This window comes from Carettochelys insculpta, chromosome 6 (genome assembly GCF_033958435.1).
Source record: "Carettochelys insculpta isolate YL-2023 chromosome 6, ASM3395843v1, whole genome shotgun sequence".
Lineage (NCBI taxonomy): Eukaryota > Metazoa > Chordata > Testudines > Carettochelyidae > Carettochelys > Carettochelys insculpta.
The window spans coordinates 119,885,590-119,956,692 of record NC_134142.1 but is presented as its reverse complement, the minus strand read 5'-3'; the positions used below and the strand labels follow the sequence as shown (position 1 = coordinate 119,956,692).

The following is a 71,103-nucleotide window of genomic DNA, read 5'->3' as shown; positions in this document are numbered from 1 at the left end:
GTGTTCTTTGCCACCACTAATATTGCACGGACGTCCTTTTTCTCTCTCCCCAATGCACATTTTACACCCCTGACTCTCTCTCCTGTCATTCCCTTTCCATGCATGATTGACAGCCCTTCCTCTTTCTCTCTTCCACCACCACCATTCCTTCCATTTTTAACAGTCTTTCTGTCTCCGCAGCCAGGGTGGAGACTTCCCATCCTTCAGCCTTTCTCTATTTCTCTCTATCCCTAACAGACGCCAGCCATTACGGCTCTGGATATCTTATGCTTGTTGGAATCTCACTGTTCAGGCCAGGAGGCCAAGGAGAGCCTGGAATGATCAGGGAAACACAGCACTGGGAATGTATAGGACACTGATGTCCCTCTGTCTGCTCTCTGCCAACAGGTGTGTGAGAGAGAGGGGTAGATGAAGAGATCAGCATCCTGCAGCAGAGGTGCCATGATGACTGAGCTCAGAACAACATTCTGCCCTTCAGCAGAGACCAGCCTGGGGAACAGAATTGAATATAATGGGACTGACTTCAAAACAGACCATTTAACTCCCATAATTATTGGTATCACTCTGCTTTTCTGCATCTTCGGTCTGGTGGGAAATGGGATCGTGTTCTGGTTTCTTGGTTTCCACATTAGGAGGAACCCGTTCACCATCTACGTACTCAACCTGGCTGCTGCTGACTTTGGCTGCCTCCTCTGCTTGGCAACTTTCTTCACAATTTATAGTATCGGCAGTTTATTTTATTTTAGTTCAGAATTATTTTTCTCACAAAGAGCTTTTAACATTATGGTTCTGTTCCTGTACAGCACTAGCTTGTACCTCCTGACAGCCATCAGCACCGAGCGGTGTGTGTCTGTCCTTTTTCCCATCTGGCACCGATGCCACCGCCCAAAGCGCTTGTCTGCCATTGTCTGTGCCTTGCTCTGGGCTCTCTCCTGCCTGCTCACTGGACTGGCCTGTAATGATTGTGTTTTGAACTCCTATGAACGTTGCAACATGATGCTCACTCCGCTGTCGGTTACGAATTTTCTGATATTTCCTCCCATCATGTTTGTGTCCAGTCTGACCCTGTTCATCAAAGTCAGATGCAGCTCCCAGCGACGCCAGCCAGGAAAGCTCTACATCGTTATCCTGCTCACTGTCCTCTTCTTCCTCTTTTTTGCTGTTCCCCTCAGTATTGTCACCTTCCTCCAGAATTTGGGTAATCTTTTCAAAATTATCATTATCTCTTTCATGCTGGCCTCTATCAACAGCAGTATCAACCCAGCTATTTACTTCCTTGTTGGGAGCTATAGGAATCAACAGCTTAGGGGATCCATCAAACATACACTCCAGAGGGTTTTTGAAGATAAGGCAGATTCTAGAGAGGACAGGACTAGCGTTACTGCCACTTAAATCTCTATGGCAACCAACCTGGAAGACCTGATTATGGGCTGGAGTTTTCCCTAGAACAATGTTTCTCAACCTTTTTTTTTTTTATAAAGTACATCCTTTTTTTTTAAAAAAAAACAAGTACCCCCGATTTGTCTTGCTTACCGCTAAGGGTACACATACCACCAGTTGAGAAATATGGTCGTAAAGTAATCTGGGGTTTTAAAACAAGCACCATTCAACCTTTCCAGATTCCTGTACCCTTTTCAGGAGTCAGATTTGTTTTGAATAGCACCAAGTTATATCTCACTTAAAAACTACTTACAAAATCATGCAAAAAATACCACAGAAAACTACTATTGAAAATTTGCCGACTTTCTACCACCTTATCAAATACAGAGCTTGGAATAGAAATATTTTCCTTACATTTCAGCTTAAGACATATAAAGCAATAGAAACATGTAAATGAATGAATGATTGTACTGACATTACCAGTGTTTTAAAGTAGCCTGTTGTAAAACGAGGCAAATTTCTAGATGAGTTAATACACGCCCCTGAAGACCTCAGTGCATCCCCAAAGATACGTGTAACCCTGGTTGAGAAACACTGCTCTACAACAGTGGCTCTCAGTATGTGGGGTGCTTGCACACAGCTGCAGCCCACAAGACAGCCGCGAGGCTATACAGCTGGTACATACGGTGTATGGCTGCATATGTGGCCCACAAGGAATGTCTGAGCTGCTGATATAGAATGATGAAAAATTCAAAGTAATTAGAGATGAGGCTGTTCCCCTCATTCTGTTCCCCTGTGCTCTGTGTATCTAGAGGACTGTCGTCATCACAGAGGGCCCAATCCTGATGCCATTGAAAAGCGGGGGCAACACTTCCTTTGAATTGATTAGGGATGGGATCAGGACCAAACCATTCATTTTCCCTGTAATGTAATAAATCTCTCTGACCAGGAATATTTCTTTGAATGTTCTTTTTCTACTCCAATGTAAAATAAATTTGTTTGCTCTGATGTAAGCGGGATCTGGACAAACTGCACCCTAACATGGGAAACTGAGGCCGACGGCAAGTCCCAAAATACTATGAGGGTGTTTTATTTATACTCTCAGAGGGGTAGCTCTGTTAGCCTGTAGCTTCACAAAAAACAAGCAGTTCTGTAACACCCTGAAGACTAAAAAATTTATTGATTAGGTAATGAGCTTTTGCGAGTAAGACTCACTTCCTCAGATTTGAGTAATAAAAGTAATCAGAACAAGAATTCAGATTTTATACAGTGGTGGGTGGGGGCCAGGGAGGGATGGAAGGAGCAGAAAGGGGAAAAAAGTGGGGAGAGTCACCTGACATTTATAGGAGAAGTGGAAGAAGTAAATTAAGTGGGATGGGCACCATTCCTGCAAATGTGAAAAGTGAGGAAACTGAGCTGGTAATCGGTACTCCTCTATCTGGGAAGGTCGTCCTCTTCGACCGAGCGTGCAGCTTCGGGAGGGACGCACATGGAGCGGTGAGGGAGGAAGGGGACACCCGCCTAGCCAGCCAGATCAGCCGAATCAACCTTGGCGATCAATGGGGTGACAGATGTCGCAGCCAGATGTGTAAGATAACTGAGATCTCCATTAAGTTCAAGGTTAAATGTGTTAAACTTACAAATGGATTCCACCCAAGCTTACAAGAGGCATTTTGTACAAAGCATCTCTCAGTTATGCTCATTTATATTCAGAACCCATTTTTCATAAAGCATGCAAGGTTCTGTCACATTATGGATATTGGCCATGTATTTGCATCTCCAATATGTGTGTTGTTCCTGGGTCACACTCTCACCTATAGACAGGTTTGTATCAGGACTAGACAGGCAATGCTAATATGCCATTTAGCTCACAATGGCTGTGTCTACACGTGCCCCAAACTTCGAAATGGCCATGCAAATGGCCATTTCGAAGTTTACTAATGAAGCGCTGACATGCATATTCAGCGCTTCATTAGCATGCAGGCGGCAGCGGCGCTTCGAAATTGACGAGCCTTGCAGCCGCGCGGCGCGTCCAGATGGGGCTCCTTTTCGAAAGGACGCCACCTACTTCGAAGTCCCCTTATTCCCGTGAGCTCATGGGAATAAGGGGACTTCGAAGAAGGTGGCGTCCTTTCGAAAAGGAGCCCCGTCTGGACGCGCCGCGCGGCGGCAAGGCTCGTCAATTTCGAAGCGCCGCTGCCGCCCGCATGCTAATGAAGCGCTGAATATGCATGTCAGCGCTTCATTAGTAAACTTCGAAATGGCCATTTGCATGGCCATTTCGAAGTTTGGGGCACGTGTAGACGTAGCCAATGAGACACTGAAGAAATTCTTTCCTCCAGTGGGCCCTTCCTGTGGATACCTCAGGCAGCCAGGCACAATTGTGAGTCCACAAACCATGTAAGGTGAGTTGATGAAGACATATACTCTAAGACTCCATCTTGGGCCAGTAAAGTTCAATACACATGCACTGTGGGTCTTGTTTGGAACAGCAAATATATATGCACGTAGAAAAGGCCCCCGAGAGACCTCCATTTTGCCTCTTTCCTGCTCTGATTCTCTAGGCTATAGATTTTCACCTAACAGAGACATCTTGGACTTCAGACTAAGGACCTTCCAATCTACCAGAGAGACTTTTGCCGATCAGCCAGCAGGCTGCTCCATCATTTCTACAAACCTGATATAAGAGCTTTGCAGTAATTTGTATTTAAATAATCTGTTAACCATTTACCACTCTGTCTTGTATTATTAAATCTAGATACATATTGACCTGGAGGTAAGTGTCTGATCCACTCAGTAATCTCCCGTTGTATTAGACTTGTACTCCTGGAGGAACTGTGTAACACTGCACAGTGCAGAAAGGTGCAGAAATTAGTGTTGTTTACACAGAATATCTTTCTTTCCCCCACAGAAAAGGGCTGCAGAGATGTTGGCCACCACTAGGGGCTGCTGGGCCTGGTAGAGCCCATTTCAAAATAGAAGACAAGATCAGGAGGATGGGGAGGGTGGAACTGGAGGGTTCTAAGCATCTGCAGTTCACAGCACACTGTGGAGGAAGCTGGGGGCAGTGGGCAGGAATCTTCAGACAAGCCCAGGACTCACCGTCAGGAGGTTTCTCCCTCTGCATGCCTGGGCTGTAGGAGAGTAGGGTCTGAGAGCATCTGGCTTCAAAGCTGGGCTCTATGGTGGAGGGGACAGAGGAATATCGCAGACGTTTCTTTAGCTCTGTACTCTTAGGGGAATGTATGTGTGTGCCTGTATTGCTACACACTGTAGTTTTGCTGCCGTTGTGTCATCATGGGTCTTTGGCTCCACTGATGATAACCAGAAGACTGCTTGTGTGTGTTTCCAATCGTATGGGCGCAATAATTGCAGCAGGCCTCATGAGGCTCTCCAAAGACCACAGACCAGATTAGGATCAAAGGAGCCCGGACAGGGTTTATTGCCAAGCAAGGTACACATAAAAGTTAGCAAATATAGTATACACTGTGCATATGTACCTGCCAGAGGGAATTCAACTGCCTTCCTAGGTCAGACAAAGACAGGCCTCTGAAGACATCATGTTATATACAAGCACAAAGAAAGCACACTTTACTGCTGACATATCAGGTTACCACCTTCTGATGCTACTTAGATACCACCCATGGCCACATGCATCATAGCTTGGTTAGGTCATGTCTTATTCCTCATGCTGTCGTTTTAGACCATTTCCTGAACCTGGGTCTGTATCTGTTCAGAGCAGGTACCAAGGCCTTTTTTAATGAGCTGGAGGTGCCTTGTGATTTCAATCTGTACCAATTATTGTTCTGCACCTGGGTTGATTACCAATTAGGGTTTTGTTGTCTCAGACCTGTCTGTGCCACGTTCTGATATAAGGTGCTTGCCTCTTGCTCACAGGTTAGCTTTGCTTTGAGCCATGTATTGTCCACTGTTGCTAGGCCTTAGGCCTCAAACCAGGCCTGTGCTGTGTGGGCTTAGGCCTTCATCTTACTATGCACACATACTGGCTGATGGCTATTTTCAAATACATTACCTGAATAATTAGTTACATAGTGCTGTTTTGACTAATATAGTTTGCAGAATTTTACAATATTCCACTCAGACTTCTTAATTTGTTGGTACAGAGTCCCCCCAGGAGCAGACTTAGTTAACTGGATAGGTGCCAAGGGCTGGAAGAGAGACTGTACTTGGTTTCTGGTTAACCTGCGTGGTATTGAAGAAACACTTTTGCGACTGACTTGGTGAATCTAATCACAGAATAAATCACCACTGGACCCATACTTAATTTAATGCCAGGGGAAAAACCTTGAAAATGCAGGTTCCTTAAGACCGGGGTATCATAGTGAATCACACCATCCCTCTTTGCCTCCAACCCAGCCAACTAAAACAGCATTTTATGTCTTAAAAAGTATGTTTCAGAGCGCCCAATGGTTTTTTGCTGTTCTGAATACATCCTTCCCCTACTATTTTCACATGGAAAATGCAACTTAAAAATGCATTTGTACAAATCAAATTGTCTAGACTGAACTTCAGTGATTACATGATAAGCTGATATACTGAAATCCTCAGCTGATTTACGTTCTCTCAGTACCATATTCACATCCTCTTTCCTGAGGTTTGGTGTGGCACTTAGCTCAACTAATCAATTAAATGCAGTTTCCTTTGTGCAAGGACCCATCTGTTGACCAGTTGCCCAGGTTTGTTCATGGGACAAAGCTTTACTCTTCTGCTTTACCACTGGAAGGTGACCATCTCCATAGCCGTGTCTACACAAGCTGGCTACTTCGAAGTAGCCGTGCCAACTTCGAAATAGCGCCCACCATGTCTACACGTGGCGAGTGCTATTTCGAAGTTGAAATCGACGTAAGGCGGCGAGACGTCGAAGTCGCTATCCCCAACAGGAGATGGGAATAGCGCCCTACTTCAACGTTGAACGTCGAAGTAGGGCACGTGTAGATGATCCACGTCCTGCAACATCGAAATAGCGGGGTCCGATATGGCGGCCATCAGCTGAGGGGTTGAGAGACGCTCTCTCTCCAGCCCCTGCAGGGCTCAATGGTCACCGTGTGCAGCAGCCCTTAGCCCAGGGCTTCTGGCTGCTGCTGCTGCAGCTGGGGACCAATGCTGTATGCACAGGGCCTGCAACCAGTTGTCAGCTCCGTGGATCTTGTGCTGTTTTAAGGGAGCTGCTTGCTGTTGCCCTGGAAGTGCTAGTCCGCCCTGTGACCCTGTCTGCAGCTGTTCCTGGCACCCTTATTTCGATGTGGGCCGCTTTGGCGTGTAGACGCTCCCCTGCAGCGCCTACTTCGATGTAGTGCTGCCCAACGTCAATGCTGAACGTCGACGGCATCAGCCCTGGAGGACGTGTAGACGCTATTCATCGGAATAGCTTATTTCCATTTCACTACATTGAAATAAGCTATTTCAATGTAGCATCCCCGTGTAGACGTAGCTCATAGGTGGTAATGGTGACAGTGACTGGAGCCATGGGGCCACCTGTCACCACCCTTCCTTGATCACAGCTTGGAGCAGATGGCTCCACTCCTTGACTTGCAGGATGTGGTGGTAGCCGGCCCTCTTCCTTAAAATCTGTGAGGAAATCCTCTACCCCCAACCCATTCACTACGGTTGGATTGGCCTGAATAGCATGGACCATTCCCTTACAAGTGAACAGCTGTCTCTTCAATTTGGCTCTCTGCTTCTGACAGGCAGCATGGTTTACCTCCACCTTTGGGACACAAACTTCCCTCATTAACTGCCTCACCACTGCTGCCACTCACCCAACTGTTGTTCCTTTAGGCTTGCTGCCTTTTTCAGATACAGATGCCTGTCTGTGTAAGTCCCTTAGCTGCTGCTCAAGTTGGGACACCTGCAGTGTCAAGCTGGTAACTGCAGCCTGCTCTGTAGCCTGCTGTTGGATCTTTAATTCCAGCAGGTATTTTTATCCCAAGACCACCTCGACCTGTGTTTTTAACTGGCTGACCTGGGAATTTAACTTCTGGCTGACCAAATGCAAGCCATAGATTGAGGCCCTTTTCATGCCTTTTGGTTTGGCTGTTTTAGCTCCTAAATACCACGCCATAAAACTACAAAGCCGCGTCTACACGTGCACGCTACTTCGAAGTAGCGGCGCCAACTTCGAAATAGCGCCCGTCACGGCTACACGTGTTGGGCACTATTTCGAAGTTAACTTCAACGTTAGGCGGCGAGACGTCAAAGTCGCTAACCCATGAGGGGATGGGAATAGCGCTCTACTTCAACGTTCAACGTCGAAGTAGGAAACGTGTAGACGATCCGTGTTCTGCAACATCGAAATAGCGGGGTCCTCCATGGCGGCCATCAGCTGAGGGGTTGAGAGACGCTCTCCCTCCAGCCCCTGCGGGGCTCTATGGTCACCGTGGGCAGCAGCCCTTAGCCCAGGGCTTCTGGCTGCTGCTGCTGCAGCTGGGGATCCATGCTGCATGCACAGGGTCTGCAACTAGTTGTCGGCTCTGTGTATCTTGTGCTGTTTAGTGCAAGTGTGTCTGGGAGGGGCCCTTTAAGGGAGTGGCTTGCTGCTGAGTCCGCCCTGTGACCCTGTCTGCAGCTGTTCCTGGCACCCTTATTTCGATGTGTGCTACTTTGGCGTGTAGACATTCCCTCGCAGCGCCTATTTCGATGTGGTGCTGCCCAACGTCGACGTTCAACGTCGACATTGCCAGCCCTGGAGGACATGTAGACACTATTCATCAAAATAGCTTATTTCGATGTCGCTACATCGAAATAAGCTATTTCGATGTAGCGTGCACATGTAGACGTAGCCCAAGTGTGCTTCATGAGTCCTCTTCTGTCAGAACTCTGTCATCTGAGGGTTTTCCCTTTTTCACAATAATCCATATTAAATTCAATGGAATTTTTATTTTTCAGGGACATCCATCCTTGGAGGCAGAATACTTTCTCTGCCATCAATTCTAAAAGGGTTGCTTCACCTTCAACCCAAAGGAAAAGGTTAACAGGGACTAAGAGGGGCACAACGAGGAAAGGAACAAACTTCACTAGTCCAGAGAAGGGAAACTAGGCCATGGTCTACACTGCAAAGCACTCCTTTTTCTCTGAGTATGGAACGATCCAGGGAAAAGAGTGGAAGGAACAAACTTCTACCAGCCCAGGGGAGAGAAACTAGGCCACAGGCTACGCCGCAAGGCACTCCGCTATGGATATGGAGTGTTCCAGGGAAGAATGGCAGAACTGTCAGCCTCACAAGTGAAATAAGACTCTTCTATCAGCCTAGGGGAGAGAAACTTGGCCATGGTTGATCCCACAAGACACTCCTCTCTGGGTACGGACGCTGTCCCGGAGCCTTTCTTACAGTTCCCAGACACTGTGCCAAAGGGAAAACGGGAGATGCACCCTGACTCAATGGACCTCTGACACTGTAAATCTAACACTATCAACAGAAGAAAATGGAAACAAAATCCTAGAATGCTCATTGGGCCTAATGAGGGATTACTGGGATTACTCTTGAAAGGGGTCCTGCCATGTCCCCAGAAATGTTACCCAGGGGCTGAAGGTAATGAGGGGGAAAGTAGATGTGGAAAAGGGAAAGGTAAGGCAGCCCCTGTTTCAGATGATGTAGGTACCCCCTCCTCGTCCCATATCAATCATCAGTACTGGAGAATCCGTGTGTTACCCCTCCCAGTGCAATGTGTAAATAATAAAGGAAACACTTTTAAGTGAGTTAACAGAGTGTATTAAACCATTAAATTACAATAACTGGAAAATGGGAACAAATAATAATAAACAGTCACACAACAGTAAGCATCCAATAATAACCATATAGCTAAATAAGAGTGAAGGGATTCCATACAGAAAGCGTGAAGCCTAGGCCCAACTACCCATTCGGCCAGAGGAGAGACAGGATAACGGTAAGAGTTCAAGGAGGAAAAACAAGGAAAGTGTATACTTTGGGTGATGCACAGCCAAGGCCTGGGAACTGCAACCCATGAGCTAGTTTGAAACTCATGAGGAGGAGCTCCAGGGAGAGCCCAGCAAAGATAATGAATATGACATGTCTTGTCTCTTGGTGCAGTGGCTACAGTGGCCTGGTGCAGGTGGAAATGCAGATGAAAGTGACCCCACACAAATGGAGAAGTCGCACTCTGGCGGGTAGATGGAAAAACCACACACCTCTCTCAGATGGAAAAGCAACACTTCTCTCATAGATAGAAGGGCCAGGTGCTATTTCTGGTCTCTGGGCCGTGTAGAATAATCTTGGTGCCTTGGGCACAAATCCATGCCCTGCGCAAACCTGTGAACCTTCTCAGGTGACAGAACTCCCAGTCAGTCTATGGCAGGAAAATCTGGTCACAACTGGCTTAGTCCCTGGCCTTGAATTCCAAAATGGATTCCTTCTTTTTAGGGTGGAGTCTTTTCCTCATGATACTTATAAGAGTTCAAGTACTTCATAACCATTATTAACATTAACATTGAACAAGTATTTGTAACACCCCCTCAACTAGTTCTAGACCTGTCATCATTTTTATTGCTTGTCTCTGAACCTTCTGCAATTTGTTCACATCTTTCCTGAAATGTGGCACCCAGAACTACATGCAGTATTCCAGTTGAGGCTAATTAATGCAAAATAGAGCAGAAGAATGACTTCTCATGTCTTTCCCAACATACTCCTGTTAATACATCCCAAAATGGTGCTCACTTTTTTTTGCAAAAGAGTCACAGTGTTGACTCATTCTGTTTGTGGTCCACTAGGATACATAGATCCCTCTTTGCAGTACTCCTTCCTAGGCGGTCATTTCTCACTTTGTATGTGTGAAACTGATTGTTCCTTCCTTGCTCGAGGACAATCAGCAGAAAACATGGTTTCAGCCTTCACCTGCCTCAAATGCAGCTAGAGCAAAAGTGATCAGAATGTAAGTGCTGGCAGAGAACCAGTCTCTCAAACTTTAAGAAAGAGTGACCAAGTTTGATTAAGGGTACGGTGACCATATGTCCCATTTTGAAAGGTATAATGTCTGATTTAAGCCTTCTTGCAGGTGTCCCATCTTATTTTTTAAAAAAGCAAACAAATTGCCCTGTTTTTCCAGTTTGGGGTGTAGCCTGCTGCAGCAGCCTCCTGTGTGTGGCTGGCAGGTAAACATGGGACAGGTGGTACAAATCAACAAATTCCATTCTTGAGGCATTCGCAACAATGAAGTTCTACTGTATTTACTGCCTAGCAGGGAAGCTACCTCACATCCTAAAGGAAGGATTACTACATTAGGATTGTAACATTAAAACTGACAGCTTGCATGAGGTATTTTGTCCAAAGCAAGTCCAAGTTATGTGTATTTATATTCACAAACCAATTTTCATAAAGCCTGTGGGCATCAAAACGATCATACCTAATACTGAATGAGGCAATGACTTAAGTTGTTTAACTCTACTGATACTTGTATATATTAATTCCTTTAGAACAGTTTGCATTTTGGGGGTCCTTAATGTGTTTGGACAAATACAGTAAGTCTCCTTTCCATGGTCCTTATCTGCATATTATGGCCTCTCCTGTCCACACAGTCAAAATGCAGTTTTAATCACTCTTTCCAGTAGTTAATTTTGTAGTAAAAAATCACAAGTTGGTACAGCAGCATTAAGTTAAAATAAATATTCTAAGGCAAAAATATAGCTTTGGGTATTTATACAACATATATTATCGGCCCATAAATTGTAGTGATGGGGATTTTTAGGACATACAAATCATAACAAAACGCAAGAGAAATATTGTAGTTGGCAAAAAGGGAAGAAAAAATGAACAATAAGGAAGGTTCTAAGTTTCATGCTAAATAAGCGTATTGGTTACACCCTAAATACACCAGATGCTTTTGTCAGATACCAGCAGTTGTCTGTGATATCTGTCCCTTGAGACAATCTTTACAAAGCCATCTCTGTTATGCTTTGGAGAAAAGAAATAGCAAAGATCCCTGATATTGTCTGATCTTGTAAAACTGCCCTGTGCTCACAAGATGCCCTGCTGTTATGATTTATGTGTCCCACCCTACACTGCATAAGAAAGTCACTTCTCTGATGGAACCTGGCTGTTGCATAAAGCCCAGGGAAATTCTGTGTCCAGAAAAAGATTATAAGATTCATTCACAGAATGCTTGAGTGAAGGGAGAGGCTTGATTTAAGTACACCATGTATGGATGTTCTTCAGTTTCAGAAGACTTAGTTAACATCACTCACCTGTACCCAGTTATAATCTCTACTCTGTCTATGTCTCGTAGGATCAGGTCCACAAAGGTATATGGAGGCCTAATCTCCAAATAGCTTTATAGATCTGGATCTTAGCCCCAAACAGGGACCTGCCTGGTGCAACCAGAGCTTGGTGGGTGGGTCCCAGTATCTGTTGCCTTACCTGGTGTCTATCCTCACTATGGTCAGATTGGCTCATTTATGTCTAGTCTGCTCTCCCAGCCTGGCTACCCATGTGCCCCAGCCTGCTCTCTGGGCTGTTCTCTAAACCTCTGTTTCAGGCTGAATTTTGACTTCTCCCATTCAGCAACAACTGCAACATGAACTCAAGCCTAAGCTGTATGGTTCATCTCTGTAACTCTCTGTCCCCTTGGCAGCTTCCTGACCTACAGCGAATGCTCTCTCCTCATTTGGCTGAAATCCTACTTTACACTGATATGACTCTTTACCAATAAGAACTTGGTAGGTAGTCAACAGAGACTCAGGAGTGAGATTTCCTCCCAGACAAAAAGGAGGATCCCCTCTGTCACTCCCCCCAACCCATGAAACACTGATTGTAGGCACAATGTTGGGTTTATCACACTGTGGCTACGTCTACACGTGCAGCCAACATCGAAATAGTCTATTTCGATGAATAACGTCTACACGTCCTCCAGGGCCGGCAACGTCGATGTTCAACTTCGACGTTGCTCAGCCCAACATCGAAATAGGTGCAGCGAGGGAACGTCTACACGTCAAAGTAGCACACATCGAAATAGGGATGCCAGGCACAGCTGCAGACAGGGTCACAGGGCGGACTCAACAGCCAGCCGCTCCCTTAAAGGGCCCCTCCCAGACACAGTTGCACTAAACAACACAAGATCCACAGAGCTGACAACTGGTTGCAGACCCTGTGCCTGCAGCATAGATCCCCAGCTGCCGCAGAAGCAGCCAGAAGCCCTGGGCTAAGGGCTGCTGCCCACGGTGACCATAGAGCCCCGCAGGGGCTGGAGAGAGAGCATCTCTCAACCCCCCAGCTGATGGCCGCCATGGAGGACCCAGCAATTTCGACGTTGCGGGACGCGGATCGTCTACACGGTCCCTAGGGCGCTATTCCTATCTCCTCATGAGGTTAGCGACTTCGACGTCTCGCTGCCTAACGTCGAAGTTAACTTCAAAATAGCGCCTGACGCGTGTAGACGCGATGGGCGCTATTTCGAAGTTGGTGCCGCTACTTCGAAGTAGCGTGCACGTGTAGACGCAGCTTGTGGTAATATGTCCTCCTGTTTGTATTATCTCTGTCCACTGCATTTCACTTGCTCTTTGCTCTTTTCTTTCAGTCCTTCTGGGATTATGGGCTTTCTTCATGATCATTCTTTATACAGAGTGAGGCGATATTTATGGTGTTTAGGTATGTCATTATTTATATGAATTACTTAGTTTTGAATATCTTGAGCCTTGTGTTTTGGGTGAGCATAATAAAGTCACCATTCAATATTAATGTCCAGACCTTATTTTATGTCACATCCACTCTGTCAAAATATATTTTTTCAGTCTTTCTTTTTAGCTGGTGGGTATACAGTAAGAAAGAGAAACAATCTATTCCCAACTTAATTTAAAAATATATTGACAAGAGAGATATTTGGGTATGTGGGGAATATATATTAAAAGCCAGATGCTATGATGATGTGTGTTTTCACATCAAATGCAAAATGCACAATGAAGTATCCCAGAAATATGTTTGGTAAATGAATTATAGTAAAATCAAACAATTAAGAAGGTGCCACTTTTCAAGATAGTTATCAACCAGTTACATCTTACATATAGCAGGAGAGTTTCTCAAATACAAATTACTTCTTTTTTTATCTGTTCTGTGAGAGTTCATCTTTGCAAAGCTGTTTCCGTTATGCATAACAGACCAGATGCAATCGCAGAGCCCTGTTACCTTTTGATGTTACAAAACTGCCCAGTACTCACTAGATGTGATTGATCTATATGTATCTCCCTGTCCAGAGCCCAAAAGTAATTCTTGGATGGGATGCAGCAGGGACTGGTGGCAGATGTGTCACAGGAGACCACAGGAAAATTTTAGTATCCTAATAACAGATTACTCCTCAAAAAAACTTTTGCAAGAAGACCTACGGAGAGAATCTCAATCAGTGACCAACAGATCCTGAGATTCTAAAGTGGATTTGCTCCCCCCACAGCTAAAATAAACACTCAGTTTGAGCACCCAGGAGTGGAGGGAAGGAGGGTAAGAGTTTCATGGATGGATTTTGAAGAAGTGGGTCCTATGAAAGCTCATCCCCTAATAAATTATTTTGTTAGTTTTTAACAAAAACTGATTTTTTGTTTAGGTGGATGGATTCTGTGTTCTTTGCCTTCATTAATACTACATTGACATTCTTTTTCCTCTCTCCCCTACTGCCCATTTTACACCGTGACTCTCTCCTGTCATTCCCTTTTCCTGCATGATTGACAGCCCTTCCCAATTCTCTCTTCCACCACCACCCCTTCCTTCCATGTTTAACCGTCTCTCTGCCTCCGAATCCATGGTCAGAGGCTCCTCACCCTTCAGCCTTTCTGCATTTCTCTCTGTCCCTTACAGCCCCAGGGCCATTACAGCTCTAGGTATCTTACACTTGTTGGAATCTCTCTGTTCCAGGCCAGAAGGCAAGGGAGGGCCTGGAACAATCTGTGAAATGCAGCACTGGGAATGTATTGGACACTGATTCTCCTCTGTCTGCTCTCTGTCAACAGGTGCATAAGAGAGAGGGGAGAACAGGGAGATCAGCATCCCACAGCAGAAGATTTATGATGACTGAGCTGAGGACAAAATTTCTGCTCCCCACAGAGCCCAGCCTGGCGTATGAAATCACATATAATGAGACTGATACCACAACAGATCATTTAACTCCAGCAATCAATGGTATTACTCTGCTTTTCTGCCCCTTTGGGCTGGTGGGAAATGGCATTATGCTCTGGTTCCTCGGCTTCCACATTAAGAGGAACCCCTTCACCGTCTACATCCTCAACCTGGCTGCTGCTGACTTTGGCTACCTTCTCTGCTTGGCTCTTCACACAGCAATTTATAAAGTCAGGGATTATTTGTATAGTTTAGAATTATTAGACTTATTATATTCCCTTATCGTGCTGGTTCTCTTCACATACAGCACTAGCCTGTACATCCTGATGGCCATCAGCACCAAGCGGTGTGCATCTGTCCTTTTCCCCATCTGGCACCGATGCCGCCGCCCAAAGCACTTGTCTGCCATTGTCTGTGCCCTGCTCTGGGCTCTCTCCTGCCTGCTCACTGGACCAGCAACTTATATCTGTGTTTCAATCTACTCTGAAATTTGTAACTTGATGTTCATTCCACTCTCAGTTACGAATTTTCTGATAGTTGCTCCCATCATGGTTGTGTCCAGTCTGACCCTGTTCATCAAGGTCCGATGCAGCTCCCAGCAACGCCAACCCGGAAAGCTCTACATTGTTATCCTGCTCACTATCCTCTTCTTCCTCCTCTTTGCTACTCCCTTCAGTATTGGCATCTTCACCCTGCATTTTCGTAATGTTCCTGATGTGATCGGTAACAGTTTCATGCAGGCCTCTATCAACAGCAGCAGCAACCTGGTGATTTACTTCCTTGTTGGGAGCTACAGGAATCGACAGTTCAGGGAATCTGTCAAAAATGCACTCCAGAGAGTTTTTGAAGATAAGGTAGAATCCAGAGAGGACAGGGCTAGGGCCACTTCAAACTCTATGGCAACCAACCTGCAAGAATCTGTTTTGGGCTAGAGGTTTCTCTACAACAGTGGTTCTCAGCAAACATGCTGCTTGTAGCCTCATCAGCAGTCAGCTGCAGCTCATGAGACAGCAGCCAGCCCATACAGGTAGTAGATACAATGTGTGGCTGCACATGTGGCCCACAACGCTAGGTTGAGAACACTGACCTAGAATGATCAAAGGCTTTGAAAGAAATTAGAGATGAGTCAGGTCCCCTCATTCTATCCCCCTGAGCTCTGTGTATCTAGAGGACTGTCATCATCACACAGGGCCCAGTCCTGATGCCACTGAAATCAGGAAAAAATTTTCCTTTGAATGGATTAGGGACAAGGTCAGCACCGTACCATTCATTTTCCCTCAAATGAATTAAAATCTCTGACCAGGAATATCTCTTTGGATGTTTTATTTCTATTCGGTGGTAAAGTAAATTCAATTGCTCTGATATAAGGAGGGATTGGAGAAACTCTGCCCTCGCATGGGAAAATGAGGCACAGGACTATGCCCAATATACTGCCAGGAGGGTGTTTTACTCATTGTTCATGGCTTTTTTCTGTTCCCATGACTTTGCTTTTGTTACACACCAGCTCAGTGCTGGAGGGAATAGGATTGCTCTGGGCAACAGTTGGGGTGAGGTTCATTTGTCCCAGAGATCTGACTGGCAGTTTTGTGCTCTTTCTGTTTTGTACTGTTAAGAGGAACTCCAGATGTTCAACCCAACCTTTTTGCTGCCAACCCTATGTGGCAGAAGGGTGCCACTGATAACAATGTGCTCTGAGGGTGTGTTACTTTCTCTTTTGTACAGGCTGGTTGCAAATGATTTCTTGCTGCCTGTAAACTAGGCTTGGTAATGTGGGATGTGAACATGTGCAGCTCTGGAACAAACAGTCTCAGGGAAAGAAATGAAATTCCAGTGTAAAGCCCTTGAGCAGGGAGATTCCCACGAGTGCAGGAGAACACAGCCTGCCCTCTGCCTCCTGCCAATGTGTCCTGGCTACATTTCCTTATGTACATACTGAAAAAAAGGAAACTGAGATGGGAGCTCATCCAATACCAAAAGCACCTGACGTTTCAGACTGTGCATTGAATTATGTTTTCAGAGTCAGGCTCCCCAACAGAGTCTCACTTGGGCCTGTTCCTTCCGCATCCCCTATGTGCACTTTCCTCTCCCTCCATCTACCAACTGTTGAGCAGCAGGAAGCCTTGTCAATGCACATGCCTTGAAGCAAACTCTCATAGAAATGGCCCAATTGGAGAAAGCTGCTGATTGTTCCACTCAATGGTGGAATGAGCGCAGGCTCAGGCTGTGGTCCTTCTGAGGTTTTGTGTAAGGAAGATGACCATTTATGTCACTGTTGTTATCACTGTTATACAACTACTGTAAATCTTGTCTTGTAAGGCATCAATAGAAAAGCCGTCAAGTGTGATTATCCTGATTAAAGTCACATGTCACCAGATTTTAAAGTTGTGAATCTGGGCCATGTGTTTGCATCTCCAATACCTGTGTTGTTGCTGAGTCAGACACCTCTGCATACGGATAGATAGAGCGATTAGAGCTGAAGCCAGCTGGAGGAGAGGAAGCCTGTATGCGCTGGAGGGGTGCGGGTGTGTGGAGGTGAGTGGGGGGGGGTGTCACCCCACCCCACATGAAAACTAAGGTAGGGTTTCTCAGTAGGCGAGGGGGAGTCTGCCAGCCCTTTGAGGCCCTGCATCTGAATCCCCAATAGCTGGAACCTGCTGCATCTTCTCCCACCCTGAATTCCCAGCACCAGCACAGGCTGAAGCACTGATTCATAGTGACCCCCTGAATTCTCAGCACACACACACCCCACATCAGCCCCTTCCTACCTTCCAGCCATGAGGCGTGGGGCTCCATCTGGGAGGGACAGGGCTGACTCCAACATGTCCAGTGCTTCTTATGGGGTAGACACTGCCTCAACCTGTGGGCCTGAGTGTAGAGGTGGGCAGAGGCAATACCAGGGTGGAGGAGAAGTAGCCCTGGGAGGTGGAGGATTATCCCCTAAACCTGCATTCTCAATGGGACTTCCCAAGCCTTTCACAGAATCACAGAATCACAGGGCTGGAAGGGACCTCAGGAGGTCATCTAGTCCAGCCCCCTGCTTCAAGCAGGATCAACCCCTACTAAGTATCCCAGCCAGGACCTTGTCCAGCCAGGACTTAAAAGCCTCAAGGGATGGAGAATCCACCACCTCTCCAGGCAACACATTCCAATGCTTCACCACCCACCTGGTGAAGAAGTTTTTCCTAATATCTAACCTACACCTTTCCCTCTTCAACTTCTGACCATTACTCCTTGTTCTGCCATCTGACACCACTGAGAACAATTTCTCACCCTCCTCTTTAGAGCTCCCCTTCAGGAAGTTGAAGGCTGCTATTAATCACCTCTAAGTCTTCTCTTCTGTAAACTAAACAAGCCCAAATCCCATAGCCTATCCTCATAGGTCTTGTGCTCCAGACCCTCAATCATTTTTGTCGCCCTTCGCTGAACCTGCTCTAGCAAATCCACATCCTTTTTATACTGGGGGGCCCAAAACTGGACACAATATTCCAGATGTGGCCTCACCAGTGCCGAATAAAGAGGAATAACTACTTCCCTAGATCTGCTCGAAATGCTCCTCCTAATGCACCCCAGTATGCCGTTAGCATTCATGGCTACACTGTTAACTCATATCCAGCCTTTCATCCACCATAACCCCTAGGTCCCTTTCCATCGTACTGCTGCTGAGCCAGTCGGTGCCCAGCCTGTAACAATGTTTGGGATTCTTCCACCCCAGGTGCAGGACTCGACACTTCTCCTTATTGAACTGCATCAGATTTCTTTTGGCCCAGTCCTCCAATTTATCCAGGTCACTCTGGATTCTCTCTCTACCCTCCAACGTGTCTACCTCTCCCGCTAGTTTAGTGTCATCCACAAACTTGCTGAGGGTGCAACCCAGTCCCTCAGCCAGGTCATTAATAAAGATGTTGAATAACACCAGCCCCAGAACCGAGCCTTGTGGCACTCTGCTTGAAACAGACCGCCATGCAGATATTGAGTCATTCACCACTACCCGTTGGGCCTGACCATCAAGCCAGCTTTCTATCCATCTTTTAGTCCAAGGATCCAATCCATATTCCCTTAACTTATGGAAAAGAATGTTGTGGGACACCATATCAAAAGCGTTGCTGAAGTCAAGGTATATCACATCCACTGACTTCCTCATGTCCACAGAGCTTGTTACCTCGTCATAGAAACTGATCAGATTGGTGAGGCAGGACTTGCCCCTGGTGAATCCATGTTGGCTACTTTTGATCACTTTCCCCTCTTCCAAGTGCTTCAAAATGGATTCCTTGAGGATTCCCTCCATTATTTTCCCAGGGATTGAGGTAAGGCTGACGGGTCTATAGTTCCCTGGATTGTCCTTCTTTCCTTTTTTAAAGATGGGCACTATGTTTGCCTTCTTCCAGTCATCCGGTATCTCCCCTGATCTCCAAGAGTCTTCAAGGATAATGGCCAAAGGTTCAGCAATGACCTCTGCCAATTCCCTCAGTACCCTGGGGTGCATTAAATCCAGACCCATGGACCTGTGCACATCTAGTTTTTCTAGATAGCTCAGGACTTGTTCCTTCCTCACAGATGGCTGCCCTCTACCTTCCCATACTGCATCATCTAGGACCATCATTGGGAAGTTGACTTTGTCTGTGAAGACTGAGGCAAAAAAAGCATTGAGTACTTCAGCTTTTCCTGCATCATCTGTCACTAGGGCTGTGTCTACACGTGCCCCAAACTTCGAAATGGCCATGCAAATGGCCATTTCGAAGTTTACTAATGAAGCGCTGACATGCATATTCAGCGCTTCATTAGCATACGGGCGGCAGCGGCGCTTCGAAATTGACGAGCCTTGCCGCCGCGCGGCGCGTCCAGACGGGGCTCCTTTTCGAAAGGACGCCACCTTCTTCGAAGTCCCCTTATTCCCATGAGCTCACGGGAATAAGGGGACTTCGAAGTAGGTGGCGTGCTTTCGAAAAGGAGCCCCGTCTGGATGCGCTGCGCAGCGGCAAGGCTCGTCAATTTCGAAGCGCCGCTGCCGCCCGCATGCTAATGAAGCGCTGAATATGCATGTCAGCGCTTCATTAGTAAACTTCGAAATGGCCATTTGCATGGCCATTTCGAAGTTTGGGGCACGTGTAGACGTAGCCTAGGTTACCTCCCTCATCCAGTAATGGCCCCACACCTTCTCTGATAACCCGTTTATTGTTCACATGCCTGTAGAAACCCTTCTTGTTACTCTTCACATCCCTTGCCAGCTGCAGTTCCAATTGTGCTTTCGCTTTCCTGATTACTGCCCGGCATTCTCCAGCCGTATGTTTATACTCCTCCTTAGTCAACTGTCCTCATTTCCATTTCTTGTATGCATCCTTTTTGAATTTAAGCTGACTAAGGATTTCCCTGTTAAGCCAAGCTGGTTGCCTACCATGTTTGCATTTCTTACTACGCAGCGGGATTGTTTGTTCCTGTGCCTTCAGTAAGACTTCTTTAAAATACTTCCAGTTCTCTTCAACTCTTTTCCCCTTCATCTTTGTTTCCCAAGGGATCCTGCTCATCCGGTCTCTTAGGGAGTCAGAGTCTGCTCTTCTGAAATCAAGGGTCTGTATGTTACTGCTCACCCTTCTTCCTTTCATCCAGATCCTGAAATCTACGATCTCATGGTCGCTGCAGCCCAGGTTCCCCCCCACTTCTATTTCTTCTACTAGTTCTTCCCTGTTTGTGAGCAACAGGTCAAGTTGTGCATGGCCCCTGGTCGGTTCCTTCAGCACTTGTACCAAGAAGTTATCCCCAGTAGTCTCCAACAACTTCCTGGATTGTCTGTGTGCTGCTGTATTGGTCTCCCAACAAATGTCTGGATGATTAAAAGTATCGGAGGGGTAGCCGTGTTAGTCTGGATCTGTAACAGCAACGAAGGGTCCTGTGGCACCTTATAGACTAACAGAAAAGTTTTGAGCATGAGCTTTCATGAGCACAGACTCACTTCATCCAAGACCAGCATCTGATGAAGTGAGTCTGTGCTCACGAAAGCTCATGCTCAAAACTTTTCTGTTAGTCTATAAGGTGCCACAGGACCCTTCGTTGCTGGATGATTAAAGTCTCCCATGAGAACCAGGGCCTGTGATTTGGAAGCTTCACTAAGCTGCCTGAAGAAAGCCTCATCTGTCTCATCTCCCTGATCTGGTGGCCTATAACAGACACCAACTACAACATCACCTCTGTTACTTCCACCTCTAAGCTTAACCCAAAGACACTCAACTAGATTTTCTCCTTCCTCATGCTGGAGCTCCGAGCAATCACACTGCTCCCTCACACAGAGCGCAACTCCTCCTCCTTTCCACCCCCGTCTGTCCTTCCTAAACAATTTATAACCTTCCATGACCGTGCTCCAGTTATGCAAATCATCACACCTAGACCCCAGTGTTTCTGCAGGGCTGCATCAGGAGCGGTGGGGCTGAACCCTGAAACACCTGACCCAGGGCTGAGGCCTCCATCCCCAGAGTGCCCCTCACTGGGCTGAAGCTCTGATCCCTGGCACCCCATTGCGCCTCCAGTGAAGCTGGGAACTGCAGCACTGAATGCCCAAACTCTGGTGGCTCCAGGGGCAGGGGAAGCTAAAGACAGGAACTGAGGGCTGAAGTCCCAGTCCCCAGCATGCCCCTCTCTGCACGGGCTGAAGCCCCAGTCCTGGTTTTTCCCCGTTTTTACCACCAAAGAAGCAAGGAGCTGTGGAACTGAATGCCCAAGCCATGACCACCCCTGCAGGACTGAAAGCAGGAGCCACGGGGCTGACGTCCCGATTCCTTCTGTCCCTTCTGCCAAACTATGGCCAAGAGAGTCAGGGCTGAAACAGAATCCCTGGTGTTCCCCATGCAGCAGAACTTCCCTGCTCTGAGCTTGTTGGCAGAGCTGGGGGATGGGGGGAATTTGGGATGTTTTCTGATATTTGCTCTCATCGTGGTTGTGTCCAGTCTGACCCTGTTCATCAAGGTCCAACGCAGCTCCCAGCAATGCCAGCCAGGAAAGCTCTACATCATTATCCTGCTCACTGTCCTCTTCTTCCTCATTTTTGCTTCTCCCCTCAGTGTTGACAACTTCTTCCAGAACTTTCATCATAATTCCAAAATAAGCATTGCTTTAATGCTGGTCTCTGTCAACAGCAGCATCAACTTGCTGTTTACTTACTTGCTGGGCACTACAGGAATCAACAGTTCAGGGGATCCATCAAAGATGCACTGCAGAGGGTTTTTTGGAGATAAGGCAGATCCCAGAGAGGAAATGGAATAGGGCTACTTAAATCCCTATGGCAACCAACCTGCAAGGCCCTATTATGGGCTGGAGGTTTCTCTATAACACTGGTTGTCAGGACATCAGCTGCTTGCAGCCCAGTCAGCACACAGTTGCAGCCTGTGAGACAAGGAATATATTTGGGTATGTGAGGAATATATATTGAAAGCCAGGTACCATGATGATATGCATTTTCAAGGCAAACACAAAATGCATAACCAAGTGTCCCAGAAATATGTTGGGTGATTAAGTAATAGTAAAATTAAGCAATTAAGAAGGTGCTTATTTTCAAGATAGGGATCAAGCAGTTACAGCTTACATATAGCAGGAGAGTTCCTCAGCTACAAATAACTTTTCTTTTTATCTGTCCTGCGAGACTTAATCTTTAGAAAACTATTTCCGTTATGCACATCAAATCAGAAGCAGTCAGAGAACTCTGATATTTTTTATGCTACAAAACTGAGCTGTACTTACTAGCTACCTCTGATCTCTCTGGATCTCCCTGTCCAGAGCAGAAAAGTCATTTTTTGGATGGGAACCAGTTGGGACTGGTGTCAGACTGGAAAATTTTAGTATCCTGAAAGCAGAATATTCCTCAAAGAATTTTTGCAAGATCTATGCAGAGAATCTGAATTAGTGACCAACAGATCCTTAGATTCTAAAGTGGATCCACTCCACTGCAGCACCAGCAAACACTCAGTTCAGGCACCAGGGAGTGGAGGGAAGCAAGGTAAGTGTTTTGTGGATTGATTCTGTATTCTTTGCCATCATTAATACTATATGGATGTTCTTTTTCTTCTCTCCCCTACTGCCCATTTACACCTCTGACTCTCTTCTGTCAGGAGCTGTGGGGCTGAAGCTGGAATCACCTGACCCAGAGCTGAGGCCTCCATGCCCAGGGTGCCCCTCACTGGGCTGAAGTTCTATTCCCTGCCCTCCCCCATAACCCCACTGAAGCTGGGAGCTAGAGGGTGCAATGCCCAAGCCCTGGTGCCCCCAGGACGGCTGAAGATAGGAAGTAAGGGCTGAAACCCCCTTCCACAGTATGACCCTCCCCCCATGGGCGGAAGCCCCAGTCCCTGGTACACGTGCCCCTGCTCCCATTTAAACCAGGAGTTGTGGGACTGAATGCCCAAACCGTGATGCCCCTGTGTGGCTGAAGGCAGGAATTGAGCTCTGGAACCTCAATTGCCAGCACACCGTTCTTCACATGGGCTAAAACCTTAATCCTCACATCCCCTCTCCCCATGGCCCAACTTCCCAATCACCAGCATGCCCCTCCCGCATGGTCTGAAGCTCTGATTCCCAGCACACCCCTTCTCCTCTTTCCTGGAGCTGAAGCCCTTGTTCCTGGCATCTTCCTCCCATCCCAGGTTGAAGTCGCAATCCCCAGCATGCTCTTCCCCTTAGGCTGAAACCCCCACCCCTGTTGTTCCCCATCTCTACCGCCAGTGAAACCAGGAGCTCCAGACCTGAATGCCCAAGCCCTGGCCACCCCTGCAGGACTGAAAGCAGGAGCTAGGGGGCTGAAGTCCTGATTCCCTACTCTCAAACTGAAGCCAAGAGTGCCAGGGTTGAATCCCGGATTCCTGGTCTTCCCCATGCAGTGGAACCTCCTGCCTCTGAACCCATGGGCAGAGCTGAGTGGAAGGTGGGAAAGCTGGCCCCCGGCTTTAGTGGAAGTGCATGGCAATGATCAGTTGGCTATTCTTAATTGATTTGATCAAGAAAAAGGTTCTTGGCTGGAGAGACATCCTGGGCAGTTCTTCTTTTGCTTGACACCCCACAACTATTTAATGATTGTCTGTCCTCATGGACCATGCATAAGAGCTCTTCAGCACTCACTGAAAGAGTATCATATGCTTGTGCTTTGCCCCTTCACGGGGCTTTCCACACTTCACTATTATGTTATTCCAAGCACGCCACTCTGCTCACACTTCTGACCATGAGGTGGAAGAGTGAGGGCTGCTGAAAAAGTAGCTGAGAAAGAAAGTGAGGCTGGAGAAGGGCAGAGAGCAGGAAGAACCTGTGAGTGTATCCACATGCCCCACACACACACAAACACACACTACGGCTACGTCTACACGTGCAGCCAACATCGAAATAGTCTATTTCGATGAATAACGTCTACACATCCTCCAGGGCCGGCAACGTCGATGTTCAACTTCGACGTTGCTCAGCCCAACATCGAAATAGGCGCAGCGAGGGAATGTCTACACGTCAAAGCAGCACACATCGAAATAGGGATGCCAGGCACAGCTGCAGACAGGGTCACAGGGCGGACTCAACAGCCAGCCGCTCCCTTAAAGGGCCCCTCCCAGACACAGTTGCACTAAACAACACAAGATCCACAGAGCTGACAACTGGTTGCAGACCCTGCAGCATAGATTCCCAGCTGCCGCAGAAGCAGCCAGAAGCCCTGGGCTAAGGGCTGCTGCCCACGGTGACCATAGAGCCCCGCAGGGGCTGGAGAGAGAGCATCTCTCAACCCCCCAGCTGATGGCCGCCATGGAGGACCCAGCAATTTCGACGTTGCGGGACGCGGATCGTCTACACGGTCCCTACTTTGACGTTGAACGTCGAAGTAGGGCGCTATTCCTATCTCCTCATGAGGTTAGCGACTTCGACGTCTCGCCGCCTAACGTCGAAGTTAACTTCGAAATAGCGCCCGACGCGTGTAGACGCGACGGGCGCTATTTCGAAGTTGGTGCCGCTACTTCGAAGTAGCGTGCACGTGTAGACGCAGCTTACAAGTCCTAAGCTGTGTTACGATCACACAGTTAGAAAAGAAAAATCAAAATCCAGTGGCAGGAAGCTCACAGTGGAACATTACTTTTTTCGTGGAATCCAGAGCCCTAAACACACAGGAACCAAAAACACAGAGGGGAAAGGAAGCAGCTCTCTAAAGCAGAAAGGCCCCATTCAACATGGCTTGCTTTAGGTTGTCTCTTTTCAGGCTGCTAGAGGAGAATCAGACCACATAGATTCCCTCAGAGCCCTGAACCTAAAAGCAAGGCTGGACTCCCCTTATTCTTAAATGTCCAACTTTGAAATGATCTGCCCAGGAGCTAGGGAGAGCTGCTCTGTGTGGAGCAGTTCACAGAGCCCTCTTGCTCCTTGGAGGCTTTCCCTTGTTTCTCTTGAGGAGCCACTCCCAGGTGTTGCTCCGTAGAGCAGTGGTTCCCAAATTTTTCTGCATCATGCCTCCCTTTTGATTACTGAGAAATGCTCACACCTCCCCTCACCTCTTTTTCACCATGGGCCAGCCACCCCAGTCACCTGTGAGCCACCTGCCTGGGCCCCTCCCCTCCCGCAAAGCCAGACACCACCAGGCCCTCATCTAACCCCAGCCTCCTCCCCCGCTGCAACCCACACTCACTCACCTTTGCAGGGGGCAGCTAGCTCCATGTGGTCCTTCGCTGGCTTCCTGCTTTTTATGGCAGCTGCACCAGGTCACCCACGTGAAATGGCAGGCGCTGAGAGCTGGAAGCAAGGGCTGGCTTTTTCTTTGGGTGGAGGGAATGACTGGGCGGGGCTGGGTTACCTTGTGCCCCCCCTTCCAGAATTTCTTCATGCCCCCCAGGGGGGCATGTCCCACAGTTTGGGAAACCATGCCATAGAGGAAAGCCCAAGAGGAGGAAACTGAGGCAGTGCTTCACCCATCAGTGCTGCTACAGCTAATTTATTAACATGACCTGGAGAGGTGAGCTATACCTCCCAGTTTGGCTTGAACATATCTCCTTAAAAAGCCAATAACCCTTGGACGCCTCCCCACCATCCTGCCATCGGCTGTGTTAGTCATACCTGGAGCACCTCTTTGTGGCTTAACTAGGGGTTAGCTCACATTCAGGCTGATGCCCCATCCTTCAGCCTGTGCTTGCTCCCACTCCCTGTCTCTGACATCAGGTGTTTGTAAGGGAAGATTAAACTGTTATTGTTATTTCAGTTATGATCAACTTTTCCTCTTAAATTCAAGATTTTTTAGGCTCCTGCAGAGGGGCTATGAGCTAACTTGGACAAACAGAGACAAACAGCAGGATTTAAGGTGAATTGGAGATACATGATATACTGTACTTTGCCTGTCACAGGACCACTCCTAAAAGCGAGTGTGGTAGGTCCACACACTGCTAAGGGCACCTCCTGCTGGTAGCTCTGGGAATTAGCTCTTTCCAGGTGCTCACCCGCGAGCTCTCTTCTGCCATCCTGCAGCTCCCTCTTGTTCTCAGGGTGGGTGTTGGGAGTGGACCAGGCCAGGCCGGGAGGTGAGGGGGGAGCTGCGGGTTGGGGGTGTGTGTTGGGAGCAGGCTGGGCTGGGAGGTGTGGGGGGAGCTGCGGGCTGTGGGGGGTGTTGGGAGCAGGCCAGGCTGGGAGGTGTGGGGGGAGCTGCGGGCTGGGGTGGGTGTTGGGAGCAGGCCAGGCTGGGAGGTGTGAGGGGAGCTGCGGGCTGGGGCGGGGGGTGTTGGGAGCAGGTCGGGCTGGGAGGTGTGGGGGAAGCTGTGGGCTGGGGTGGGTGTTGGGAGCTGCGGGCTGGGGGACGTGTTGGGAGCAGGCTGGGCTGGGAGGTGTGGGGGGAGCTGCGGGCTGGGGTGGGTGTTGGGAGCGGGCTGGGCTGGGAGGTGTGGGGGGAGCTGTGGGCTGGAGGGGGTGTTGGGAGCAGGTCGGGCTGGGAGGTGTGGGGGAAGCTGTGGGCTGGGGTGGGTGTTGGGAGCTGCGGGCTGGGGGACGTGTTGGGAGCAGGCTGGGCTGGGAGGTGTCGGGGGAGCTGCGGCCTGTGGGGGGTGTTGGGAGCAGGCCAGGCTGGGAGGTGTGGGGGGAGATGCGGGCTGGGGTGGGTGTTGGGAGCGGGCTGGGCTGGGAGGTGTGAGGGGAGCTGCGGGCTGTGGGGGGTGTTGGGAGCAGGTTGGGCTGGGAGGTGTGGGGGAAGCTGTGGGCTGGGGTGGGTGTTGGGAGCTGCGGGCTGGGGGACGTGTTGGGAGCAGGCTGGGCTGGGAGGTGTGGGGGATCCATGGGCCAGTGGGGAGCTCAGCAACAGGGGAGCAGCTGGTGGTGGGGAGGATTGAACAGCCCATGCTGCGGGGTCAGGCCAGAGGTGGAGCCAGGTCGGGCTGTAGCGATCAGGGTGCAGTTGCAGGGCTGTTGGGGTTGGGGGGCGTGATCGGTTGAGCTGACAGGGTTGCTGGGGCTGGGCTGGGCCTGAAGGCGCTGCGGGGAGCGGGCCAAGCCCAAGCAGGCCGGGCTGTGGCACTTGGGCACTCGACACAAGGAGCATTGCAGTTGGGCCTAGGCAACCTGGCCTTGTGGTCCCCGAGCCCCAGTGCAGGACCAGCCAGCAGGAAGGGCTGCGTTGGGCCAGACCAACCCTGTGTGCCGCTGGCAGCCCCATGCTGAGGTCTACGGTGCGGCCAGCCAGCGGCCTCATGCTGCTGGGGGTGAGGGGATCAGAGCAGCTGGAACTGAGAGAGACTCAGCCTTTCCCCGTGGCAGGGCTGGCTACTGGGACTGGGCTTCCCAGGGCCTCCCCACATGAGCTGGAGGGAAACAGGCTGGGACTGACCCTGGGGCTCGCCCCCTGGCAGGCAGATGGAGGGGCGGGGGAGAAGGCGAGGTGCCCCACATGGGAGCTCTGGACACTTGTTCTCCTGTGGCATTCCTGGTCAGCGGCCTGTCCCTGGGCTCTGATTTTGGACTCTGGGTGCTCGCCAGCTGAGGTCAGAGCAGTCTCGTGTTTCTCCGGTGCTTCTCAGCCCCCAGGCTCTGTTGGGGCTCTGCAGAGTCATGGGGATCGCTGGAGCCATCTGGGCTGACCCTGCACAGCAGATGGCCCTGGACTCACTCTTGCATGATTTTTGCCTTAGTAGAGCTCATAACTTCCCTCTTGCTAGAAGAGAACTGCAGCTTTCTCTACCCTCAGGGTCTGGAGGCTGCAGTTTGTGACAGGCCTGTAGGAACCTCAAATATGTGAAAGGAAAGAATCTCCATCCTGGAGAACACCCTGCCTATTTTTCCACTTGCCTATATTGTCTGGTGGGCATGCTGCCCAGCATGTCTCCAGGTGGTGGATAGAAGGGGGCCTCTCCTGACAGGTCTAGTGCAAAATAAGTGCGTTTTGTTGTGCAAATATGCAGCCGTGGACCAGCAGAGGCAACTTTACCAGGGTGTGATGGGGCACTGATTGGCATCCATTGTGCTAAATAAAAAAATCACAAGTGTCCGATGACAATGCTGTGGCATGGTGAATGTGGCCTGCCATCAAATAAGGCTACTGCCCCCTCATTCTGCATGAGATGAGGGTCTGGGCTACTTGGGTCCCTGGATTATTTTGGATTATCCAAATGGCGTATGAACCATGATTTGGTCACCAGCATCCAAGGGAGCATGACTCCTTACGTCACCCAGGGAAGACAACCCTTTCAGAAAATTCCTCACTGCCTTGTGGGTAGGTTTGGGAGATCCAAAGGCTATGGGAGTAAACCTAGGCAGAAAATCTGGAGTGGAGACCCTAAGGCGTTCACCAGGGTGGATTCATCAAACCTGCTTTCTGGCATCTCCTTGCAGTCATCTCAGTTCCAAATGTACTGACTTCTGTCTTTCCTTTGGATTCAGCCGGGGCGACTGAGAGGAGGATAGTGCTGCTTGGGCAATGCCCTTGCTCCAAACTCTAGCCCAGGCAATCAGTGTGTAAGATGGTGCCAATAGAGAGGACACTCCATCCTTTCTGATAGCATGGAAACAACACAGGAAGTGGCACTTACGGGTTGTAAGCCCTCCTCAAATGGCAAAGAGGAAGATGCCATGGGTCACTTTCATCGGTGGGATAAGTCATCACTCTCCACTTGTCAACTACCACCTGCCTCAAGCTGGGCAGTCCCTGGTCAATAAGGGTGCTGACCCACCACATCTGCCTTCCACGTTGAGTGCATGGGAATAGACCAGAAATTGAAAAGTAGATGTAAATGATGTAGCCGCCATAAAATAAATTGATAAATCAACTTGCCTCCGGCTCAGTAGCTGGAATGTGTGGACCATGTGTCCGGGACTTGAATCTACCCATGACTTCACGAACATGGACTCAATATGCAAAACAGCAGTCAGAGACCAACAGCTATACAAACTGAATGTCGACACTGCTGCTCTCCAGGAAATCAGGCTGGCAGATGCTGGGTCCGTGAAACTAACCAGCTACACTTTCTTTTGGAAGGACTTGAGTTCAGAGGAACCACCATCTCTACAGAGTTGGATTTGCTGTTCAGAGCAATCTGCTGAAATCTATCGATATGCCCACAGCTGAATCGGAATGCATTATATCCTTGAAGCTCTGCACCACGTCAGGATATGTCAACATCATCAGTGCTTATGCACCCAGGTTGGTGTTGTGCACCGAAGAGAAGGACCACTTTTATTATAATCTTCAGAAAGTTATCGACTCCTTTCCAACTGGCAAACAACTGTACCTCCTTGGCAACTTCAACACGAGAGTTGGACACGATCATCAGTCTTGGCCCATCTGCCTCGGTCATCACGGTATTGGGAAAATGAACAAAAATGGTCAAAGTCTTCTTGAATGCAGCTCTCAGAATCAGCTCTGCATCACTAATACTTTCTTTAACTTGAAAGAGTGTCACAAGGTTTCATGGCGCCACCCCAGATCCAGTCACTGGCATCAACTTGACCTTGTACTGGTACACAGGAAATAATCTCAGTGCCATCAAATTTACACACACGTACCGCAGTGCAGATTGAGACACTAAACACTTCTTGATCATCAGCAGAGTGAAAATCGTCCCAAAGAAACTCTATATGACAAAGGAACGCAGAAAGCCAAAGATCAATACCCTCAATATCAGAGATGCACTGAAATGTTCTATCTTCACAGATGATCTCACTTGCAAAATGGAAAACAAACCATACCAACAAACGGTTGATGAAACATAATCCATGCTGAGAGATGCAATATACGAATGTGCCAAATCTGCCTTTGGAAATGTAAATTCTCTAACAAAGACTAGATCGATGAAAATGCTGACATTCTTCGGCCTCTTCTTGAAGAAAAACACCAGGCACATCTGAATAACATAAAGAGCCCATCTCAAAGCACAAGAGGTCAGCTTCGACATGCAAAATCTGTTCTTCAGAGAGAATCCAGGCGGTGCGTTAACAAATATTGGGTGGATCTATGTTCTAATATTCAAAAGGCATCTGATTTGGGCGACCTGAAAACTATGTATGATGGATTGAAGAAAGCACTCAGGTCAAACATTACTAAAGTCTGCCCACTGAATCATTTAAATGGATAGGTGATCACAGACAAAAAGCTGCAGATGTCCCGATGGGTGGAACACTACTCAAGCCTCTATTCCCACAAGTGTATAACACAACCTGTACTTGACAACCTCAACCCAACAATTCCAGAAACGTCTGAGCTAGATGCACAGCCTACAGACCTATCCATGGACATCAGAATCAGAAAGGCAGCTACTACTTTGGCAGACTTAAGAAACAAGCATGGAACAATCCTAAGATGACAGTGAAAACAAAGATACTACTCTACCAGGCATGTGTATTGAGTATCCTGCTATATGGTTCTGAGACATTGACCACCTACTCGAACCAGGAGTAAAAACTGAACAGCTTCCATCTTTGCTGCTTCCGCAGAATTATGAATATCAACTGTCAAGATAAAGTTTCAAATGTACATGTCCTGTCAAGATCTGGCATACCCAGCCTCATAGCGATCCTCAACAGCAGAAGACTACGATAGCTTGGTCATGTGAGAAGAAAGGGTGATGAACATCTTCCCAAAGAAATCGTCTTTGGTGAACTGTCATCTGGGTTGAGAACAAGAGGAAGACCAAAGCTAAGATTCAAGGATACATGGAAAAACACCATGAAAAAATTCAACATTGATCCAAAATCTTGGGAATCTAATCATCAGATCAAAATACCTGGTGACAATTGCTATGAGAGGGCACATCAACCTTCGATAGCATATCTGCAAGCCACACAAAAGAACTTCATCTTAGAAGGAAAAAGTCTCAGACTCAAGAATTCAGAAATAGACTGACAAGCGGGTACTGCAATCAACTGTGCAAATCCAGTATCGGACGTATAAGCCATGGGAGAAGCTGCAGACTCAAACGCTGCCAATAGATGAGATGAAAAGGGGCCATAGTAATAGTAGTATAGCTCCCTGTCTTCTCTGCCAGATGCAGCCTGGGCAGTTAATTGGCCTTCACAGCCCACTTAATCCTTCCAGTCTTGTGTGGGATGGGCACGCCCTCACAATGACTTTATGTGAAATATCACTACTCCAGCTGAGTAACTCTCAAAAGTCTTGGTTTAAGTACCCCAAGTACAGATTTTCTTCAGTTTCATAAAACTGTGTTAAGTTTCACCTCACTCACCTCTACCCATTTATAAACTATATCTCTGCCCAAGTCTCATAGGCCCAGATCCACAATGGTATTTAGATACCTAACTTGCAAATAGCTTTATAGAGCTGGATATTAGCCTCACACCAAGACCTTCCTGGTGCAACCAAAGTTTAGTGAGTGAGTCCCAGTATCTGTTGCCTCACCTGGTGTCTATCCTCACTCTGATCAGATTTGCTCACTTACATCTAGTCTGCTCTCCCAGCCTGGGTACATGTGCCCTCCCATCTCCACAACAACTGATTGGCCTAGAGTGATGCTGTCTCCTCACTTGGGTAGGGCTGAAATCCTGCTTTAGACTGGCATGTCACTTTACCAACAGGAAGTGGGGAGGTAGCCAACAGAGGCTCAAGACTGAGATTTCCTCCCAGTCCTCAAGCAAACCAGGAGGCAGGAGCCAGGAGCCAGCTCCCCTCTGTCCACCCACCTGTGGAACACTGCTTGTAGGGGCAATGTTGGGTTTATCACACTGTGGTAATACACACACTTGTTTCTTTTTCTTTTAGCCATTCAGTTATCTCAGTTCATTGCCTTTCACTTGCTCATTGCTCCTTTCTTTCAGTCCTTCTGGGACTATGGCCATTTTTAAGGATCATACTTACTCTACCCTGAGGCAATATTTATGTTGTTTAACTATATCAGTATTTATATGAATTATTTTGTTTTGAGTACCTGTCCCTCTCTTGAACCTTATGCTTTGGGTGAGTTCAATAAAGTCATCATTCAGTGTTAATGCCCAGACCTTATTTCATGTCACATCCACCCAGTCATAGTGAATTTTTTCAATCATTCTTTCTAGTTGGTGGGTTTGCAGTAAGAAACCCAATCTATTGCCACTTTAGTTTAAAAATACAGTGAGGGGAGATATATTTTCTATATGTGAGGAATAGATATGAAAATCCAGATACCGTGGTGATATCTGTTTTCAAGGCAAACACAAAATGCACAACTAAGGGTGTGTCTACACTAGGAACTAACTTCAAAGTTAAGCACTACATTGAAGTAGCCAGCAGAGAGTCTACATATGTTTTCCCTTACTTTGATGTTGACTTCGAAGTAGGGAGCCCAACTTTGAAGTCCTTACTGCATTCCCAGGAATGGGGTAGTGCCCTACTTCGAAGTTTAACTTCAATGTAGGGTATGTGTAGATACTTTACTTCAAAGTTGCTTACTTTGAAGTTATACTTCAAAGTAAGCAGCTTCAAAGTTATTTTTGTAGTGTAGACACAGCCCGTGTCCCAGAAATGTTTCATTAAAAAAACATAGTAAACTTAAACAGTTAAAAAGGTGCTAATTTTCAAGATAATTTACAGTTACAGCCTAAATGCCACAGAGTTTCTCAAATACAAATGACTTTTTTGTTTTCTGTCCTGAGACTTAATCTTTAGAAAGTTATTTCCATTATGCATAGCAGATCAGAAGTCATCACAGATCCCTGATATATTTTTCATGTTACAAAACTGCCCATTACTCATGAGATACTTCTCATCTCTATGTATCTCCCCGTTCAATGTAGAAAAGGCATTTCCAGGATGGGATGTAGTCGGGACAAGTGTTAGATATGTCACAGGAGGCACAGGGAACATTTTCGTGTCCTGATAACAGATTAATTTTTGTAAGAAGATCCTATGGGGAAAATCTCAATTAGAGACTGACTGACATTGACATTCAAAAGTGAATCTGCTCTACCACAGTTCCAGTAAACACCCAGTTCAGGCACCAGGGAGTGGAGGGAAGCAAGGTAAGGGTTTTGTGGATGGATTCTGTGTTCTTTGCCATCATTAATACTACATGGATGTTCTTTTTCCTCTCTTCCCTACTGCCCGTTTTCCACCCCTGACTCTCTCTCTCCTGTCATTGTCTTTCCATGCATGATTGACAACGCTTCCCATTTCTCTCTTCCACCACCACCCTTCCTTCCATGTTTAACTGTCTCTCTGCCTCCACATCCAGGGTGAGGACCCCCCACCCATCAGTCGTTCTCCCTGTCTCTCTGTACCTAACAGCCGCAGGGCTGTTATGGCTCTGGATATCTAACACTCTTTGGAATCTCTCTGTTCCAGGCCAGAAGGCCAGGGAGGGCCTAGAAGTATCAGGGAAACACAGCACTGGGAATTTATTGGACACTGATTCTCCTCTGTCTGCTCTCTGCCAGCAGGTGTAGAAGAGAGACGGGTAAACGGAGAGACCAGCATCCTGCAGCAGAAGTTTCATGATGACAGAGCTGAGGGCACCATCCCTGCTCCCCACAGAGCCCAGCCTGGAAAATGAAACCAAAAAAAATTTGACTTCAATAGATTTCATAATAGAGCGTTTAACTCCAGAAGGCTTGGGTGTCACTCTGGTTTTATGCCTCTTTGGGCTGATAGCAAATGGAGTTGTGCTCTGGTTCCTCGGCTTCCGCATTAAGAGGAACCCCTTCACCGTCTACATCCTCAACTTGGCTGCTGCTGACTTTGCCTATTTCCTCTGCTTGGGTCTTCTCTTAACAATATACAATGTCAGACATTTATTTCCAAGTTTAGGTATATTGTACTCAAACAATTCTTTTTGCTTGCTCCTTCTGTTCACATACAGCACTAGCCTGTACCTCCTGACGGCCATCAGCACTGAGCGGTGTGTATCAGTCCTCTTCCCTATTTGGCACCGATGCCGCCGCCCAAAGCACTTGTCTGCCGCTGTCTGTGCCCTGCTCTGGGCTCTCTCCTGCCTGCTCACTGGACTGGCCTCTTATGATTGTGTTTGGACGGACTTGAACAATTGTTACATGATGCTCACTCCACTCTCAGCTGTGAATTTTCTGATATTTGCTCCCATCATGGTTGTGTCCAGTCTGACCCTGGTCATCAAGGTCCAAAGCAGCTCCCAGCGACGCCAGCCAGGAAAGCTTTACATCCTTATCCTGCTCACCGTCCTCTTCTTCCTCTTCTTTGCTACTCCCTTCAGTATTGGCATCTTCCTACAGAATTTTTATAATCCTTTCAAATTGACCTTTATCACAGTAATGCAGGCCTCTATCAACAGCATCATCAACCCAGTTATTTACTTCCTTGTCGGGAGCTACAGGAATCGACAGTTCAGGGGATCCATCAAGCATGCACTGCAGAGAGTTTTTGAAGATAAGGCAGATTCCAGAGAGGAAAGAGATAGGGTTAGGGCCACTTAACTCTCTATAGCAACCAACCTGCAAGACCCTATTATGGGCTGGAGGTTTCTCTAATACAGTGGTTCTCAGCAAATCTGCCGCTTGTAGCCCAATCAACACACAGCTGCAGCCCAAGAGACAGCTACTGGGCCATACAGGTGGTACATATGATGTGTGGCTGCATATGTGGCCCACAACGATAGGTTGAGAACCACCGATCTAGAATCACACACAGGACCCAATCCTGATGTCACTGGAGTCAGGAACAAAATTTCCTTTGAACGGATTAGGGACAGGACCAGGACTGTACCATTCTTTTTCCCTTGAACGTCATAAATATCTCTGACCAGGAATATTTCCTTGGATGTTCCATTTCCACTCCAGCGTAAAGGAAATTCTCTTGCTCTCATATAAGCAGGGTCTGGACAAAGTACCCCCTTCATGAGAAACTTAAGCAGAGGGCCATGCCCAATATACTACCGTGAGGGTGTTTCACTTATTGTTCACGTGCTTTTTTCTCTTCCTAACTTGGTTTTTATTACACACAAGAGGTGCATCTACACTACAGCGCAACATCAAAGTAGCCAGCACAACTTCAAAATAGCGCGCATGCCTCATCTACGCACACAGCGCACGACGTTGGAGTTGAAATCAACATTAGTTGCGGAGACGTCAAAACCGCTATTCAGCTGTGTCTACATGTGCACACTACTTCAAAGTAGCGGCACTAACTTCAAAATAGCGCCCGTCGCAGCTACACGCGTCGGGCGCTATTTCGAAGTTAACTTCGACGTTAGGCGGCGAGACGTCGAAGTCGCTAACCTCATGAGGGGATCGGAATAGCGCCCTACTTCGACGTTCAATGTCGAAGTAGGGACCGTGTAGACGATCCGCGTCCCACAACGTCGAAATTGTGGGGTCCTCCATGGCAGCCATCAGCTGTGGGGTTGAAAGACGCTGTCTCTCCAGCCCGTGTGGGGCTCTATGGTCACCGTGTGCAGCAGCCCTTAGCCCAGGGCTTCTGGCTGCTGCTGCTGCAGCGGGGGATTCATGCTGCATGCACAGGGTCTGCAACTCATTGTCGGCTCTGTGGATCTTGTGCTGTTTAGTGCAAGTGTGTCTGGGAGGGGCCCTTTAAGGGAGCGGCTGGCTGTTGAGTCCGCCCTGTGACCCTGTCTGCAGCTGTGCCTGGCACCCTTATTTCGATGTGTGCTACTGTGGCGTGTAGATGTTCCCTCGCTGCGCCTATTTCGATGTGGTGCTGTGCAACGTCGATGTTGAACATCGACGTTGCCAGCCCTGGAGGATGTGTAGACGTTATTCATCGAAATAGCCTATTTCGATGTCGCCACAATGAAATAGGCTAGTTCGATGTAGGCTTCACGTGTAGACGTAGCCTTCCTGTGAGAAGATGGGAATAGCGCCCTACTTTGACATCTAGGCTACATCTACACTAGGACACTACATCGAAGTAGCCTATTTCAAAGGAACATCGAAATAGGCGACTTTGATGCATATCGTCCACACGTCCTCCGGGGCTGCTGCCATCGACGTTCGACGTTGAAGTAGCAACGGGGGAAGGTCAAAAGGAGCTGCCGCAGAAGGAAACACAGCGTCCACACGCAAGTGCTCCCCATCGAAATAAGGGGCCAGGAAAGCCTGCAGACAGGGTCACAGGCTGGACTAGCCCTTCTGGGGCAACAGCAATCCACCCCTTTAAAGGGCCCCTCCCAGACACACCCGGCCTGCACAGCACCAGGTCTGCAGAGCGCTAGCCACACTCTTGCAGACCAATGCACAGCAGCCATGGACCCCCAGAAGCAGCACCTGAAAGCCTTCCAGATAGTCACCCAAGGAGCAAGCGCCCTCCTAGGTGCTGCACAGGAGGCTGCCCAGCAGCTCCTGGAAGGGGGGCTTTCCCAGGGGGCAGATGGGGATGCCCCTGACCACCAGGCTCCCCTGTTCCTCCCCCACTGTGTGCTCCGCTGACTCTGGAGCTACCCCACCAGCTCACAGTGATGGGAGCAGCTGGTCATGCAGGAGTGGGACAAAGACATGTGGCTGCGGAACTTCCGCATGAGCCGGCAGACCTTCCTGGAGTTCTGCCAGTGGCTCACCCCCGCACTGAGGCACCAGGACACCCAGATGCGACGTGCCCTCCCCATCGAGAAGAGGGTCGCAAGAGCTGTCTGGAAGCTGGGCACTCCAGACAGCTACCGCTCTGTGGGACACCAGTTTGGAGTGGGAAAGGCCATGGTCAGGGCTGTCGTCAAGGAGGTAAGGAGGCCTGGCCATGCACTCGCAGGGGGGCAGGGGTGCCAGGGAGGGGCCGGGTGTGGGGCTGGGGAGGGAGGGGTGCTGGGGAGGGAGGGGCTAGGTGGGGGGGTGCCAGAGAAGGTGCCCGGGAGGGGGGCCTGAGGGGAGGGGCTTGGGGCACCCTGCACACCCTCATGGGTGCTTTTGTTCCCTCCCCAGAGGTGGTCCGTACGCTCAATGCCATGCTGCTGCAGAAGGTCGTCCGAGTCAGGGACCTGGATGCAGCCGTCGCTGGATTTGCTGCCATGAGGTTCCCGAACTGCTTCAGGGCCCTAGATGGGATCCACATCCCCATTCACGCCCCGGACCACAGCGGGAGAAGATACATCAACCGGAGGGGCTACCTGCAGGCTATGGTGGACAGCCAGAGCCACGTCCAGGAGTCTACGTGGGCTGGCCCAGCTGTGCACACTATGCCCACGTTTTTCGGAACTCAGGCCTGTGCCGCTGGCTTGAGGCAGGGACCTACATTCCCTAGAGGGAGATCCCTCTGGGGCACACCACCATGCCCCTCTGCCTTGTGGCAGACGTGGCCTACCCACTGCAGCCCTGGCTCATGTGCCTGTACACCAGCCACCTCACCGCCAGCCAGAAGCGGTTTGACACCCGACTGAACCACGCCCGCCAGGTGGTGGAGAGTACCTTTGGCTGCCTGAAGGGCTGCTGGTGGCGCCTCCTTGCCTGCCTGGACATCAGCCTCCAGAACATCCACCAGCTTGTGAGCGCATGCTGCACACTCCACAACATTGTTGAGAGCAAGGGGGAGGCCTTCATCCAGGGGTGGGCAGTCGATGCCAGCACAGGCTTCCCCCAGCTGTCTGCCACACCCAGTCACCGGGCCCACCGTGAGGGGGTACAGGTCCGTGAGGCCCTGCGGGCCCATTTTGATCAGGGAGACCCCTGAGCACCTCCCTAGCCTTCCCCGGAGGGCCTCCCACACACCACCCCCCTGCCCGCACACTGCCCCCACTGCCCACACACCATCCCCGCAACAAGCACACGTCTCAGGTTCTTTGGAAAATAAAACTGTGGATTATTGAAAACTGGTAAACTCTCTTATGTGCACAACAAAAACTGAACCAATATACAAAAGGGGACAACTATATACAAGGGGACAACTATATACAAATGGGGGGCCAGCGGATGGATGGCTTGGCTGTTGGCCTATCAATCTGGGGTGGGTGTAGAGGGGCGCGACCCCTGGTGGGTATGGGTTGTGGCCCCCCCTTGTCCACGGTCCCCAGCGCAGCCGGCTGGGGGCCAGAAGGACCAGCAGGTATGGCCGGGATGCCTCCACTGGCCGGTCTTCAGCCCCAGTGGGCTGCAGTCCTGGGGGGCTGGAAGGCAGTGTAGCAGGTGGAGCGGCAGGGGGCGAGGCAGGTGGCGCAGCAGGTGAGGCGGCGGGCAAGGAAGGTGAGGCGGCAGGGGGGGCATCAGGTGGAGCAGCGGGGAGGGTGGCAGGGTGAGTAGCGGGGAGTGGGAGCTGGGTGACAACCTCCTGAAATGACCTGGCTATATCCCAGAAGATGCCCATGAATTCCAGTCCAGCCACCCAGCGCCAGCTGGACTCCTCCCGGTCAAAGCAGAGCCTCTCCTCAGCCACCTCTGCCTGCCACTGGAGAGCCGCCAGGAGCTGGGGGTCCACAGGGGCCATCCCCTGGGTCTGGTGGTGGCGTGCCCATCCTGCTGGCCTTGGAGGTGTCCCCGGGTGCTGGCGGTGCCTGACCTCCGGCGGGCTCTTGGAGACCACGGAGGGTGCCTGGTTGCCTGGGGCCTTGGATGGTGCAGCTGAAGGGAGGGAGAGAGGGAAGGGAAGGCTGTTAATACTGTGCCCTAGCCCATGGCCCATTCCTCCCATCCCCCCCTTGGATGCTGGGTCTCCATCCCCGTGAGTGGGTGCGGTGTCCCTGTTGGGTGTCCCCATTGCATGGTCCCCCTCCCCCCAGGGTTAGGGCGCAGTACAGTCCATGGGTGGGGGTGCTGATGGGCGCTGATGGCCATGCCACCATCCTGGACCGTGCTGTGGCTGGGTCTGCTGGGGGTGTGTGGGGTTCCCGGTTGTGTCTGATGCCCCCACCCCGTGGCCCAAGGAGGTGTGCCCTGTGCGATACGTACCTGACAATCCACTGCCATGGTCAGGGGAACCCCAGTGGGCAGACGCCCGGCTGGTGCTCCGGGAGGGGAGGTCTATGAGAAGGCCCCACTCCTCGCTTTGGACCCCTCCTCCACCATCCCAAGGGGTGGCTCCTCAGGTGGGCCTCAGGGTGCAGGGCTGGCCTCCAGGTTGGACTCCAGCTCTGAAGCTGCTGGGACTCCTTGGCTGCGGTGTCCAATGTGGCCTGGCAGGAGGAGGTGTCCAGCGGGCCCAGGATGGCCCTGAGCGCCCTATAATAGGGGCAAGCAGTGGGGGCGGCCCCCAGACCAGCTGGCCAAGTCCTGGGCCCGGGCATAACCCTGCCTCAACTCCTTCACCTTGCTACAGACGTGATCCAGAGTGCAGGCAGGGTGACCCAGGGTGTCCAGGCCCTCGGCCAGTTGAGCGAACACTTCTGCATTCCACCGCTTGCTCCCCATCACATGGAGCACCTCCTCCTCACCCCAGAGTCGCAGTAGGTCTCAAAGCTCAGCCTCTGGCCAGGAGGGGCCCCGCTGCTTTTTGGCCCCCTGTTTGGCTGCCAGGGGTGCCTGGGTCCCCTCAGGGGGAGCCCTGAGGGCGCTCTGAGGGCTGGCTGGCTGCCATGGCTGGTGAATGTGCGGATCGGGTCCTCTGGAAAGCATGCAGGTCTAGCATATGCATATACTGCTGCCTGCATGCTCTCAGCTTCCTGCCACAGGAGATCCGGGTCTGTGGTGCTTTAAGGGCTGCCACGCACGGTGATCATAGAGCCCCACAGGGACTGGACAGCATGTCTCAACCCCTCAGCTGATTGTCGCCATGGAGGATCCCTCTATTTCGAAGTAGCGGGACACAGATCGTCTACACACACTCTACTTTGACGTTGAACGTTGAAGTAGGGCACTATTCCCATCTTCAGATAGGAATAGCCTTTTCAACGTCTTGCTGCCTAACATCGATTTCAACGTCGAAATAGCGCACGGCACGTGTAGACACGACGTGTGCTATTTCAACGTTGTGCTGGCTACTTGGAAGTAGCTGGCTAGTGTAGACGCACCCCTAATGTCGAAGTAGGACATGTGTAGATGATCCATGTCCCACTACTTAGAATAGCAGGGTCCGCCATGGAAGCAATCAGCTGGGACACGGAGACTAGGGCTACGTCTACACTAGCCAAAAACTTTGAAATGGCCATGCAAATGGCCATTTTGAAGTTTACTAATGAAGCACTGAAATACATATTCAGCGCCTCATTAGCATGCGGGCGGCTGCAGCACTTCGAAATTGATGCGGCTCACCACCGTGCGGCTCGTCCAGATGGGGCTCCTTTTCAAAAGGACCCCAGCTAGTTCGAAGTCCCCTTATTCCCATCTGTTCATAGGATTAAGGGGACTTCAAAGTAGCTGGGGTCCTTTCGAAAAGGAGCCCCGTCTGGATGAGCCACACGGCGGCGAGCCGCATCAATTTCGAAGTGCCTCGGCCGCCTGCATGCTAATGAGGCGCTGAATATGTATTTCAGTGCTTCATTAGTAAACTTCAAAATGGCCATTTGCATGGCCATTTCAAAGTTTTTGGCTAGTGTAGACACAGCCATGCTGTCCAGCCCCTGCGGGGCTCTACGATCTCTGCTCTCAGCAGCTCTTCAAGCTCTACAGACCCAGAAATCCCACAGCAGGAAGCTGAGACCATGCAGGAAGCAGCTGTGCCATGAGGTGCCCCTGCACAACCTGGAGCAAGGTGATGGCAGCCAGCCAACGCCCCAAGCACTCCCAGAGCTCCCCCGCTTAGTCATCACAGGGCTCTCAAGCCTCCAGCCAGCGGGGCAGGAAGGGGGACCCCTCCAGGACTGACACCGAGCTCCAAGACCTGCTGGGGCTCTGGGGTGAGAAGGAGGTGCTCCACATAATGGGGAGCAAGTGGCATAACGTGGCTATGTTCACCCAGCTGGCCGAGGGCCTGACCTCCTGGGGTCACCCTGCCTGCTCTCCTGACCATGTCAGGAGTAAGGTCAAGGAGCTGCAGCAGGGCTATGCCCAGGCGCGGGACTCAGCCAGCCACTCAGGGGCTGCTCTCACTGCTTGCCTCTATTACTCGGAGCTCAGGGACGTCCTGGGACCCCAGGACACCTACTCCCCCCAGCCATCCTCAACACCATGGCCGAGGAGCCCCAGCAGGGTGTGGAGCCAGATTCGGGACCAGAGACCAGCCCACACCCCCAGAGCCAGCGCTGGGGCTAGCCACGGACCTGCTGGAGTGGTCCAGTGAGGAGGCGGAGCTTGTAATGGACTCCTCTCCTGCAGCTCCAGCTGGGCATCCACCTGATGGGCTTCCCCTGACTGTGGCAGTGGACCCTTCGGTACGTACCCCACAGGCTACACACCCCCAGGCCATGGGGCAGGGGCACCCTACATGACCTGGGGCCCCACACTACTCCCAGCAGACCCCGGCTTGCTAGGGCCCAGGCAGATCATGGCCCCAGGATGGCAGTACAGATTCCAGTGCCCGTCAGCACCCACACCCGCAGACAGCACCACACCCAACCCCTGGGAGGAGGGGTGGAGGGGCAGAAGGGCAGGCCACACGAAGGGGCTGCCCACAGGTCCACCACACTCATGGACAGGGGACGGGGATGCTACGCCCAAGGGGGGATGTGTGGCGTGGGCCACTGGGCAGGGCTCAGTACTCATGGCTTTCCTCTCTCTTCCCTCCTGTTTCCGCAGCCGCACTATCCAAGGGCCAGGACAGCATGGCGTCATCCATTGTCCCGGACAGTTCCCTTGGTTCCCCAGACTGCAACCACCCCTGGGACACCATTGGTGCCAGGAAGGGCCCTCCTCCACCAGAGCCAGGGGCAAACTGGTGTGGACCCTGAGGTGGCTGCTGCTCTCCAGTGCCAGGCGGACATTGCAGAGCGGCGGCTGCAATTTGAGGAGCGGGAGACCACCTGGCACCAGAAGGCCTGGGGAGCCTTTATGGCCACCTTTAACAGGGTGGCCACCTCCTTTGAGAAGTTGGTGACCCAGCTGCCCTCCCTGCTGCCCAACCTCCTGCCTCACCTGCCAGACCCCCAGGGCAGGAGCCTGCTGAGGCCAATGGCCAGGCTGAGGACCCACCCCGGCCATACCTCCTGGTCCTCCCGGCTCTCAGCCAGCTTCACCGGGAACCGCGGACCCGGCAGGTGTCGCGCCTATCCACCCCCACCCCGGAGTGATGGGCCAATGGCTGATCCATCCAGGTGCCCCTCCTCATGTATATAGTTCTCCCCACCATGTATGTAGTTATCCCCCCTTAATGTATATAGTTATCCCCCCATGTATATAGTTGTGATAATTGTTCCAAAATCATCGTCAACCAGTTCATAGTTACCAATAATTCACAGTTTTATTTTTTCCAGACCCCTGTGTGGTGTGTGCTTCTTGTCGGGGCAGTATGCTGGTGGTGGGGGCAGTGCGCAGGAGACCCACTGGGGGGTGGCCAAGGCAGTACTCACTGGGGCCCTCCATCAAAATGTTGCCGCAAGGCCTCCTGGACCTGGACCCTGTCCTGGTGGACCTGGAGATTAGGGGCAGCAGCTGGTTAGGGGTAGCCTGTGCCAGCCTCGACCACCCATCTCTGCAAGTAGGCCTCCCCCTTGCCCTCCACAAAGTTGTGGAGTGTGCAGCATGCGCCCACAACATGGAGGACATTGGGAAGGCCAATGTCCAGGCGGGCCAGTAGACAGCACCACCAGCCCTGGAGGCGCCTGAAGACCTGCTCAACCACCTGCTGGGCCTGGCTCAGCTGGGTGTTGTAGTGCTTGTGGCTGGTGGTGAGGTGGCCCATGTAGGGGTGCAAGAGCTGGGGCTAGAGGGGGTATGCTGCATCTGCCACAAGGCAGAGGGGCTTGGAGGTCTCCCGCAGTGGGATCTCCCTCTGGGGGATGTAGGTCCCTGCCTCCAGCCAGCGGCACAGTCCCAAATTGCAGAACATGCGTTCATTGTGGGTGCAACCAGGCCAACACACATAGACGTCCTAGAACCAGCCCCAGCTGTCCACCATGGCCTGCAGGACCACAGAGTTGTAGCCATTCCTATTTGTAAAGTGTCCATCACTGCACTCCATGGCATGGATAGGAAAGTGGGTCCCATCCAGGGCCCCGAAGCAATTTGGGAACCCCATGGTAGTGAAATTCCCCAACTGCGATGACCCTCTGGAGCAGCAGGGTGTTGAGCGTGCACACCACCTGTGGGGAGGGGACATAGGCAACCGTGAGAGTGAGCAGGGTGCACCTGGCCCCGCCACCCCAGCTCCCCTCCCCAGCCCCCCAATGGGTGCGTGCCTGGTACTCCTTACCTCTATGATGGCAGCCCCAGCTGTGGCCTTGACCATACCAAATTGGTGGCCCACAGAGCGGTAGCTGTCTGGAGTGGCCAGTTTCCAGACAGCTATCGCGACCCTCTACTCCACAGTGAGGGCACACTGCGTGCAGGTGTCCTGGTGCCCCAGAGCGGGGGTCAGCCATTGGCAGAGCTCCAGGAATGTCTGCCGCTTCATCCTGAAGTTCTACAGCCACATGCTGTTCCATTCCCTTGTGACTAGGTGCTCCCATCACTTGGTGCTGGTGGGGTGACTCCAGAGCTGGCAGAGCACCCGGGGGGATGGGGGGGCAGGAGGGCCTGATGGTCTGAGGTGTCCTCTTCTGCCCCTGGGTTTGTATGTGTGAAACTGATTGTCCTCGAGCAAGGAAGGAACAATCAGCAGAAAACATGGTTTCAGCTTTCACCTGCCTCAAATGCAGCTACAGCAAAAGTGATCAGAACGCAAGTTCTGGCAGAGAATCAACGTCTCAAACTTGCAGAAAGCATGGCAAAGCTTTGGTGAACATATGTCCCATTATGAAAGGGAGAAGGTTTTATTTAAGCCTTCTTGCAGGTGTCCTATCTTATTTTTTAAAAAAGCAGACAAATTGCTTCCCAGTTTGGGGCGTACCCTGCTGAAGCAGCCTCCTATTTGTGGCTGGCACATAAATGCTGAGCAGGTACTACAAATGAACAAGCTCCACTCTCGAGGTTTTTGCAACAATGAAGTTCTACCGTGTTTACATCCTATTAGGGAAGCTACCACACACCCTGAAGGAAGATTCAGTACATTAGGATCATAATACTAAAACTGATAGCTTAAATGAGGTATTTTGTCCGAAGCAAGTCAGAGTTAGGAGTATTGATATTCACAAAACAATTTTTATAAAGCCTACGGGCATCAAAATAATGATCATAACTAATACTGTATCAGACAATAGATGTATGTATGACTTCCTTTAGAACAGTTTGCATTTGAGGGTTCCTTGGCTACGTCTACACGTGAAGCCAACATCGAAATAGCTTATTTCGATGTAGCGAGTAACATCTACACGTCCTCCAGGGCTGGCAACGTCGATGTTCGACTTCGATGTTGCGCGGCACCACATCGAAATAGGCGCTGCGAGGGAACGTCTACATGCCAAAGTAGCACACATTGGCTACGTCTACACGTGCACGCTACATCGAAATAGTCTATTTCGATGAATAACGTCTACACGTCCTCCAGGGCTGGCAACGTCGATGTTCAACTTCGACGTTGGGCAGCACCACATCGAAATAGGCGCTGCGAGGGAACGTCTACACGCCAAAGGAGCACACATCGAAATAAGGGTGCCAGGCACAGTTGCAGATAGGGTCACAGGGCGGACTCAACAGCCAGCCGCTCCCTTAAAGGGCCCCTCCCAGACACAGTTGCACTAAACAACACAAGATCCACAGAGCCGACAACTGGCTGCAGACCCTGTTCATGCAGCATGGATCCCCAGCTGCAGCAGCAGCAGCCAGAAGCCCTGGGCTAAGGGCTGCTGCACACAGTGACCACAGAGCCCCCGGGGCTGGAGAGAGAGCGTCTCTCAACCCCTCAGCTGATGGCCGCCATGGCGGACCCTGCTATTTCAATGTTGCGGGACGCGGATCGGCTACACGTGCCCTACTTCGATGTTCAACTTCGAAGTAGGGCGCTATTCCCATCCCCTCATGGGGTTAGCGGCTTCGACGTCTCGCCGCCTAATGTCGATGTTAACATCGAAATAGCGCCCAACACGTGTAGCCGTGACGGGCGCTATTTCGAAGTTAGTGCCACTACTTCGAAGTAGCGTGCACGTGTAGACACGGCTACTGAAATAAGGGTGCCAGGCACAGCTGCAGACAGGGTCACAGGGCGAACTCAACAGCAAGCCGCTCCCTTAAAGGGCCCCTCCCAGACACAGTTGCACTAAACAACACAAGATACACAGAGCTGACAACTGGTTGCAGACCCTGTGCCTGCAGCATGGATCCCCAGCTGCCGCAGCAGCAGCCAGAAGCCCTGGGCTAAGGGCTGCTGCCCACGGTGACCATAGAGCCCCGCAGGGGCTGGAGAGAGAGCATCTCTCAACCCCTCAGCTGATGGCCGCCATGGCGGACCCCGCTATTTCGAAGTTGCAGGACGCGCAACGACTACACAGTCCCTAGTAGGGCGCTATTCCTATCCCCTCATGGGGTTAGCAACTTCGACGTCTCGCCGCCTAACGTCGAAGTTAACTTCGAAATAGCGCCCGGCGCGTGTAGCCATGACGGGCGCTATTTCGAAGTTAGTGCCGCTACTTCGAAGTAGCGTGCGCGTGTAGACACAGCTCTTGTGTGTTTGGGCAACTACAATAAAGTCTCCTTTTCTTGGTCCATATCCACATATTCGCTCTTTCTAGCAGTTAATTCCATAGTACAAATCACAAGTAGGTGCTACAGCATTAAGTCAAAATGAATATTATCAGGCAAAACTACAGCTTTGGATATTTATGCAACATATATTATCGATCCAGAAATTGTACTGATGGGGAATTTTATGACATACATATTTGTAATAAAATGCAAAGAAGAAATATAGTAGTTGGCAAAAACGGGAGAAAAAGTGAATCATAAGGAAAGTTCCAACTTTCATGATAAATAACCAAATTGGTTACCCCCTAAATACACCAGATGCCTTTGTCAAGTAACAGCAGTAGTCTGTGATATCTGTCCCTTGAGACTTAATCTTTAGAAAGCCATCTCTGTTATACTTAGGAGAAAAGAAGTAGCAAAGAACCCTAATATGGTCTGATCTTGTAAAACTGCCCTGTGCTCACAAGATGCCCTGCTGTTATGATCTCTGTGTGCCACCCTACACTGCCTAAGAAAGTTACTTCTCTGATGGAACCTGGCTATTGTATAAAGCCCAGGGAAATTCTGTGTCTGGAAAACAGATTATAAAATAAGATCGTTTGCAGAGTGCTTGAGGGAAGGGAAAGGCTTGATTCAAATACCCCAGGTATAGACATTCTTCAGTTTCATAACATTTAGTTAACATCACTCACCTCTACCCAGTTATAATCTCTACCTCTGCCCAAGTGTTGTAGGCTCAGGTCCACAAAAGTATATAGAGCCCTAACTTCCAATTAGCTTTATAGATATGGCTTTTAGCCCCTGGTGCAACCAGAGCTTGGTGGGTGAGTCCTAGTATCTGTTCTCTCACCTGGTATCTATCCTCATTAAGATCAGAGCTCCTCACTTATGTCTTACCTGCTCTCCCAGCCTGGCTATCCATGGCTACGTCTACACGTGAAGCCAACATCGAAATAGCTTATTTCGATGTAGCAACATTGAAATAGGCTATTTCGATGAGTAATGTCTACACGTCCTCCAGGGCTGGCAACGTCGATGTTCAACTTCGACGTTGCGCAGCACCACATCGAAATAGGTGCTGCGAGGGCACGTCTACACGCCAAAGTAGCACACATCGAAATAAGAATGCCAGGAACAGCTGCAGACAGGGTCACAGGGCGGACTCAACAGCAAGCCGCTCCCTTAAAGGGCCCCTCCCAGACACAGTTGCACTAAACAACACAAGATCCACAGAGCCGACAACTGGTTGCAGACCCTGTGCCTGCAGCATGGATCCCCTGGGCTAAGGGCTGCAGAAGCCCTGGGCTAAGGGCTGCTGCCCATGGTGACCATAGAGCCCCGCAGGGGCTGGAGAGAGAGCTTCTCTCAACCCCTCAGCTGATGGCCGCCATGGCGGACCCCGCTATTTCGAAGTTGCGGGACGCGCAACAACTACACGGTCCCTACTTCGACGTTGAACGTCGAAGTAGGGCGCTATTCCTATCCCCTCATGGGGTTAGCGACTTTGACGTCTCGCCGCCTAACGTCGAAGTTAACTTCGAAATAGCGCCCAGCGCGTGTAGCCGTGATGGGCGCTATTTCGAAGTTAGTGCCGCTACTTCGAAGTAGCGTGCACGTGTAGACACGGCTCATGTGTCCCAGCCTGCTCTCTGGGCTGATCTCCAACCCCTGTCTCAGGCTGAGTTTTGATTACTACCATCCACCAACAATTGCAACATGAATTCAAGCTGAAGCCTAAGAGGGTTCATCTCTGCAGCCTTCTGCCCCCTTGGCAACCTCTTGGCCTACAGCAAATGCTCCCTCTCCTCCTTGGATAGGGCTGAAATGCTGCTTTAGACTGGCATGTCTCTTAACCAACGAAAACTTCGTAGGCAGGCAACAGAGACTCAAGAGTGAGATTTCCTCCCAGAAAATAAGTATGCTGGAGCCTGCTTCCCTTTGCTCACCCCTCATTGAGACACTACGTGTAGGCACGGTGTTGGGTTTATCACGCTGTGGTAATATGAACACTTGTTTGTGTTATCTCTGTCCACTGCATTTCACTTCCCTCTTGCCCCTTTCCTTTAGTCTTTCCGGGATTATGGCCGTTTTTAAATAAATATTCTTAATAATTCTTAAGAATATATTTGTGCTGTTTAGCTATATCATTATTTATATAAATTACTTTGTTTTGAATACCGATCGTTCTGTTGAACCTTGTGCTTTCAGTGAGTACAATAGAATCACAACTCAATATTAATGTCCAGACCTTATTCCATGCCATGTCCATCCTGTCAAAATGTATTTTTTTCAATCATTCTTTTTAGTTGGTGGGTATGCAGTAAGAAACACAAACAATCGATTGCCAACTTACTTTAAAAATACATTGATGGGAGATATATTTGGGTATGTGAAGAATAGATATGAAAAGCCAGATAACATGAAAATGTGTTTTCGAGGCAAACACCAAATGCATAACCAAGTGTCCCAGAAATTATAGTAAAATTAAACAATTAAGAAGGTGCTAATTTTTAAGATAGTTATCAACCATTTACAACTTACAGATAGCAGGAGATTTCTTCAAATACAAATTACTTTTTTATTTGTTATCTGTCCCGTGAGACTTAATCTTTAGAAAGCTATTTCCATCATGCATAGCAGATCAGAAGCAGTCACAGAGCCCTGATACTTTTTGATGTTATAAAACTCTCCAGCACCCAATAGATACCACTGATTTCTATGTATCTCCCTGTCCAGAGCAGAAAAGTCATTCTTTGGATGGGATCCAGTTGGGACCAGTGTCACGTATGTCACAAGATCAGAGAGGAAAATTTTACTATCCTGATAAGAGATTTTCCTCAAAGAATTTTTGCAAGATCTACAACGAGAATCTCAATTAGTGGACAACGGATCCTGAGATTCTGAAGTGGATCCATTCCACTGCTGTTCCAACAAACACTCAATTTGGGCATTAGGGAGTGGAGAGAAGCAAGGTAAGAGTTTGGTGAATGGATTCTCTGTTCTTTGTCATCATTAATACTACATAGTTATTCTTTTTCCGCTCTCCCCTACTGCCCATTTTACACCTCTGACTCTCTGTCCTGTCGTTCCCTTTCCATTCGTGATTGACAGCCCCTTCCATTTCTCTCTTCCAGCACCACCATTTCCTCCATTTTTAATGGTCCCTTCACCTATGTATCCTGCATGGTGACTCCTCACCCTTCAGCCTTTCTGCATTTCTCTCTGTCCCTTACAGCCCCAGGGCCATCACGGCTCTAGATATCTTACTCATTGGAATCTTACTGTTCCAGGCCAGAAGGCCAGGGAGGGCCTGTAACGATCAGGGAAACACAGCACTGGGAATGCATTGGACACTAACTCCCCTCTGTCTGCTCTCTGCCAACAGGTGTATAAGAGACAGGAGTAGACGAAGAGATTAGCATCACGCAGCAGAGGTTTTATGATGACTGAGCTGAGGACCAAATTCCATCCCCCCACAGAGCTCAGCCTGGAATATGATATGCTATACAATGAGACTGATTCCACAAGAGGTCATGTAACTCCAGCAATCATTTGTGTCATTCTGCTTTTCTGCCTCTTTGGGCTGGTGGGAAATGGGATGGTGCTCTGGTTCCTCTTTCCGCACTAAGAGGAACCCCTTCACCGTCTACATCCTCAACCTGGCTGCTGCTGACTGTGGCTTCCCCCTCTGCTTGGCTCATCACATAGCATTTTTTAATATCATGCATTTATTTTATAGTTTAGCTGTATAGCACTCAATCTGTTTCCTTTCCATGATGGTTCTGTTCATGTACAGCACCAGCGTGCGACCGCTGACAGCCATCAGCACCGATCAGCATGTGCCTGTCTTTTTCCTCATCTGGTACTGATGCCAATGCCCAGAGAACCTGTCTGCCATTGTCTGTGCCCTGCTCTAGGCTGTCTCCTCTGCCTGCTCAGTGGACTGGCAACTTATGACTGTGTTTTGATGTACTCAAACAATTCTTACATGATGCTCACCCCAATCTCAGCTACAAATCTTTTGATATTCCTCCCATCATGGTTATGTCCAGTCTGACCCTGGTCATCAAGGTCCAACGCAGCTCCCAGTGATGCCAGCCAGGAAAGCTCTACATCGTTATCCTGCTCACCATCCTCTTCTTCCTCCTCTTTGCTACTCCCCTCAGTATTGTTACCTTCCTTCAGAATTTTCGTAATCATACTAAAATGAACAATAGCTTTGTAATTCTAACCTCTATCAACAGCAGCATCAACCTGGCTATTTACGTCCTTGTCGAGAGCTTCAGGAATCGCCAGTTCAGGGGATCTATCAAACATGCACTGCAGAGAGTTTTTGAAGATAAGGCAGATTGCAGAGTGCAAAGGGACAGAGTTAGGGCCACTTATATCTCTATGGCAACCAACCTGCAAGACCCCATTATGGGCTGGAGGTTTCTCTAGGACAGTGGTTCTCAGCAAACTTGCTGCTTGTAGCCCAATCAGCACACAGCTGTAGTCCACACAGCTGCTGTGCCATACAGGTGGTACATACAATGTGTGGCTGCATATGTGGCCTACAATGATAGGTTGAGAACCACTGATCTAGAATGAGGACTGTCATCATCACTCAGGTCCCAGTCCTGATGCCAGTAAAATCAGGAAAAAAATTTTCTTTGAATTGATTAGGGACAGGATCAGGACCATACTATTCATTTTCCCTTGAACATAATAAAAATCTCTAACCAAGAATATTTCTTTGGATGTTCTATTTTCACTCCTACCTAAAGTAAATTGTCTTGCTCTGATATAAGAAGGGTCTGGACAAACTCTGCCCTGACATGGGAAACTGAGGCAGGGGCAATCACCAACACGCTGCCAGGAGGATGTTTTACTTATTGTTTATGTACTTTCTTCTCTTTCTAACATTTGGCTTTTATTACACACCGGCTCAGTGCTGGTGGGAGTAGGATTGTTTCTGGGCGGCTGTTGGGATGAGGTTCAATTGTCCCAGAGTTCTGACTGGCAGGTTTGTGCTGTTTCTGTTTCATACTGGTCAGAGAAATCCCTAGATGTCCAACCCAGCCTTTTTTTTTTCTTTTGGCAGCCCCATGAGGTAGAAGGGTGCCACTGACTATGACGTGGTCTGAGGGTATGTTACTGTCTCTTTTGTACAGGCTGTTTGCACATGATTTCTCCCTGCCTGTAAACTAGGCTCGGTAACGTGAGGAGTGAACATGTGCAGCTTTGGAAAAAACACTCTCAGGAAAACAAACGAAATCCCAGCTCAAAGGGCTTGTGCAGATACAATCCCACAAAGAGTGCAGGAGGACACAGCCTGTCCTCTGACTCCTGCCAGTGTGTCCTGGCAACATGTTCTTACGTGCATACGGAAAAAAGGAAACTGAGAGGGGAACTTATCCAATACCAGAAGTGCCTGTACACCCCACAGTCATGTACTGAATTATGTTTTCAGAGTCAGTCTCCCCAAAAGAGTCTCACTTGGGGCCATTCGTTTCTCACCCCCTACATCCACTTTCCTCTCCCTCCTTCTACAGACTGTTGAGTAGCAGGAAGCCCTGTCAATGCACATGCCTTGAAGCAAAGTCTCATAGCAATGGGCCAATTGGAGAAAGCCGCCAATTGTTCCACTCAGTGGTGGAATGAACGCAGGCTCAAGCTGTACATCTTGTTATGTAAGGCATCAATAGAAAAGCTGTCCAGTGCGATTATTCTGATTAAAGTCACATATCACCCTGTGTCTAAAGTTACGAATCTGGATCGTGTATTTGCATCTCCAATACCTGTGTTGTTCCTGGATCACACACCTCTAAATATGGAAAGATAGGGCCCTTTTTTAAAGGGACCATCCCTTACTTAAACTCTTTTGCAGGCAAATTGTCCCACGTTTTCCAGTCTGACAGAATCCCCAAAACCTGACACACTGCAGGACTGAAACCTCAGCTCCTCCCTCCCACCCTGAATTCCCAGCAGCACTATAGGCTGAAGGCCTGAACCACAGTGACCCCTGGAATTCGCAGCACTCCCCCTTCCACACACACACACATCAGCCCCCTTCCAACTTCAAGCCATGAGGGGTGGGGCTCCAACTGTGAAGTGCAGGGCTGAGTCCAGTATGTCCTGTGCTTACCATGGGCGAGATGCCTCTGAAGCCAATGGGCAGAGTTGCAGGACACAAATATTTTAATAGTAGTATGTCCCCATGGGCCATGCATAAAGGCTCCCTGGAACACACTGAAAGAGTCATATGTTTGTGCTTTACCCCTCCATAGGGTTTTCCATGCTACACTACTATGTTATTCCAAGTACATCACTCAGTTCATGCTTCTGGCAGTGATGAGGGAGAGCAAAAGCAGCTGAAAAAGTAGCTGAGAAAGAAGGTGGGAATGGAGGAAGGCAGAGAGCAAAATGAATCCATGAGTATATCCACATGCCCCACACATACAGAAACACACACTAGCCACTGTAGGCTATGTTACATTCACACGCTGTTAAAGAAAAATCAAAATACAGCTGCTGGAAGCTTCAAGCAGAGCAACACTTTTTTTTTAAATGGAATCCAGAGCCATAACACACAAAAACCTGGCACCAGCAGGGGCAGAACAGGCTGCTCTCTAAAGCACCAAGGCCCAGTTCACTCCCACTTGCTTTAGGTTGTCTGTTTGCAGGCTGCTACAGGACAGCCAGAAGACATCATTTCCTTCAGAGCCCCCAGCTTAAAATACAGGCCAAGAAACCCCTTATTCTTAAGAATCCAACTTTGAAATGCTCTGCCCTCCTACTCATACTCATCTCTCTTAAGCAACAACTCCCAGGTGTTGCTCCATAGAGGAGAACTTAAGAGGAGGAAACTGAGGCAGGGGTTCACCTGGCAGTGCTGCCACAACTAATTTGTTCACGTGACCTGGAGAGGTGAGCTAAGTGACTCCCAGTTTGCCTTGAACTCATCTCCTTAAAAAGCCAGTCACCCTTGGATGCCTCCCCACCATCCTGTCACTGGGTTTGTCAGTCAAACCTGCAGCACCATCTTGTGGCTTAACTAGGGATTGGCTCACGATCAGTCTGATGTCACATCCTTCACCCTGTGCTTGCTCCCAGTCACTGTCTCTGATGTCAGGTGCCCCCCGCTCCCTCATGCAAAATGCTCCCTCTTTGTAGCTGGGCCCTTCATTCATATCACTACTGTCCTCCCCTTCATGTGTGTCAGATTCCCCCCACCCTGGACAAACTGTCCCAGGCAGTCATCCGCTTCACTGTCCAGCTGGGCCTACACACTGCTCCTGGTGCTGGCCTGGGGAACCTACAGCTGAGTGGTCAAAAGCTACCACTGTGCTAGGTCTTGCTACTCTTTTCTTGGGATCCTTCGTACCTCACTTCCTCCATTCCCTCTCTTAGCACCAAGCATGACTGCAGTCCCTACTCACAGGCTACGTCCTGGCTTTATAGCAGCTCAGCCTGGGCTTCAACATCAGCATCTTGCTCCTCAGGCCTGCTTTTCCTCCAGGAGTAGGCTGTCATGAGTTATACATACACACCTCATGGGAATAAGGGGACTTTGAAGTAGGCGGGTTCCTTTCGAAAAGGAGCCCCATCGGGACGAGCCCCACGGCGGCGAGGCACAGCGATTTTGAAGTGCCGCGGCCAGCTGCATGCTAATGAAGCGCTGAATGTGCATTTCAGCACTTTATTAGTAAACTTCGAAATGGCCATTTGCATGGCCATTTCGAAGTTTGGGGCTAGTGTAGACACGGCCCCTGGGTGATATTCAAGAAGCACTTTTGTTATTGACATGGTCAATCTAGTTACAGAATAAACAACCACTGGATCCATACTTAATTTAATGTCAGGGGACAAATCCTGAACATTCAGGTTCCTTAATGCTGCGGTATCACAGTGAACCACAACATCCCTCCCTGCCTCCAACCCAGCCAACGAAAAAGCATTTTCTTTCTTAAAAAGTATGTTTGGAAGTGCTCAGTGCTCTTTTGCTTTTCAGTATACATCCTGCCCAGAGTATTTTGTGGAAAATACAACTTAAAGATATGTTTGTACAAATCAAATTGTCTAAATTGAACATGAGTGATTACATAACAAGCTGATGCACTGAAATCCTCTCGGTAGCATAATCACATCCTCTTTCCTGAGGTTTGGTGTGACACTTAGGTCAGCTAATCAATTCAATGCAGTTTCCTTTGTGCAAGGACCCAACTGTTGACCAATTGCCCGGGTTTGTTCATAGGACAAAGCTTTACTCTCCTGATTTACCACTGGAAGGTGATCATCTCCATAGGTGATAATAGTGGTAGTGACTGGAGCCATGGGGCCACCTGCCACCACCCCTCCTTGAACACAAGTCGGAGCAGATGACTCCACTCCTTAGTTGCTGCTCAAGTTGGGACAGCTGAAATGTCAAGCTAGTAACTGCAGCTGTGGCTGCTTGCTGCTCTGCAGCCTGCTGTTGGATCATTAATTCCAGCAGGTGTTTTTCTCCCAACGCCATTTCAACCTGTGTTTTTAACCAGTTGAAGTGGGAATTTATCTCCCGGCTGAAAAAAGCCAACCCATGGACAGAGGCCCATTTTCATGGCTTTTGGTTTGGTGCTGGTTTAGTTCCTAAATACCACTCACAAAACTACAAATGTGCTTAAGGAGTCTTCTCCTGTCAAGAACTCTGTTACTCAAGGGTTTTTCCCTTTCCCAGAATAATCCACACTAAATCCGACGGAATTTTTGTTTTTCAGGGACGTCCATCCTTGGAGCCTAAAGAATTTCTCCGCCATCACTTCTATAAAGGTTGCTTCCCCTTCAACCCAAAGGAAAGGGTTAACAGGGACTAAGAGGGATACAACGAGAAAAGGAACAAAGTTTACTAGCCCAGCCAAGGGAAACTAGGCCATGGTCTACACTGCAAAGCACTCCTTTTTCTCTGACTATGGAACGATCCAGGGAAAAGAGTGGAAGGAACAAACTTCTACCAGCCCAGGGGAGAGAAACTAGGTCACGGGCCCTGCCACAAGCCACTCCTCTCTGGGTACTGAGTGTTCTGGGGAAGAACTGAAGAACTGTCAGCCTCACAACTGGGGTAAGACTCTTCTACCAGCCTAAGGGAGAGAAATTTGGTCATGGTCAATCCCACAAGAGACTCCTCTCTGGGTACAGACTCGTCCTGGGGCCTTTCTGACAGATCCCAAACACTGCGCCAAAGGAAAAAGGGGAGACCCACCCTGAGTCAAGGGACCTTTGATACTGTAAATCTAACACTATCAATAGAGGAGGATGGAAACAAAATCCTAGGATGCTTATTTGGCCTGATGAGGGATTATTGGGATTACTCCTGAAAGGGGTCCTGTTGCAGTCACCAAAACTATTACCCTGGGGACGAAGGTAACGAGGAGGAAATTAAGGTAAGGCAACCCCTGTTTCAAATGATGTAGGCACCCCCCTCATTCCATATCTATCACCAGTACTGGAGAATCCCTATGTGTTCCCCCTCCCCTGTAATGTGTAAACAATAAAGGAAACACTATGTGAGTTAACAGAGTGTATTAAAGGATTAAGTTACAATAACTGGAAAATGAGAACAAATAATAATCAAACAGTCACGTAACAGTAAGCATCCGATAATAACTATATAGCTAAATAACAGTGCAGGGAGTCCATCCAGAAGGCATGAAGCTTAGGCCTAACTACCATTCAGCCAGAGGAGAGAGAGGATAACAGTAAGAGTGCAAGAAGGAAAAATAAGAAAAGTGTATGCTTTGCGTGATGGGCAGCCAAAGCCTGCAACATGCAACCCTCAACTAATTTGAAACTCTTTGGGAGGAGCCCTATCAAGAGCCCAGCAAAGATGATGAAGATATGTCCTGTCTCTTGATACAGTGGCCACAGTGGCCTGTTGCAGGTGGAAATGTGGATGGAAATGACCACACACAAATGGAGAACTCACAACACTGGCAGGTAGGTGGAAAAAACACATACCTGTCTTAGATGGAAAGCCACATTTCTCTCATAGAGAGAAGGGCTGGGTGCTACCTCTGGTCTCTGGGCTGTGTGCAACAACCTTGGGGCTGTGTGCAAAGCTGTGCACCCTTGTGAGGTGATAGAACTCTCCTTCAGTCTGTGGCAGGAAAATCTGGTCACGACTGGCTTAGTCCCTGACCCTGAATTCCAAAATGGATTCCTTCTTTTTAAGATGGAGTCTTTTCCTCGTGATATGTATAAGAAACCAAGTGCTTCATAACCATTATTAACATTAACATACAACTAGTAATTATAATACCCCTCAACAGTTTCTAGACCTTTCATCATTTTTGTTGCCCTTCTCTCAACCTTCTGCAATTTGTCCAAAACTTTCCTGAAATGTGGCACCCATAACTAGATGTAGTATTCCAGTTGAGGCCTAATCAATGCAGAATAAAGCAGAAGAATTAATTCTCATGCCCTTCTTAACATACTCCTGTTAATACATCCCAGAATGGTGCTCCCTGTTTTTGCAAGAGTCACAGTGTTGACTCATATTCTGTTTGTGGTCCTACAGGATTCGTAGATCCCTTTTTGCAGCACTCCTTCCCAGGCAATCACTTCTCATTTTGTATGTGTGAAACTGATTGTTCCTTCCTTGCTTGAGGACAATAAGCAGAAAACATGGTTTCAGCCTTCACCTCCTTCAAATGCAGCTACAGCAAAAGTGATCAGAATGCAAGTGCTGGCAGAGAACCAGTCTCTCAAACTTTAAGAAAGCGTGACCAAGTTTGATTAAGGGTACGGTGACCATATGTTCCATTTTAAAATGAATAATGTCTGATTTAAGCCTTCTTGCTGGTGTCCCATCTTATTTTTTTTTAAAAAGCAAGCAAATTGCCCTTTTATTCCAGTTTGATCCTTCCCCTGCTGCTGCAGCCTCCTGTTTGTGGCTGGCAGAGAAATGCCAGGAAAGAGGTACAAATAAACAAACTCCATTCTTGAGGTGTTTGCAACAGTGAGGCTCTATTGTGTTTACTTCGTAGCAGGGAAGCTACAGCACACTCTGAAGGAAGGATAATTACATCAGGATTGTAACATTAAAACTGATAGCTTTCATGAGGTGGTTAGTCCAAAGCAAGTCCAAGTTATGTGTATTAATATTCACAAACCAATTTTCATAAAGCCTGCGGGCATCAGAACAATGATCATACCTAATACTGAATGAGGCAATGAGTTAAGTTGTTTAACTCTATTGATAATTATAGGTATTACTTCCTTTAGAACAGTTTGCATTTTGGGGAGTCCTTATGGGTTTGGGCAAATACAATAAAGTCTCCTTTCCATGGTCCATATCTGCATATTATGGCCTCTTATGTCCACTCCATCACGATGCATTTATAATCGCACTTTCTAGTAGTTAATTTTGTAGTAAAAATCACAAATATGTACTGCAACATTAAATTAAAATAAATATTCTCAAGCAAAAACATAGCTTTTGGTATTTACAGGATATATATTATCAGCCAAAAAATCTTAGTGATGGGGATATTTAAGACATACAAAATTGTAACAAAATGCAAGAGAAATATTGTAGCTGGCAAAAAGCGGAGAAAAAAATGAACAGTAAGGAAAGGTTTGTGCTAAATAACCAGATTGGTTACACCCTAAATACATCAGATGCCTTTGTCAGATAACAGCAGTAGTCTGTGATATCTGTCCCTTGAGACTTAATCTTTAGAAAGTCATCTCTGTTATACTTTGGAGAAAAGAAGTAGCAAAGAGCCCTGATACTGTCTGATCTTGTAAAACTGCCCTGTGCTCACAAGATGCCCTGCTGTTATGATTTCTGTGTCCCACCCTACACTGCATAAGAAAGTTACTTCTCTGATGGAACCAGGCTGTTGGATAAAGCCCAGGGAAATTCTGTGTCCAGAAAACAGATTATAAAATAGGATCATTCGCAGAGTGCTTGAGGGAAGGGAAAGGCTTGATTTAAAAAACCCAGGTATAGATGACTTCTGTGTCGTAAGACAGTTAACATCACTCACCTTTATCCATTTATAAACTCTACCTCTGCCCAAGTCTTGTGGGCTCAGGTCCACAAAGGTATATAGAGTATATAGAGTCCTAACTTCCAAATAGCTTTATAGATCTGGATCTCAGCCCCAAACAAGGACCTGCGTGGTGGCACCAGAGCTAGCTTGGTGAGTCCCTGTATCTATTCTTACCTGGTGTCTATCCTCATTAAGATCAGATTGCCTCATTTATGTCTAATCTGCTCTCCCAGCCTGGCTACTCATATGCCCTGTCGTGCTCTCTGGGCTGATCCCCAAACCCCTGTCTCAGGCTGAACTTTGACCCCCTACCATCCAGCAACCACTGCAACATGAACTCAAGCCTAAGCTGTAGGGTTCATCTTTGTAACAGGTACGGGGCCTACAGCGAATGCCCTCCCCTCACTTGCGTAGGGCTGAAATCCTGCTTTAGACGGGCATGTCTCCTTACCAACGAAAACTTGGTAGGAGGGCAACAGAGACTCAGGAGGGAGAGACAAGGAGGCTAGAGCCAGCTTGCCTGTGCTCACCCCCCACTGAGACTCTGCTTGTAGGCACAGTGCTGGGTTTATTACACTGTGGTAATCTGAACACTTGTTTGGGTTATCTCTGTTCACTGCATTTCACTTGCTCTTTGCTCCTTTCTTTCAGTCCTTCTGAGATTATGGCCGTTATTAAATGAGCCTTCTTAATAATTCTTAATGAGGCTATATTTGTGGTGTTTAGCTATATCATTATTTATACGAATTACTTTGTTCTGAATACCAATCCTTCTCCTGAACCTCGTGCTTTAGCCGTACTGTTACCCTTGGAGCTTTGGATAGCAAGGCATGTATAACCCCCATCAGAAGAACAAATCCAACCCGTCCCTGGGTATCTATCACCCGTGAGTATAGGCCTGAAAAAGAAAGGAAACAGACTCAGGATAAGGTATAAACAAGGTAAATTGTATTAAGAGATTTGTTCGAAAAAGCGGGAAAGAAAATGGGGAAAACCCCTTTGAAGACTAATAGCTAATCAACGGAAGTGAACAGTAAAAACCCCTAAAATCCTAACTGGATTACATGTGAAAATAAACTGGTGAGTTACACCCCAAAATATGGTTACTTCATCACTTTGTTGGACTGGAACTGGCAGGGTCAAAGGGTCATTGCCCAGATCCTTCTACCTTTCGGCTGATTTTGAGCCCACAGGGCAGAACACTGGGGAGTTCCATGTTAGTAGTGCTGGAATCCTGAAGAAGATTGCAGGCAGATGACAGGCAGGATGGTAAGTAATGGATGAGATGTCCTCTCCTTAGCTGCTAACCTACACGCACACTGCCGCTCACATGGACAGCAACCCTCTCAAATGGCATCCGGACTTATAAAGCCTCAGGGGTGGGAAAGTTCTGAGGTGATCCTCAGGAGCCAGCAGAAAAGGCGGGAAATTCTGATCAGAGCCTGTTCTTGTTCACTGGTTTGAGGAGGCCCCCCCCTCTTTTCTGGTTTAAGGTCACATGACCTGTTTACTCCATTTTGTTATACCATCGTCATTTTGTTATTACATAACTCACCATATTAATTGATATATTAACCTATTTACATAGCTGGTATATACTATCATGAGGTCAGCCTACAGTACAACAGAGTCACCATTCAATATTAATGTCCAGACCTTACTTCATGTCACATCCACCCTGTCAAAACGCAAAAAGCAGTCAAGTAGCACTTTAAAGACTAGCAAAATAGTTTATTAGGTGAGCTTTCGTGGGACAGACCCACTTCTTCAGACCATATCCAGACCAAAACGCATTTTTGTAATCTTTCTTTTTTGGTGATAGGTATTCAGTAAGAAACACAAACAACCTATTGCCAACTAATTTAAAAATACATTGACAGGAGGTTGATTTGGATAAGTGAGAAATATATATAAGAAGTTAGATATCATGATGATGTGTGCTTTCATGGTAAACACAAAATGCATAACCAAGGCTACGTCTACACGTGCAGCCAACATTGAAATAGTCTATTTCGATGAATAACGTCTACACGTCCTCCAGGGCCGGCAACGTCGATGTTCAACTTCGACGTTGCTCAGCCCAACATCGAAATAGGCGCAGCGAGGGAACGTCTACACGTCAAAGTAGCACACATCGAAATAGGGATGCCAGGCACAGCTGCAGACAGGGTCACAGGGCGGACTCAACAGCAAGCCGCTCCCTTAAAGGGCCCCTCCCAGACACAGTTGCACTAAACAACACAAGATACACAGAGCTGACAACTGGTTGCAGACCCTGTGCCTGCAGCATAGATCCCCAGCTGCCGCAGAAGCAGCCAGAAGCCCTGGGCTAAGGGCTGCTGCCCACGGTGACCATAGAGCCCCGCAGGGGCTGGAGAGAGAACATCTCTCAACCCCCCAGCTGATGGCCGCCACGGAGGACCCAGCAATTTCGACGTTGCGGGACGCGGATCGTCTACACGGTCCCTACTTCGACGTTGAACGTCGAAGTAGGGCGCTATTCCTATCTCCTCATGAGGTTAGCGACTTCGACGTCTCGCCGCCTAACGTCGAAGTTAACTTCAAAATAGCGCCCGACGCGTGTAGACGCGACGGGCGCTATTTCGAAGTTGGTGCCGCTTCTTCGAAGTAGCGTGCACGTGTAGACGCAGCTCAAGTGTCCCAGAAATGTTTGGTAAATAAGTTTTAGTAAAATTAAACACTTAAGAAGGTGCTAATTTTCAAGATAGTTATCAACCAGTTAGAGTTTACAGATAGCAGGACAGTTTCTCGAATACAAATGACCCCTTTTTTTTTTATCAGTCCTGTGAGACTTAATCTTGAGAAAGCTATTTCCATTATGCATAGCAAAGCAGTCACACAGCCCTGATACTTTTGGATATATCAAAACTGCCCAGTACTCACTGCACGCCTCTGCCTATGTATTTCCTTGTTCAAAGCAGAAAACTCATTTTTTGGATGGGATCAAGTAGGGACCAATGTCAGATGTGTCACAGGAGTTGACAGAAAAAATTTAGTATCCTGAGAGCAGATTTGGGCAAGAAGATCTACACAGAGAATCTCCATTAGTGGCCAACGGATCCTGAGAGTCTAAAGTGGATCTGCTCCACCGCAGCTCCAACAAACACTCAGTTCGGGCACCAGGGAGTGGAGGGAAGCAAGGTAAGTGTTTGGTGGATGGATTCTGTGTTCTTTGCCATCACTAATACTACATGAATGTTCTTTTTCCTCTCTCCCCTACTGCCCCTTTTATACTCCGACTCTCTCTCCTGTCATTTGCTTTCCATTCATGATTGACAGCCCTTCCTTCTTTCTGCTTCCCTCTTCCACCACCACCCTTCCTTGCATTTTTAACAGTCTCTCCTCCCACGCATGCTTGCTGGTGCCTGCTCACTCCTCAGCCTTTCTGCATTTCTCTCTGTCCCTTACAGCCCCGTGGCCATCGCGGCTCTAGATATCTTACACTCATTCTAATCTCACTGTTTCAGGCCAGAAGGCCAGGGAGGGCCTGGAACAATCAGGGAACACACAGCACTAGGCATGTATTGGACACTGATGCCCCTCTGTCTGCTCTCTGCCAACAGGTGTATAAGAGAGAGGGGAAGACGGGGAGATCAGCATCCTGCAGCAGAGGTTTTATGATAACTGAAGTGAGCACAGAATTCCTGTCCCCCACAAAGCCCAGCCTGAAAAACGCAACCATAAATATTGGGACTGATTCCATAACAGATGATGTAACTGAAGCAATCATTGGTGTCACTCTGCTTTTCTGCCTCTTTGGGCTGGTGGGAAACAGCATTGTGTTCTGGTTCCTTGACTTACGCATCAAGAAGAACCCCTTCGCCGTCTACATCTTCAACCTGGCTGCTGCTGACTTTGGCTACCTCCTCTGCTTGGCTATTAGCATAACAATTTATTATGTCAGGTATTTATATTATAATTCAGGCTTGGAATACTCATTCAGTTCCTTTGCCATGCTGGTTCTGTTCACATACCGCACTAGCCTGTACTTCCTAACGGCCACCAGCATTGAGCGGTGTGATGTCTGCCCTTTTCCCTATCTGGCACCAATGTTGCCACCCAAAACATTTGTCTGCCGCTGTCTGTGTCCTTCTCTGGGCTGTCTCCTTCCTGTTCACCGGACTTCCATTTTATGATTGTGTTCAGAGGTACTCAAACAATTGTTACATGAATCTCATCCTGCTCTCAGTTATCAATTTTCTGGTATTTTCTCCCATCATGGTTGTGTCCAGTCTGACCCTGTTCATCAAGATCCGATGCAGCTCCCAGCGACGCCAACCAGGAAAGCTCTGCATCATTATCCTGTTCACCATCCTCTTCTTCCTCCTTTTTGCTACTCCCCTCAGTATCGAGAACTTCCTCCACATTTTTTCAGAAAAGGTCCAGTGTGACCTTTACGGCTGTAATGCAGGCCTCTGTCAACAGCAGCATCAACCCAGCTATTTACTTCCTTGTTGGGAGCTACAGGAATTGACAGTTCAGGGGATCCGTCAAACATGCACTGGAAAGAGTTTTCGAAGATAAGGCAGATTCCAGAGAGGACAGGGCTAGGGCTAGGGCCACTTAAAACTCAATGGCAACCAACCTGAAAGACCCTGTTACAGGCTGGAGGTTTCTCTGGAACTGTGGTTCTCAGCACATAAGCTGATTGCAGCCCAATCAGCACACAGCTACAGCCCGTGGGACAGCTCCCAGGCCATACAGCTGGTACATATGACGTGTGCCTGCATATGTGGCCCACTACACTAGGTTGAGAACCACTGATCTAGCATGACCAAAGGCTTTGAAAGAAATTAGAGACGAGACAGTGCCCTTATTCTATTCCCCCGTACTCTGTGTATCTAGAGAACGGTCACCATCACAGAGGGCCCAATCCTGATGCCACTGAAATCAGGAAAATAATTTCCTTTGAATGGATTAGGGTCAGGATTAGAACTGTACCATTCATTTTCCCTCAAACATAACAAAAATCTCTGACCAGGAATATTTCCTTGGATGTTCCATTTCTGCTGCAAAGTAAAATAAATTATCTTGCTATGAGATAAGCAGGGTCTGGGCAAACTTCTCCCTGACATGGGAAACTGAGGCAGAGGACTATGCCCAGTATATTGGTCAAAGGGTGTTTTACTTATGGTTCATGGGCTTCCTTCTCTTCCCCTAACACTTGGCTTTTGTCACACACTGATTCGGTGCTGACAGGAGTAAGATTGCTTCTTGGTGGTAGTTGGGGTGAAGTTCAGTTGTCTCAGAGTTCTGGTTGGCAGGTTTGTGCTGTTTCTGTTTTGTACTGTTCAGAGGAAACCCTATTTGTCCAACCCAGCCTTTTTTGTTGTCAATCCCATGTGGCAGAAGGGTACCACTCATTATGATGTGCTCTGAGCATACGTTACTGTCTCTTTTTGTACAGGCTGTTTGCAAATGATTTCTCGCTGCCTGAAACTAGGCTCGGTAATGTGGGATGTGAACATGTGCAGCTTTGGAAAAAACAGTCTCAGGAAAAGAAATGAAATTCCAGTGTAAAGCACTTGTGCAGGGACACTTCCACAAAGAGTGCAGGAGCCTGTCCAACTCCTGCCAGGGTGTCCTGGCAACATTTCCTTATATACATACTAAGAAAAGGGAAACTGAGATGGGATCTTATCCAATACCAAAAGCACCTCAACATCGCAGAGCCGTGTATTAAATTACGCTTTCAGAGCCAGTCTCCCCAATAGAGTCTTACCTGGGGCTGTTCTTTCCTCACCCCCTACGTGTATTTTCCTCTCCCTCCATCTACCGACTGTTGAGCAGCGGGAAGCCTCGTCAATGCACATGCCTTGAAGCAAAGTCTCATAGAAATGGGCCAATTGGAGAAAGCTGCTGATTGTTCCACTCAGTGGTGGAACAAACACAAGCTGAGGCTGTGGTCCTTGTGATGCTGTGTGTCAGGAAGATGACCATTTATATTGCTGTTGTTATCACTGTTATATAATTACTGTAATCTTGGCATGTAAGGCATCAATAGAAAAGCTGTCAAGTGTGATTATCCTGATTAAATTCACATATCACCTTTGTGTCTAAAGCTACGAATCTGGGCCATGTATTTGCATCTCCAATACCTGTGTTATTTCTGGGTCACACACCTCTACAAACGGATAGATAGGGTGATCAACCATCCCGTTTTTAAAGGGACCATCCCTTATTTAAATATTTTTGCGGGCAAATTGTCCCATGTTTTCCAGTCCGGCCCTCCCCCTGCTGGTCGGTCAGTGCAGACGCAGGTATGTCCTATTTGTGGCTAGCAGGTGACTGAGGGGCAGGCTGTGACCAGCGGGTGATGGTCTCAGACAGGGTGAAGAGACAGAAAGAGCTGAAGTCAGTTGAAGGAGAGGCAGCTTGTGTGTGCTGGAGGGGTGAGGATGTGTGGAGGTGAGTGAGGGCTGTGTGTCACCCCTTCCCATGTGAAACCTAAGGTGGGGTTTCTCAGTGGGTGAGGGGGAGTCTTCCAGCCTTTTGAAGCCACAGGTCTGAATCACCAACATCTGGCACCAGCTGCAGCCCCTCCCACCATGAATTCCCAGCACTTCCACAGGCTGAGTCCCTGATCCACAGTGATCCCTTGAATTCCCAGCACACCCCCCACATCAACCCTCTCCCACCTTCCAGCCATGAGTGGTGGAGGTCCAGCTGGGAGGGGTAGGGCTGGCTCCAGCACGCCCAGTGCTCCCTGTGGAGAAGACACCTCCAGAGCCCGTGGGCAGAGGTGCAGGACTCTCGAGCAAGGGCAGTGTGGTTCCGAGGAACAGCTCCACAGCCCTGTCTTTCTCTGCGCCCGCCAGGTCAGAGGCAGAATTTCCCGAGCCATGGAGCAGCTGCTCCTGTGGCTGGTGGCTGGTGTCACTGTGTAGACAGCTGTGGTGCTCCCTGCTCTGCAGCTGGGGGCGGGGGTTGAAACCCCTTTGCTCACACAGCTGGTAAGAGTGAGCTGGCAGTCAGGGAGAGCCCGTGCTGGGCTGAGCCTGGGTGTAGAGGTGAGAAGAGGCAATGCCGGGGAGGAAGAGAAGTAGCCCTGGGAGGTAAAGGGGTGTCCCTTAAAGCCGTGTTCTCATTTGGACTCCTCAAGGTTTTCAGAACTAGACCCCAGCATCCCTGCAGGGCTGCATCAAGAGCGGTGGGGCTGAACCCTGAAACACCTGACCCAGGGCTGAGGCCTCCATCCCCAGGGTGCCCCCTCACTGGGCTGAAGCTCTGATCCCTGGCACCCCATTGCGCCCCAGTGAAGCTGGGAACTGCAACACTGAATGCCCAAGCCCTGGTGACTCCAGGGAGGAGGAGGGCAGCTAAAGACAGGAACTGAGGGCTGAAGTCCCAGTCCCCAGCATGCCCCTCTCCGCACGGGCTGAAGCCCTGATTCCTAGCATATTCCCCTCCCTGCAACCCTTAGGCTGAAGCCCTTGTTCCTGGCATGCCCCTACCCAGCCCACTCTGCTGAAGCCTCAGTCCTCACTGCACCAGTCCCCCCGGGATGAAGCCCCGATCCCTGTTCCCCCTCTTTACCGCCAGTGAAGCCAGGACCTGCAGAGCTGAATGGCCAAGCCCTGACCACCCCTGCAGGACTGAAAGCCAAGGGCCTGAAGTCACAATTCTTTCCCCACCCCCTCCAAACTGAAACCAAGAGTGTCAGGGCTGAATGCAGGATCCCTGGTGTTCCCCAAGCAGCAGAACCTCCCTCTCCGAGCCCATGGGCAGAGCTGTGGGGGGACTGGGGACGTTGCCCCCTCCCCACACACTTTAGTGGAAGTGCAGAGCAATGATCCTTCAGCTCTTCTTAACTGAGACAATCAAGGAGAACATTCTTGTTTGGAGAGCCATCCCAGGCCCCTCTTCTGTTCATCTGTTTTGCAAGGCACCCCACAAACATTTTAATAGCTGTATGTCCCCATGGGCAATGCATAAAGGCTCCCTGGCTCTCACTGAATGGGTATCATATGTTTGTGCTTTGCCCCTCCGGAGGGTTTTCCATGCTACACTACTGCGTTATTCCAAGCACACCACTCAGCTCACGCTTCTGACAGAGGGGGGAGAACAAGAGCTGCTGAAAAAGTAACTGAGAAAGAAGGTGGGGATGGAGGAAGGCAGAGAGCAGAACGAACCTGTGAGTATCCACATGCTGCATGCAAACAGAAACACACATTAGCCACAGTAGGCTGTGTAACATTCACACACGGTTAGAAAAGAAGCAGCAAAATACAGTTGCTGGAAGCTTGCAGTGAAACATTACTTTTTTTTTTTAAATGGAATCCAGAAACCTAACTCATAAAAACCCAAAACCAGAGAGAAACAAAACAGGCTGCTCTCTAAAGCAGCAAGGCCCAGTTCAACCCCACTTGCTTTAGGTTGTCTGTTTGCAGGCTGCTACAGGAGAGCCAGACAACATCGTTTCCCTCAGAGCCCCCAGCCTAAAAGCCAGAGTTTCTTAAGAGTCCAGCTTTGAAATGCTCTGCCCAGGAGCTAGGGAAAGCTGCTCCGTGTAGAGCAGCTCAAAAAGCCCTCCTGCTCCTTTGAGATCCTTCCTCATTTCTATTAAGCAGCGACTCCCAGGTGTTCCTCCACAGAGGAGAGCTCAGGAGGAGGAAATTGAGGCAGTGGTTCACCTGGCAGTGCTGCCACTGCTGATTTTTTCACATGACCTGAAGAAGTGAGCTAAGTGCCTCCCAGTTTGCCTTGAACTTAACTCCTTAAAAAGCCAGTCACCCTTGGATGCCTCCCCACCATCCTGTCACTGGGTTTGTCAGTCAAACCTGCAGCACCATCTTGTGGCTTAACCAGGGATTGTCTCACGATCAGTCTGATGCCACATCCTTCACCCTGTGCATGTTCCCACTCACTGTCTCTGCCGTCAGGTGCCTCCTGCTCCCTCATGCAAAATGCTCCCTCTCTGTGGCTCAGCCCTTCATTACTGTCCTCCCCTTCTTGTGTGTCAGATTCCCCACAACCCCAAAAAAACTGTCCCAGGCAGTCGTCCACTCCACTGCCCAGTGGGTGGTAGAGGGACCTGGGCCCATCCACTGCTCCTGGTGCCAGCCTAAGGACCTACACCTGAGTGGTCAAAAGCTACCACTGTGACAGGTCTTGATGCTCTTTCCCTGAGCTGCTTCCTACCTCACTTGTCAGGCCACTGCTCCACACTCCTGTGGGTGCGGCCTGTCTTCCAGGTCAGGTTCTCAGGGCTTCTAGTGCCTTCTGCTCCCCTCCCGCAGCCTTCTCCATTCTGTCTCTAAGCGCCAAGTGTGACTGCAGCCCCTACTCACGCACTACATCCTGGGTTTATAGCAGCTCAACCTGGGCTTCGACACAACTTGCTCTGGAGGCCTGGCTCCTCTCCAGGTGCCAGCTGTCACAGGGTTAATTGGCTCCTTCTGTCTCCACAGGCCTGCTGTGGGGTAGGCAGCCCCTCACGCAGCCACACACCAAGCAGGGGCTGACTGGCACTTTGAACCCATGCTTAGTAGCATGACTGGGGCCATAGTCCTGTTCCTGGTGACAAACAAACACTACGTTATTTGCTGCTCTGAGCAGCTCCTGCTCCTGAGGGCCAGCAAATGGGATTCTGTAAACTGGTATTTTAAAGTCTCCCTCCCCCAGCACAGCACAGGAATAAAGGGGTGTGGGCTGGGCATTCCCTGTTGCCAAGCACACTTAATCCTCACTTTTCCAGCAGCCCCAGGACTGGGAAGTTGCCCCACGTGCCAATGTGCTGGATATTCCAATATGCTCTGGGTGGGGAACCATAGTAGGTGGGGAGCCATTCTGGGCAGTGGGCACTGGGAGGGAGAGAGGAGGAGCCGTCGGCCACTCACCCGTGAGACAGAATGCCAGTTCATTGAGAAGTCCAGCTGTTTGAATACCAGTTAAAACAGAACAAAAAAAGTTTACTCTATTTGTGCCAAAAACTTTCAGGTTCCCCAGACTCCTCTGTGATTTGCTCTATCCCTTGCAGGGAACAGGAACATGTGGGTGGGAAGAATTAAGCCTCCCAGCACCCAGGGGGAGGATGAGCATGGGGTGGCTTCATGCACTGGTGCCCCGACTGGTGCCCTGTCACTCGCCCATGGATGCCCGCCTAGAGTACACTGCTAGCCCAGTCACACAGGAGATGAGAAATTGACTTGCTCTGTTTCCGACCTGGGCTGGTTCATAAGAACATAAGAACATAAGAACGGCCATACTGGGTCAGACCAAAGGTCCATCTAGCCCAGTATCCTGTCTACCGACAGTAGCCAATGCCAGGTGCCCCAGAGGAGGTGAACCGAAGACAATGATCAAGCGATTTGTCTCCTGCCATCCATCTCCCGCCTTCGACAAAAGGCTAGGCACCATACCTTACCCCTTGCTAATAGCCGTCTATGGACCTAACCTCCAAATATTTATCAAGCTCTTTTTTAAACTCTGTTAGAGTCCTGGCCTTCACAGCGTCCTCTGGTAAGGAGTTCCACAGGTTGACTGTGCGCTGTGTGAAGAAAAACTTCCTTTTATTAGTTTTGAACCTGCTACCCATTAATTTCATTTGGTGTCCTCTAGTTCTTATATTATGGGAACAAGTAAATAACTTTTCTGTATTCACTTTCTCCACGCCATTCATGATTTTATATACTTCTATCATATCGCCCCTCAGTCTCTCTTTTCTAGACTGAAAAGTCCCACTCTCTCTAGCCTCTCCTCATATGGGACCCGTTCCAAACCCTTAATCATTTTAGTTGCCCTTTTCTGAACCTTTTCTAACGCCAATATATCTTTTTTCAGGTGAGGAGACCACATCTGCACGCAGTACTCAAGATGTGGGCGTACCATAGTTTTATATAGGGGAAGTAAGATATTCTTCGTCTTATTTTCTATCCCTTTTTTAATTATTCCTAACATCCTATTTGCTTTACTGACTGCCGCTGCACATGGCGTGGATGTTTTCAGAGAACTATCCACTATAATTCCAAGATCCCTTTCCTGATCTGTTGTAGCTAAATTTGCCCCCATCATGTTGTATGTATAATTGGGGTTATTTTTCCCAATGTGCATTACCTCACGCTTACCCACATTAAATTTCATTTGCCATTTTACTGCCCAATCACTCAGTTTGCTGAGACCTTTTTGAAGTTCTTCACAGCCTGATCTGAGTTCACCCTTCCTTAGGCAACCTGGTGGCCCCAAGCTTCCCAGGGATCACCCTTCTTAGTGCGGACACCCAATCAGCATAGCCCACTGCAGCCCAGAACTCCTGAGCTCAAGCTATCCACTGGCCTCAGCCTCCAAGTAGCTGGGTCCTGTGGCACCTTATAGACTAACAGAAAAGTTTTGAGCATGAGCTTTTGTGAGCACAGACTCACTTCATCAGATGCTGAGTCTGTGCTCACGAAAGCTCATGCTCAAAACTTTTCTGTCAGTCTATAAGGTGCCACAGGACCCTTCGTTGCTGTTACAGATCCAGACTACCACAGCTACCCCTCCGACACAAGTAGCTGGGATTACAGGTGTGAGAAAGTGCATGACAAGCTCTGGCCACAGAGTGGCAGCACCTCTTCAAGAGCCACCTGAGCCATAAGTGTGAAGAAAAGGGAGGCTCTGGCCTGTCTCTTGTCTCCAGCAGCAGCAGCCAGCACCTCTGGGACTGTCTACACACGGCCTTGCTTCACCCAGCATACATCAGAACAGACACCCTGGGTCAGACCGACGTTCCCTCCTCCGACCGGGGCCAATTGTAGGTGCCCCAGAACAGGGAATTATCATGTGATCCATCCCCTGTTGCTCATTCCCAGCTCCAAACATCCATGGGGCTTCTTTTTCAGTTTGGCTTATGTCCCTTTGGAGGGATATTTTAAAACCTAGGCCCTTTGTTCCTACAGTGGAAGTGATTTCTATGACACATTGATACCAGCAGCAGCCCCAGTGTGAAAACATCCTAGCCTTGGGGTTTTAATCCCTTCCTTTAAGGCCTGATCTATCTGTAAGCAGGGGAATTGTCCCACTATATCAGGGAATTTTCCTGCCTTCTACACTACCCAGTGAAATGGGCCAGTGAAAGGATGAGTCCCTGCTCCCACTTCCCTCACCCAGGGGCCTCCCTGACCCCAAAGGCTCCCCATCCACTCTCCTGTGTGGCAGAGTCTACATGACCCCAACAAGGCTGAAGCCAGGATTCCTGGGGGCTTGACCCCCAACCTTGTTGTGACCACCTAGAGCAGGGGCTAAGGTATCCCTGCTCTGGGGTCCTCTCTTCACTTTGAACCCTGACCCACTGGTTACATATAGTTCAAAGCAAATACAATTTTTTAAACAAGAAGCAGTCTTTAAAAAAGAGAATAGGGAAAAGTCAGAGGGAAATGACATTGCTCTATGACACAGGGACCTCACAGTGTCTCTGGAATAACAGGACAGGTCAGGGTCTGTTCCTCATAGGTGCCAGACCTCCTTCTCAGGGCCTGGCTCTGCTGCAGGTCAGACACTTGCTCTGGGTGACTGGACTCTTCTTCCCAGCATCAGCCCCTCCCCAGTCTGGTCTGCAAGGTCTTTGGCTGGTGGAGGCCCCTGTGCTGGGCTTCTCCGCAGTCTCCCCTGCAGCTCCAGACTGCTCCAGCTCCATCACCACTCTACGCTGCACTGCCTCCAGCGCCTGGGCTGCTTCTCTGGCCCCTCTGGCTCTGTGGGTGCAGCCCCACAGCCCGCATGACTCTGCCCTCTGCACTGTGTCTCAGGATCTGCTCTCTGACTGTGGCTTAAAGTCTCTGGCTGCAGCTCTGCTGCTGAGCTGTGTCTCCGGCTCTCTCTGGCTAGCACAGCTCTGCTCCCAGCTCAGCTCAGGCACATGTTATCTCCTTAGTTCAGCCCCACTCAGTCTAACCCAGGCTGATCCAGCTCACCAGGTGGCGAGAACGCCCCTGGCCTCCTGAGTCCCTCATTGGCCTGCCCACCCTGTCAATCAGGCTGACCTGGGGTGTCAGCCTTTTCCCATTGTTCCTAGGCACTGTCAGCCTCAGGGTCCTGCCATCTCATGGACCTGCCCCTTTGCTTTCAGTACTGGGGCTAGCCAGCCCAAAACAACCCACTGAGTTTTAGTAAGAGGCTAACATCCCCTGACAAAGAGCACAAAGAGTTTGCCAGTACTGCTACATGGGCAAAACCACCTGGGGCAGATGCCACACAGTGGCCAGAAAGGGCTTTTGCTGATATAATTTGTTGCATTCAGGGCCTTGGTCAGAGAGATGCCTGCAAAAGTCCTGTAGCAGCTGGGTCTCCACAACCAGGGCTGGCCAGTGTAGGTAAACCTGTATGATTGTACTGGCACAGCCTTTGTAGTGTAGGGTAGGCCTCATTGGAAGAAAAGAAGTAGAGCTCGTGACACGGTGTCCCACAATATTCTTGTCCATAAGTTAAGGAAATATGGATTGGATCTTTGGACTATAAGATGGATAGAAAGCTGGCTTGATGGTCGGGCCCAACGGGTAGTGGTCAATGGCTCAATACCTGGGTGGTGGCTGGTTTCAAGCGGAGTGCCACAAAGCTTGGTTCTGGGGCTGGTGTTGTTCCCCATCTTTATTAATGACCTGGATGAGGGACTGGATTGTACCCTCAGCAAGTTTGCAGATGACACAAAGTTGGAGGGTAGAGAGAGATACGCTGGAGGGCAGAGAGAGA

General features: G+C 49.2%; 3 protein-coding genes and 2 pseudogenes across 3 annotated transcripts; all 5 read left to right on the top strand.

The window, feature by feature from the left end:
• Positions 1 to 444: 444 nt before the first annotated feature.
• LOC142015152 (mas-related G-protein coupled receptor member H-like) lies at positions 445 to 1,392 on the top strand. The gene has a single exon (XM_074998571.1). It carries the CDS (start codon positions 445 to 447, stop codon positions 1,390 to 1,392), a length of 948 nt encoding a protein of 315 aa, XP_074854672.1.
• Positions 1,393 to 14,400: 13,008 nt separating this feature from the next.
• Positions 14,401 to 15,381, top strand: LOC142015151 (mas-related G-protein coupled receptor member H-like). Its single transcript, XM_074998570.1, has one exon. It carries the CDS (start codon positions 14,401 to 14,403, stop codon positions 15,379 to 15,381), a length of 981 nt encoding a protein of 326 aa, XP_074854671.1.
• A 17,959-nt stretch (positions 15,382 to 33,340) lies between these two features.
• LOC142015150 (mas-related G-protein coupled receptor member H-like) lies at positions 33,341 to 48,809 on the top strand. Its single transcript, XM_074998569.1, has 3 exons — positions 33,341 to 34,279; positions 41,597 to 41,719; positions 48,789 to 48,809. Exons 1-3 carry the CDS (start codon positions 33,341 to 33,343, stop codon positions 48,807 to 48,809), a joined length of 1,083 nt encoding a protein of 360 aa, XP_074854670.1.
• A 36-nt stretch (positions 48,810 to 48,845) lies between these two features.
• On the top strand, positions 48,846 to 49,843 carry LOC142015149 (mas-related G-protein coupled receptor member H-like; annotated as a pseudogene).
• An 8,828-nt stretch (positions 49,844 to 58,671) lies between these two features.
• Positions 58,672 to 62,005, top strand: LOC142015148 (mas-related G-protein coupled receptor member H-like; annotated as a pseudogene).
• Positions 62,006 to 71,103: the final 9,098 nt, after the last annotated feature.

What these genes read in the sequence shown, in the direction of transcription:
- LOC142015150 (XM_074998569.1), top strand. Translation starts at nt 33,341, where the DNA reads ATGATGACAGAGCTGAGGGCACCATCCCTGCTCCCCACAGAGCCCAGC. An exon ending in CCAGAGAGGAAAGAGATAGG is followed by an intron (nt 34,280 to 41,596) that starts GTTAGGGCCACT and finishes GCTGCTCTCCAG; the next exon opens with TGCCAGGCGGACATTGCAGA. An exon ending in CCACCTCCTTTGAGAAGTTG is followed by an intron (nt 41,720 to 48,788) that starts GTGACCCAGCTG and finishes CTCTGCCAACAG; the next exon opens with GTGTATAAGAGACAGGAGTA.
- LOC142015151 (XM_074998570.1), top strand. Translation starts at nt 14,401, where the DNA reads ATGACTGAGCTGAGGACAAAATTTCTGCTCCCCACAGAGCCCAGCCTG.
- LOC142015152 (XM_074998571.1), top strand. Translation starts at nt 445, where the DNA reads ATGACTGAGCTCAGAACAACATTCTGCCCTTCAGCAGAGACCAGCCTG.